The sequence below is a fragment of the Gopherus flavomarginatus genome, chromosome 1 (genome assembly GCF_025201925.1).
Source record: "Gopherus flavomarginatus isolate rGopFla2 chromosome 1, rGopFla2.mat.asm, whole genome shotgun sequence".
Classification (NCBI taxonomy): Eukaryota; Metazoa; Chordata; order Testudines; family Testudinidae; genus Gopherus; species Gopherus flavomarginatus.
This window is the reverse complement of record NC_066617.1, coordinates 370957394-371027814: the sequence shown is the minus strand read 5'-3', so window position 1 is coordinate 371027814 and position 70421 is coordinate 370957394. Positions and strand designations below refer to the sequence as shown.

At 48.1% G+C, this 70421-nt stretch overlaps 4 protein-coding genes, 3 non-coding genes and 1 pseudogene across 8 annotated transcripts in view; 6 read left to right on the top strand and 2 right to left on the bottom strand.

Annotated features, from left to right (window-relative positions):
- LOC127048484 (olfactory receptor 52P1-like) overlaps positions 1 to 858 on the bottom strand; it is a 6535-nt gene extending 5677 nt beyond the window's left edge. The window contains exon 1 of one of the 2 annotated variants that reach the window (XM_050948382.1): positions 762 to 858. The gene's annotated coding sequence lies outside the window, so the exon portion shown is untranslated. The remainder of the gene's footprint in view (positions 1 to 761) is intronic. The other variant, XM_050948391.1, reaches the window with a different exon arrangement.
- A 31510-nt stretch (positions 859 to 32368) lies between these two features.
- RPS11 (ribosomal protein S11) lies at positions 32369 to 37527 on the top strand. The gene is made up of 5 exons (XM_050926114.1): positions 32369 to 32474; positions 33126 to 33257; positions 33848 to 33923; positions 35666 to 35795; positions 37356 to 37527. The coding sequence occupies exons 1-5, from the start codon at positions 32460 to 32462 to the stop codon at positions 37477 to 37479; spliced, it is 477 nt and encodes a 158-aa protein (XP_050782071.1). The 5' UTR covers positions 32369 to 32459; the 3' UTR covers positions 37480 to 37527.
- LOC127043361 (small nucleolar RNA SNORD35) lies at positions 33586 to 33677 on the top strand. The gene has a single exon (XR_007772222.1). It is a non-coding gene; the product is annotated as a small nucleolar RNA SNORD35 (small nucleolar RNA).
- Positions 34346 to 34436, top strand: LOC127043360 (small nucleolar RNA SNORD35). The gene has a single exon (XR_007772221.1). It is a non-coding gene; the product is annotated as a small nucleolar RNA SNORD35 (small nucleolar RNA).
- On the top strand, positions 36300 to 36394 carry LOC127043359 (small nucleolar RNA SNORD35). Its single transcript, XR_007772220.1, has one exon. It is a non-coding gene; the product is annotated as a small nucleolar RNA SNORD35 (small nucleolar RNA).
- Positions 37528 to 38427: 900 nt separating the features above from the next.
- Positions 38428 to 40128, top strand: LOC127035233 (uncharacterized). The gene is made up of 2 exons (XM_050924907.1): positions 38428 to 38818; positions 39508 to 40128. The coding sequence occupies exons 1-2, from the start codon at positions 38638 to 38640 to the stop codon at positions 39933 to 39935; spliced, it is 609 nt and encodes a 202-aa protein (XP_050780864.1). The 5' UTR covers positions 38428 to 38637; the 3' UTR covers positions 39936 to 40128.
- Positions 40129 to 48456: 8328 nt separating this feature from the next.
- LOC127044206 (olfactory receptor 52P1-like) lies at positions 48457 to 49511 on the bottom strand (annotated as a pseudogene).
- Positions 49512 to 65819: 16308 nt separating this feature from the next.
- On the top strand, positions 65820 to 66770 carry LOC127044199 (olfactory receptor 52B2-like). The gene has a single exon (XM_050938782.1). It carries the CDS (start codon positions 65820 to 65822, stop codon positions 66768 to 66770), a length of 951 nt encoding a protein of 316 aa, XP_050794739.1.
- Positions 66771 to 70421: the final 3651 nt, after the last annotated feature.

The following is a 70421-nucleotide window of genomic DNA, read 5'->3' as shown; positions in this document are numbered from 1 at the left end:
ACTGGATCTCTTCCTGAGCCCTTAACACTAACTTTAATGCAGAAACAGGCAACTCACCGAAATCCTGCTCAGCAGAGAGGAAATCTCCTTACGGCGACAGGAAGGCAGAGCCCTGAGAATCAGCGTATGAATCTCACATGTCTGAGTGTCAGCGTGCTGAACAGCAACTTTTATGATTCCCCTGAACAGTCCCTGCAGACTCTCAGGTTGGCCAGGACTTGCATACAATTCCCTCAGCTCCATGAGCAGCGGAAAGAGCAGAAAATAGACCCTGGAGAACTTTAGCTTGAGAGTCTCCCCTGGGAGTGAAGCAATGACTTGCTGATAACAGGAGTTCAGATTGTCAGGACAAACTGAGTCTTCCAAATTGTTCAGCCTGTTGAGAGACGTTTGGCTGTGTGTGTCTGTGTTCTTTCTGCATGCTGCACTGACTCTGGCCAGACAGCCCATACAGCAGACTCTGATTGGACTGCCCAATAAATCCACAGACTCGGTTTTCAGCGAAGGCCCTTGGTCAGGTTTATGGCCGATGAGACAAGGTGCTAATGCCCCAGATCAATGGTTACAGATACACATGTATGCCTGTGACAGTGAAGGGCGAGACTTTCTATTTTTCCCTCGTTCAGACAAAGACATTGCCTCTGAGACAGATCTTTATACACATATACAAATAAGTTATGTATTACTCCTGATGTATCAGGGTGCCACCCTCTGATGTATTGGGGTGACACCCATTGTTATATCTAGGGGCCATCCATTACCTTGTACAGGTTGGTCCATTATGCTGTCATCCTGACCTTATCCTTAAGATGGGTCAGCGTGTTCCTGTTATCTTTGGGGAGTGTGTTTGGTATCAAGGTGTTCTGGGATCACCTTTCTGGAATGTGTTTTCATTAGGGCTCTCAAGCAATTAAAAAAATTAATCATGATTAATCATGTATTAAACAATAGAATACCATTTACTTTAAATATTTTGGATGTTTGAATATATATTTTCAAATACATTAATTTCAATTACAACACAAAATACAAAGTGTACAGTGCTCACTTTATATTAATTTTTTATTACAAATATTTGCACTGTAAAAAATAAAATTAAATGTATTTTTTCAATTCACCTCATACAAGTATTGTAGTACAATCTGTTTATCGTGAAAGTTGAACATGCAAATGTAGAATTATGTAAAAAAAAACTGCATTCAAAAATAAAACAATGTAAAACTTTAGAGCCTACAAGCCCATTTAGTCCTACTTCTTGGTAAGCCAATCACTCAGACATACAAGGTTGGTTACAATTTCAGGAGATAATGCTGCCTGCTTCTTGTTTACAATGTCACCTGAGAGTGAAGACAGGTGTTTGCATGGCACTGTTGTAGTTGGCACTGCAAAGTATTTCCTGCCAGATACAACTTTTAGATAATGTTTTCAGCTCTTAGCTCACAGAGCCGTTCGTATGTCCCTGCATGCTTCAATCACCATTCATTCATTAACCACCATGATTAATTTTTTTTAATTGCGATTAAATTTTTTTTAGTTAATCGCATGAGTTAACTGTGATTAATTGAAAGCCCTAGTTTGCCTACATATTCTTGTGCCTAGCACTACTTAGGAATGTGCGTTTCTGTAATATCAGCCCTGTTCTTGCCAGATTCTGTGAGCCAGGCCTGCGCCTTGCTCACAACTTAACTTTGCTTTAGAGTTGCAAAGTTTTGATTACTTTAGCCCAGGCTTCAGGCCTTACACCAGGCCTCTGCTACAAGAGATTATGTTTCAGGCCCTCTTCCTACTACACAGCCTAGCAATTGGGGATGGCGTTCTTTTCTTTGTGTAATGTACTGCTATCTGCACTATGTGTGGGAAATTATGCCACAAGGGCTGGGACCAAAAGCCATTTTCAATTGATCATAGCAGCATGTCTCTGCACCCCACCCATGTAGTTGTGATATTCAGTCCATTAGCCTCTAAGAAGTCACTGCCACCCTGCGGAGGCCAAATGACATGATCCTGAATTGATACAGGCCAAAGGGCATGGAAAAGGCTTTCTTCTCCCAGGATTCTGGCATCAACAGTATTTGCCAATATCCCTTTGTGAGGTTGAAAGTGGATATATATCTGGCAACTCCAAACTGTTCTAGTTGTTCATCTACTTTCTGCATCACGTAAGCATCAAATTTCAAAACTGTTTTGTTGTCTCAGAAATCAATGCAAAAATGGGCTGTGTTATCCTGCATCAGAACTAGCTCACCGGGACTTCTCCACTCCCTGTATGATTCCTTCATCACTCCCAGGACCAAAATGACCAGGAGTTCATCTCACATGGTATCCCACATTTTATGAGGGATAAGCCACAGAGTTTCCCTGATCTGTTGGTCTGGGGCAATTTCACTATGGTGGTATTTTAGGTAGTTGTGCCCTGCTGGAGTGAGAACACGGTGGTAAAGGAATCAAATAACTCCTGTACCTGGATTGTTTGTTCAGGCTACAGTCCCCCCTGCCTCCCCCCATGGCTGCATCACAGGTGCCTTGGGGCCTAATTTGGGCTCTGGAGTGCATGATTGTGATGGACTGTCACCTCCGAGCTGCAATCTCTGAGCTGTGGGAACTGCTGCACCCGTCTAACCACCAAGCTGGGTTCGACCTTTTTCAAACTGCTTTGCTGGTGATTCAGCCTCTCTGGGCTCTGTTATCACCAATCATGACAGCAGAAGGCATCACATACCCAACTGAGCTACTCGAGAGTTTACCTAACCCACCCAAGTACAAACAGGAAACATCAGCCAATTTCTCAGATCCAATCTCACGGCCCCCAGTGGAATATAAACCAAAATGATACTGTCTTGCACTGCACAGGGATCTGTACAATGTAAGCTAATTAATAGAGTTTGCCCTCCCCTTGATGTGGGAAGATTATGCCACAAGCCTGTGTTAACCAAACTGAGATTTTCCCCAGACACTTCACTCAAAGGATCACTGGTTTAGATAAAGCAAAATACAATTTTAACTACAGAAAGGTGGATTTTAAGTGATAGCAAAAGGATCAAAGCAGGATAGCAAATAAAGAAATCCACAAACAAAGATAGATTGGATATGAATTAGCAATTTCTCACCCTAGCTGGTGATCTAAGGAGTCCACCAGGTTTTCATACACAGGCTAGAAATCCTTTTAGCCTGGGACCAGCACTTCCCCTAGTTCGGTCTTTGTTCCTCGGGTGTTTCCAGGTGTTCTCTTGAGTGGGGAGTGAGGCCACTAGATGCTGTCACACCGCACCTTATATAGCTTTAACATATGGCAGGAATCTTGTGTTCCAAATATACTTCCCCGTCCAGTTTATAGAAAAATACACACACCCAAAATGGAGTTATGTGTCATGTGGTCTGGTCACATGCCCTTGCATGCGCTGCTGAGTCATAGCAGCCATTACCCATAGGCTATCTGGAGCAATCTGAGGAAGGCTCATCAGGTGGGGGATAAGCTTCTCCTAAGGCTATTATTTCCCTTAATGGTCCATTACCTGAATAGGCCCTTCACAACCCACTGTCTAGACTGAAACATTTTGACTAGTGGGTGTCATCCAAGTGTAGCTCCATTTGAAATACAGCTACATAGTCAATATTCATAACTTCACATACAAAAATGATCATATCAAAAAAAAATATATTAGAATTGGAAAAGGTACAGAGAAGGGCAACAAAACTGATTAGGGTCATGGAACAGCTTCCATCTGAGGAGAGATTAAAGAGACAGAGTATTTAACTTGCAAAAGACACAACTGAGATGAGATATGACAGAAGTCTATAAAATCATGACTCTTTCTTGAGTGGTAACAGATCATTTAGACCCCATCATTTTATAAGTATAGTTGAGATTACGTTTTCCAATGTGCATTACTTTGCATTTATCAATATTGAATTTCATCTGCCATTTTGCTGCCCAGTCATCCAGTTTTGAGACATCCTTTTGTAACTCTTTGCAGTCTGCCAGGGTCTTAACTATCTTTAGTAATTTTGTATCATCTGCAAATATCATCTGCTTGTCCTGCCCACCGACATCGACACCGACACACACACACACACACACACACACACACACACTCTGCATTCCTGGACCTTCTCCAGTGAGATTTCCAACAGCGTCTGGTTTCCTCTAAGCCAGAAACATGCTTTTATTTTTACTGCCTTTTGGTGCTTCTTGTCCTCTCCAGACCCAGAGATGCAGGCACATGGAGAGAGCAGACCCCTTTTTCTCCCTGAAAAAAATTATTTATCCTAATTGTTTCGAACCTTTAAGCCTGTGAGTTTGAGATTTGAGCAACTCTCCTGGCAGTTCTTCTTGGATCCAAACGAGCTCAGCCATCCTTAGAGGCCATGGGACAATTCCAGTTGAAGTCAAAGGAGGCTTGTGGCCGGTGGAAATCTGACCATTTAATTAAGTCCTTACATGTGGATTTAGGATGAACTCCTGGCTGTGTTGGGAGTTTTTCCATTGATCTGAATAGGACCAGATGCACCTTTAATATTTAGCTTTCAGCTCCAAGCTGCGAAAATCGCGGCTTCAGGTCATGCTACAGAAAGCGCTATTCTGTTAGGGTGCTCAAAGAGTCTGAAGGAAGACTCCCAGTTTAAGTGGCATACAGAGACTGGGTATGAAAGATGGGGTTTCAAAATACAGGGCCCCTGATTTTTCTCTCAGGAAGGTCAGTGTCAATCTGGAGTGACCCACTGAAGGCAGAATGTGAGAGCAGAATCTGGCCAGTGTGGGGCCCATTCTTCTTCTGAACCCTCTGGTAACACAGATACCCACTGCAGAGGCTTTGGCTGCACTTCTTAAAAGGGCAATGAAGCTGCTGAATTGGAAAACTTTAGCGAATCAGAGGAAAAACCACACAGCCCCCAAAAAGGAAGCTATTGAGACAGATAGAAGGACATAGTATGACACAAGGAACTGATCTTACAAACAAATATTTGTATAAACTACTCCCAATACATTTGTAGTTCCAATTTTACCAGGTAAATCCCTTGGTGTTTCTCATAATACTAAACAGTTCAAGTTTGCCCGCTGCTGAATTCCTGCCCAGATGACTCGACCTTGGAACTTTCCTGAACCCTCAGCACTAACTTTAGTGCAGAAACCAGCAACTCACCACAATCCACTCAGCAGAGAGAGGAAATGTTTCTGCGACAGAAGGCAGATCCCTGAGAATCAGGGTATTAATCTCATATGTCCGACACTTGCTGTGCTGGACAGCGACCTTTATGATTCCCCTGTACAGTCCCTGTGGATGGTCAGGTTGGCCAGGACTCCCAGACAATTCTCTCGTATCTGTGAGCAATGGGACAAGCAGAAAATAGACCCTGAAGAATTGCAGCCTGAGAGCCTCCCCCGGGAGAGAAGAAATGCTTGGCCACGGTTCCCGATTCCTGGCCAACGGGAGCTTCGGAGGAGGTACCCATAGGCAAGGACAGCACGTGGAGCCCTGTGCCCCTGCCCCAAGGGCCGCAGGGATGTGGTGCTGGCTCCCCGGTGTGGCAGAGGGCCCACGGCACCACAGGAGTGGCAATCCCATGGGCCAGATCCAGTCCTGAGGGGCCACATCTGGCCCGCGGGCCATAGTTTGCCCACCCCTATCATAGAATCTGAGCATCTCCTCCTCCTCGCCTCCCGGCATATGGGCCTTGCACTGTCCCCTGAGAATGCAACATGGAATGGAATGGCTCTCGCACTTCATTGTTTCAAAGACAGAGAGCTAGCTCCTCGCATCTGATAGCCTGTCTCTCACCGAGGGCAGTAGAGATTGCACCTGCTTAGTCATAAACCCCTCATAGTGCAATATTGTGCCATAGACAGGAGCAGCTTCCTGAGCCCCCTTCAGTGATCAGCATGTGCCCTGAAGCTCAGGATCTGCTAGAGTCGCTGCACAGGGTATAATTAGGATATGGATGGTGGAGGGAGATGTTCAGAGGCACAGATGTGAGTTAGCTGCCCAGTGGGACTCTGGTGCTTACTGCCCTTGTGCCTTTGACAACCTCCCACTATGGTCTAGAGGGTTATGCTCTGGCCTGGAACTCAAGAGACCTGGTCAATTCTTGACTTGGCCACAGATGTCCTGTGTGACCTTGGACGTGTCCGCTCATAATTTATTCTTTGCCTCATTTTCCCCTCTGTAAAATAGGGGTAGCACTTCCCTTCCTCATGGGGTTTTGAAGATAAAAATCCTTTAACTGTGAGGTTCCTACAAGGGGACCAACAGTGATGAGGGTCATACGAGGACCTAGAGGTACAGCTATGCTTTTTAATCTCATGCAGCATTCCTGCTTATTTCAAGACCCTGCTCCACTAACATCTGGACAGTGCACACCCTACTGCACACAGTGTGTGTTTCTGGATCTACCCCAGTCAATGGAGGAAAAGGGGAGTTCAGTTCTGCACACCTGTACTCCCACTTCTGCTCTGCACAGCTTCTGCTAACCCCTGTACAATCTTGTAGGAACTTTATTTCATTTAAAGCTTTGAGAGTGTCCTGTATCATTTTCATTGGCCTCCTAGCATTTATACTCCCATTTTCAACTGTCCATAAAACATGGCTGTGAAGAGTCACGTTTCATCTATACATACGAGGTGACCTGCCCAGTGAAGTTGCACCTCTGATGAGGGACTTTGATGTTTGGTATCCTGTCTGACCATATGATGTTACAAATGAGAGGCAGGGGATGCATGTGAAACACTCTAGTTGCTTTAAGTGCTGCTACAGAGCGTCCGTGCTTCATAACCATAGAGAAAAGAGCTTACCATGACAGACACTAATCTTGGTGTGAAGTCAAATGCCTCTCATATTCCACAGGCAGTGACAAAACCGACCATAAGCAGAGCTGGCTTTAGAAATGCACTGCATGATTGTATTGTTGATCATGGTATCATTAGTTAAAACGCTGCTAAGATAGCAAGTTTTTTTCTACTGCATCGAGCAGTTTGTTATCAGTTGCAATTTCAGGTGCAGACTACATGTTTCCTGGAGCAGGCTGATAAAGCACTTCAGTTTTCCTGTGGCTGACAGTCCAAACTGCTTTGCCAATCTAGAGAAGCAGTCAGTTAGAAGCTGCATGTCTTCAACGGTACATGCTAGCAGTGCACAGCCATCACTGAAGAGGAACTCAGTAACAATCAAGTCCATCACTTTAGTGTGAGCATGAAAATGGCGGAAGCTGAAAATGCTGTTATCTGTGTGGCACTGCATATAAATACCCTAGTTGCAGTCTCTGAAAGAATCTAGCAGTGTAGCACAAAAAAGAATGGTAAACAGTGCAGATGCAAGCACACCATTGTGCTTAACACCTTTCATGACACAGAAAGGTCTGATGAAGCACTCTCGTCAGCATGTCGTCAGGGAATGAGAGTGCAAGGGTGATGAATTTGTGCAGGTATCTAGCTTCGTGAAAGAACCACCAGAGACTATCACAACTAACAGCATCAAAGGCCTTCATCAGGTTTACAAACATCATCTAGAGGTCACAAGTTTGTTCCCAACACTCTTCCTGTATCTGGCAAACAACAAAAATCATATCCGCTGTTCTGTGTTCCATGCAAAAGCCACTCTGACTCTCTGAAATGATGTTATCGGTGATAGTGGAGAGTCTATTGAGCAAGACACACTTCTTTAAAGTCGCCGTCAAAGTTCTGTTAAATTGCTCTACCAATCCAACAGTTTGGGGGTGGTAGATTGATGTTCTTAATGTCTTTATCCTCAGTAGATCACACAGTTCTTTCATTAGTTGTAAAGTGAAGTTGGGTCCTTGATCAGAAAAGATTCCTCATGGTATTACCATGCCAGAGGAGAATATCTTAAGCTCATTTGTGATGGCAGGTGCACTGATGGAGCACAAGGAGATGGCTTTGAGGTATGCATTGCATAGTCAAGGATAAGGAGAATATGTTGATACTTCATAGAACTTTTCTCTAGGGTCCCCACAAAGTCCATGTCGATCCTTTCAAATGGGTTATCAACATGAGGGAGTGGGATGAGAGGGGCTTTAGGTATTCTTCTACGACTGGCCAGTGTGATAGTAGTGAGAGAGAGCCTGGAGCACTGGGCCTGGTACAAGACTGAGGTCTGAACCAGAAGCTGCGAACCAAACTCAGGTCACGTATTAAAGCAGATGCTCACAAGTTCACTATCTGGTACCTGAACGTGGCAAAGTTATTGTTAGTGTACTAGGCACTAGATATTTATCTAAATATATTACAGCTAATGCAGATACATACCAGTCTAGTACATGATGAGATGGTTTGACATAATAATGAACAGAGATGTTTTGTCCAAGATATCAGGAACAAGAGGAGGTAACAAACAGACGCCATGAAACACAAAAGGTGGCATGGAAGTTGTTTATTCCAGTTGTTTACCTCAGTTTATAAATGTTAGGGTAGCTCACCTTAACCCTTTGTATGGCCTGAGGGACGGCAGAAACTCCTGCTGCTGACTGAACCACTCCTTGCCACTGGGTACTCACATTAATGTACCTGTGACCACACAGCCAGGATGCTAGGATTGTGATTTGAGGGTAATAAACCTGGCCAGGTGTCTTTGTCACTGAACCGTACCTGTTGTCTTTCTTTATGAGTAACATCAATGTCTGCTGAATTAACAGGCTGCCTTGTCTGCTAATACTGATAACACTGGAGCTCCAAGGACAGAGGCACCGAGCAGCCTGAACAGTGTTACCGAGGCAACGACATTCCAACCTTCAGCACTTAACAGCAGCCAGCTGACGCTGTGCAGGAGGCACAACAGTCGCTGACTTGCTCCAGACAGTGGAGTTGTTCACTCCTGGGCTCAAAGCGTGACCACTGCCTCAGTTGCTTGGGCTCCATCACTTCCGCATTCACCACTGTGAGTTGTTCATAGGCATAACTAAGGATAAGATTATGTCATGAAGGTCATGGAATCTGTGACTTTCAGAGACCTCCGTGATATTTTCTAGTTCAGCCCTGGGTGAAGGAACCAGAGCTGTCAGCCAACAGGGACCCCGCAGCTCTCAGCCACTGTGACCAGCAAGGGGACCTGGAGCTCTCAGATGCCGCAGGTGGCAGGAGCCCAGAGCTGTCAGCCACCACGACAACAAGTGCTAGACTCGGATTATAGCCACTGCTAGCAGTGCTCCCTCAGTCTCTGGGCCACCACCTGGGGCCAGGACCCTGGTGGATAATTCTCTTTATGAAAGTAACACCAGTTTCTTTTCATGATATCCAAATAATCAAGGAAGGTGGTCTTGACTCTTTGGTAATCATGGCTGGTGTTAGATTCGCTAGGGCCCAGGATAGAAACAAAGGAGTGGTCCTTCCACCCGGGGTTGAAGCCTGAGCCCTGCCACCCGGGGCTGAAGCCCAAGCCTCTTGATGTTGCCACTCACCCCTCCATCCCCCCCGCCCACAGAACATTCTTCCATGCCCCCTAGGAGGGTGCACCCCAAAGTTTGAAAACCTCTGCTTTAGTGTGATTTATTTCCATGTTTAGAGATCAAATTACTGGAATACTTGCATTACATTTACCTACAGCAACTCAGGAGATATGATGTAACTTATCCTTGTGAGGCCCCTTGTGGTGTGGAGCCCCAGGCCATTGCCCTGCTTGCTACCCCCTAATGCTGTCCCTGGGTGTAATCCTGAGCAGCCATCAGGTTGAGCCCGTGGTTGGTGGCCTGGGCTGGTCTAGTCAGGTGTGTGTTGGGGGCTAAAAAGACATCCCAGTGTTCAGGGGGCCACTACACTGCTATCACCACCTGCTCAAAGCTGGTAAGGAATGCCGCAGGGCGTTCTTAATGAGTTTACCAGGATCAAAGTGGAATTCGAAGTCACAGCTCCCTGGAGACTGGAAAAAGGACAGCATTTGTTGCACCAGGCGTTGCTGCTGATCTGTGTCCTATTTCTGGGCAGGCAGAGGCTCTGCTGGCTGCCTGGCCTCTCTTTGGGAGCTGGGAAGCTCAAGACTCTGTTCTTTCCCAGAGCTGGCCCCATCAGAGTGGAGTTCCCTCTTTTTAACTCAGTGGTTCTCAATCTGTGGCCCATGGGCCACTTGCAGCCCAATCAGCTCACAGCTGCGGCCCATGTGACATCCTCAGGTACTTATAGGTAATATAGATATATTGTGTGGATGTGGCCCACATAACACATATAGAGCTGCATATGTGGACAATAATGGTAAATAAGTTGAGAGCCATTGCTCTTCCTGCAAATTTGGCTTGATTTGTGAGTGCGGAGGTGTAGGGCTGCTCCTACCCAAAGCAGCTAGCTCCTCAATCCCCTCCATGCTGGTGCGGGTGTGATGTTCCCCTCCGATGTTGTCTGGACCATAGATTCATAGACTCTAGGACAGGAAGGGACCTCGAGAGGTCATCGAGTCCAGTCCCCTGCCCTCATGGCAGGACCAAATACTGTCTAGACCATCCCTAATAGACATTTATCTAACCTACTCTTAAATATCTCCAGAGATGGAGATTCCACAACTTCCCTAGGCAATCTATTCCAGTGTTTAACTACCCTGACAGTTAGGAACTTTTTCCTAATGTCCAACCTAAATCTCCCTTGCTGCAGTTTAAGCCCATTGCTTCTTGTTCTATCATTGGAGGCTAAGGTGAACAAGTTTTCTCCCTCCTCCTGATGACACTCTTTTAGATACCTGAAAACTGCTATCATGTCCCCTCTCAGTCTTCTCTTTTCCAAACTAAACAAACCCAATTCCTTCAGCCTTTCTTCATAGGTCATGTTCTCAAGACCTTTAATCATTCTCTTTGCTCTTCTCTGGACCCTCTCCAGTTTCTCCACATTTTTCTTGAAATGCGGTGCCCAGAACTGGACACAATACTCCAGTTGAGGCCTAACCAGCGCAGAGTAAAGTGGAAGAATGACTTCTCGTGTCTTGTTTACAACACACCTGTTAATGCATCCCAGAATCACATTTGCTTTTTTTGCAACAGTATCACACTGTGGACTCATATTAAGTTTGTGGTCCACTATGACCCCTAGATCTCTTTCTGCCATACTCCTTCCTAGACAGTCTCTTCCCATTCTGTATGTGTGAAACTGATTGTTCCTTCCTAAGTGGAGCACTTTGCATTTATCTTTATTGAACTTTATCCTGTTTACCTCAGACCATTTCTCCAATTTGTCCAGATCGTTTTGAATTTTGACCCTGTCCTCCAAAGCAATTGCAATCCCTCCCAGTTTGGTATCGTCCGCAAACTTAATAAGCGTACTTTCTATGCCAACATCTAAATCGTTGATGAAGATATTGAACAGAGCCGGTTCCAAAACAGACCCATGCGGAACCCCACTTGTTATACCTTTCCAGCAGGATTGGGAGCCATTAATAACTACTCTCTGAGTACGGTTATCCAGTCAGTTATGCACCCACCTTATAGTAGCCCCATCTAATTTGTACTTTCCTAGTTTGTCTATAAGAATATCATGCGAGACCGTATCAAATGCCTTACTAAAGTCTAGGTATATCACATCCACCGCTTCTCCCTTATCCACAAGGCTCGTTATCCTATCAAAGAATGCTATCAGATTAGTTTGACACGATTTGTTCTTTACAAATCCATGCTGGCTATTCCCTATCATCTTACCACCTTCCAAGTGTTTGCAGATGATTTCTTTAATTATCTGCTCCATTATCTTCCCTGGCACAGAAGTTAAACTAACTGGTCTGTAGTTTCCTGGGTTATTTTTATTTCCCTTTTTATAGATGGGCACTATATTTGCCCCCTTCCAGTCTTCTGGAATCTCCCCCATCTCCCATGATTTCCCAAAGATAATAGCTAGAGGCTCAGATACCTCCTCTATTAACTCCTTGAGTATTCTAGGATGCATTTCATCAGGCCCTGGTGACTTGCAGGCATCTAACTTTTCTAAGTGATTTTTTACTTGCTCTTTTTTTTATTTTATCTTCTAAACCTACCCTCGTCCCGTAAGCATTCACTATATTAGACATTCCTTCAGACTTCTCAGTGAAGACCGAAACGAAGAAGTCATTAAGCATCTCTGCCATTTCCAAGTCTCCCGTTACTGTTTCCCCCTCCTCACTGAGCAGTGGGCCTACCCTGTCCTTGGTCTTCTTCTTGCTTGTAATGTATTGATAAAAAGTCTTCTTGTTTCCCTTTATTCCCATAGCTAGTTTGAGCTCATTTTGTGCCTTTGCCTTTCTAATCTTGCCTCTGCATTCCTGTGTTATTTGCCTATATTCGTCCTTTGTAATCTGACCTAGTTTCCATTTTTTATATGATGCCTTTTTATTTTGTAGGTCATGCAAGATCTCGTGGTTAAGCCAAGGTGGTCTTTTGCCACGTTTTCTATCTTTCCTAACCATCGGAATAGCTTGCTTTTGGGCCCTTAATAGCGTCCCTTTGAAAAACTGCCAACTCTCCTCAGTTGTTTTTCCCCTCAGTCTTGATTCCCATGGGACCTTACCTATCAGCTCTCTGAGCTTACCAAAATCTGCCTTCCTGAAATCCATTGTCTCTATTTTGCTGTACTCCCTTCTACCCTTCCTTAGAATTGTAAACTCTATTATTTCATGATCACTTTCACCCAAGTTTCCTTCTACTTTCAGATTCTCAACGAGTTCTTCCCTATTTGTTAAAATCAAGTCTAGAACAACTTCCTCCCTAGTAGCTTTTTCAATTTTCTGAAATAAAAAGTTGTCTGCAATGCAGTCCAGGAACTTATTGGATAGTCTGTGCCCCGCGGTGTTATTTTCCCAACATATATCTGGATAGTTGAAGTCCCCCATCACCACCAAATCTTGGGCTTTGGATGATTTTGTTAGTTGTTTGAAAAAAGCCTCATCCACCTCTTCCACCTGATTAGGTGGCCTGTAGTAGACTCCCAGCACGACATCACCTGTGTTTTTTACCCCTTTTAGCCTAACCCAGAGACTCTCAACACTCCCATCTCCTATGTCCATCTCTACCTCAGTCCAAGTGTGTACATTTTTAATATATAAGGCAACACCTCCTCCCTTTTTCCCCTGTCTATCCTTCCTGAGCAAACTATACCCATCCACACCAACATTCCAGTCGTGTGTATTATCCCACCAAGTTTCAGTAATGCCAACAATGTCATAGTTGTATTTATTTATTAGTACTTCCAGTTCTTCCTGCTTATTACCCATACTTCTTGCATTTGTATATAGGCATCTAAGATACTGGTTTGATCTTGCCTCCCAGCTTTTCCCTGACCCTCCTTTCTCTCTGCCATTATAGCCTGTGCTCCCTCCTGTTTCCAACCCATCTCCCAGGTCTTGTTCCCCACTTACCTGTGGGCTTTGCTCACTTGTCCCCGTCGAACCTAGTTTAAAGCCCTCCTTACTAGGTTAGCCAGTCTGTGCGCAAATAAGGCCTTTCCCCTCCTCGAAAGGTGAACGCCATCTGTGCCTAGCAGTCCTTCCTCGAATAGCATCCTGTGGTCGAGGAAGCCAAAGCCCTCCTGGCGACACCATCTTCGCAGCCAGGCATTCACCTCCACGATGCATCTGTCTCTGCCCGGGCCCCTACCTTGGACAGGAAGAATCGAAGAGAATACCACCTGCGCTCCAAACTCCTTAACCCGTACTCCCAGAGCCCTGTAGTCACTCTTCATCTGCTCAGTGTAACACCTCACAGTATCATTTGTGCCCACATGGATGAGTAGCATGGGGTAGTAGTCAGAAGGCCGGACAATCCTCGACAATGCCTCTGTAACATCTCGGATACGGGCCCCTGGCAGACAGCATACCTCCCGGGATGAACGGTCAGGGCGACAGATGGGTGTCTCCATCTCCCTCAGCAGAGAGTCTCCAACCACCCTTACCCTACGTTTCTTATTATCAGTGGTGGCAGCAGACCTCCCAGCCTTAGGGGTACGAGGTTTCGCCTCCTTAACTGTTGGGGGTGATTCCTTCTCTCCTGTATCAAGAAGAGCATAACGGTTATCTATTACCACAGCAGGAGGGTTCGAAGCAGGGGTGGAGCACTGCCCGCTGCCAGAAGTAACCAGCTGGCTGTGTCCACCTTGAGCCATCTCCTCCTCCACTGGTGTGTCAGTAGTCCTGTGATCTGGAACAGCTACCTCAGCTGTCTCCACATGGATACTGTCCAGGAATTGCTCATGGATACGGATGTTCCTCAGCCTAGCCACTTCCTCCTGTAGCTCTCCCACCTGCTGCCTGAGAGATTCCACCAGTAGGCACCTTTCACATTGGATGCCACCCCCAGCCTGGATATCAGTAAGTGGAAATTGCAAATTACAGTCTTTGAAAGCCCACACCAGAATCTGGGTAAAAGCATCCATGCTTTGGTGCTCTGTCTGGCTACAGGCGCAGGTGGAGGAGACAGAAGCAGTGCTGGCACAGGTGTTGCGGGTCCTCCTCACCATTGTAAGCCTCCCTCTGTCAAACTCTCTCAAATTCCAGTCTGCAGCTCCCAGTCCACTCTGCTCTGCTTTAAACAGAAAGGTTTAAGATGGGGCTTGGTTTATAGGTTCAGGGGACCAATGGGTCACGGATGAGACCGACAAGGGACCCCCACTCCCTTCCTACTCCCCTTCCAAACTCTCTTGCGAAACTCCCTGTTAGCAGCTCTTGTTCGCTAAGCTCCCTGGTCACTTGTGCGCAGCTTTATACAGCCCTGGCCTCAGTGAATGCCCCACCCACTGGTTAAGGCTCAGCCAATTACCAGAGGCTTCTAGCTTTCAAACCTTCCTTGGTAGCTCCGCCTCCAACTGCCAGCTACAGCACACGGTCCTTCAAACAAACAAACCAAACAGACTGACAAACACAAGCTCAGCACACAGCAAGTAACCCCCAAACACAAACACACACACACACACACTGCAGACAGTCACTTACCCAACAGATGCTGTATGTGCTCCTCCTTCACCTGGAGAACTCCCTTGCGAAACTCCCTGTTAGCAGCTCCTGTTCGCTAGCCCTCTCCAATCCTTGACTTTGGGAGCCAGCCTTACCCTGCTCTGCTGTGAGACCCCTACTCCTGGGCTGTTCACACACAGCCTCTGGCATGTCAGCTGCTCCCAGCTACTTGCAGGTTAATGACACTAGCCAGTATCTCCGGTCTCAGACACAACTCAAGGAACCTCCATCTTGCAGTGTCCAGTTATGCCCGCTGGACACTGCAAGCTTAAATAAGTTTGTCAGTTTAACAAAGAAATTGATATGTACCAGGCTTGTTCTCCCAAGGGTAGTTGCTGACACTCTTCAAACCAAACACACTGCTTCAGGTAGAATAAACAAACAGATTTATTAACTATGAAGATAGATTTTAAGTGATTATAAGTCAAAGCACAACAAGTCAGATTTGGTGAAATGAAATAAAAGCAAAACACTTTCTAAGCTGATCTTAACACTTTCAATGTCCTTAAAAACGTAGATGCTTCTCACCACCCGCTGGCTGGTTACTTTCAGTCAGGCTCTCCTCATTGATCAGTGTTTCAGTCGCTTGGTGGTGCTGGTGTCTGTAGATGTAGGTGGAAGAGAGAGAGCATGATAAAAAGTCTCTTTCTTTTATCATGACCTTTCTTTCCTCTTGGCTTTGCCCCCACCCCCATTCAGAGTCAGGTGAGCGTTACCTCATTGCAATCTCAAACTGACCAAAGGAAGGGTGGTGACTCCCTCGAGGGTCTAACAGATTCTTTTGTTGCTTTCTAAGCCAGTGTCCACTGTTCCTATGAGGCTGAGCTGAGTTTGTCCCATCCATGCCCTGATGAGATGTGAACTGTGCCTCTGTTCTTGGAGTTTTTGCATGGGTTTGCTTTAAGCCATGAGGAGATATTTTCAGCCCATAACTATATACATGAAATTATAACCTATAACATCATTATAACATTACTGTAAAAATTACTATAACATCACTATAACAACCATTCTCAGTGCATTATGAGCCTTTCGAAGATACCCGACATGACAAACTTTGCATTGGATACACACAATCATTTTATAAAGATGAACATGGGTGTGCAGGGTGTTCCCCCAAGGTACAGAGCATTACACCAGGGTTATATACTCTGACACAGACACACTTTCAAAATCTGTTGCTGGTTTTTCATCCCCAAATCCAGAGCCATTGACTGCACACCTTTTGATGACATCCTGGTCCCTAAAAGGTTTTGACATTCCACTAGTTCAAGGGAGACCTTGCAAGATGCAGCCAGTTTTCTTGCAATTTGTACATTTGCTGCTTTCATCAGTATGTTTCTCTGCTTTTGAAGTTTGCTTTTCCAGTCCTTAGTTACAATGATACATGACTCTCTGGTGTACTACTTGTATTTTGTCTCATGGATCATGTTGTAATGTTCACTGATATTGTACTCCTTCAACAACGCTATCACAGGAACACAAGGCGCTGTGACAGTCCATTACTTTCAATGAACAAGTAATATTTTTTCCATTGAGTTTGAAATGCTCTGTTCTCTGCATCAGCTTTTCTTTTCCTAACTGCAGCCATTGCCATTACATGCACCCTTGCACTTGGATTACTGTTGCATCACATTTTAATGTGTCGGGTTTAAAATCCACAAAGAACACTGCACAATAAACACAATACACAGCTATGCTCAGAGCAGAAACTCAGAAGCACCTACCTGACTCAGGGAGGAGACTCTGGCAGTGGTCTCACAGAGGGCAGTTGCCATGGGGAACTGGGGGTGCAGGGAGCTGAAAATAATTTGGGGGTCAGACTGAACCATCCCTTGGGCCTTTAGCTGGGGCCTGTACCTTGATGGCCAGGAGAGCAAACAGCTTCTCAAACAAATCCTCTGCTGCGCTCTGTCGTCCTTCCCTCAACTTCCAGTCATGTTCCAGGAACCATAGCACCATGCTCTCTTCCAGCTGGGCTATCTCCCTCTCATAAACAGATAAGTAAGAGGTAATAGAACAGAAGCACATCATATCTCTTTTGCCTAGAAAGGGTTAACAAGATCAGTGAGCCTGGCTGTCACCTGACCAGAGGACCAATCAGGGGACAGGATACTTTCAAATCTTGAGGGAGGGAAGTTTTTTTGTGTGCTGTTAGTTTTTGGTTGTTGTTCTCTCTGGGTTTTGAGAGTGATCAGATGTGCAACCAGGTTTCTCTCCAATCTCTCTGATACAGGCTCTTATAAGTTCAGAATAGTAAGTATTAGGTAGATAAGGCGAGCTAGGCTTCTGTTTGTTTTCTTAATTTGCAAATGTGTATTTGGCTGGAGGGAGTTCAAATTTGTATTTTGCTGAAAGGATTTTAATTTGTACTTGTATACTTAGGCTGGGAGGGTATTTCCAGTGTCTATAGCTGAAAGACCCTGTAACATATTCCATCTTAAATTTATAAAGATAAATTTTACTGTTTTTTCTTTCTTTAATTAAAAGCTTTTCTTAAGAACCTGATTGTTTTTTTATTCTGGTGAGACCCCAGAGGACTGGGTCTGGATTCACCAGGGAATTGTTGGGGAGAAAGGAGGGAAGGGGGAGAGAAAGGTTTATTTTCTCTCTGTGTTAGGACCACTTTCTCTCTCAGGGAGAGTCTGGCGGGGGAGAGAGAAGGAGGGGGGAAGGTGCATTTTCCTCTCTGTTTTAAGTTTCAAGGAGTTTGAATCACAGTGATCTTCCAGGGTAACCCAGGAAGGGGAAGTCTGGAAGAGGCAACGGTGAGGGTAAGGGTTTACTTTCCTTGTGTTAAGATCCAGAGGGTCTGGGTCTTGGGGGTCCCCGGGCAAGGTTTTGGGGGGACCAGAGTGTACCAGGCACTGGAATTCCTGGTTGGTGGTAGCGCTACAAGTACTAAGCTGGTAATCGAGCTTAGAGGAATTCATGCTGGTACCCCATCTTTTGGACGCTAAGGTTCAGAGTGGGGAATTATACGATGACACTCCCTCTTATCCTGCAGCTGCCTCTCCTCCCTCTCTCTGGAACCCCAGCTGTTCCTCCGCGTTGGCCACATTCTCCTGTAGCATTTCGTCCCTGATTCTTTTCCTTCTCCCTCACTAGTTGAGTGTCTGCTTCCCCAGGCTCCTGGTTGCTTTTCTCTGCCTAGCTGAGGTATGTTAACTTTTTATGATTTTTTTATGTTACACTCTGATAATTCTTTTTGATACAGTACTAACTGAAACCATTTTGTTTTGTGAATCTACATATTTATATCCCTATATGTATTGATATTAAGAAGTTCTTTGTCCTTCAGCTGAACCTAGTGGATGAAGGGAAAATGAACTCAATAATGGAATGTGTGTGATCTTTTACCTTACTTCTTACCCTTGTTAGTGCTTTTTGTAGAGTTGTTAAGGCTGCTAAACTATTATGACTGCTCAGTGCTGCTTTTCTTAGAACTCTGGTGTTAGCTGCTCAAGCAGAGGATGCAGCTTGCAGATTCAGCAGACCTTGATGTTACGTATAAAGAAAGACCTTCATAGGCAAAGGGACTCGGTCAGGTTTATTGTCAACTGAAGCATGGCATTGGTTCTCTGTCTCAGGGGTACAGATACACCAACACACATGTCCATGACAATGGTACCAGCTCAGTCAGCACACCAGGATCCTTTCCCCTAGGCTGGCACAAAGATACCTATTCAATGACTTCTCCTTTTATACTTTGATACAAACAAGTTCATACTCCAGACACTGTTAGTTACCACCCTGCTAGTTAGAACAACACATCCTCATCCATTATTCTGTCATTCCCACCTTATCTAATGAAGGGTCAGTGTATCCCTGTACCATCTCTTTAGAATGTGTTTACATAGTTACTTGAAAGATCTGTGTGTTCTTGCATTGTCCTCTTGGTCAAGAATGTGCTGATTTGGTTCGCTGTCACCTGGTCTAACTCAAAAGTACCATTTCTAAAGAATATACACCCAATATACACTTGGCTTAGAGGTAACACACCTTTACTTCGCAATTTAAGAAAGATGATATAATAGATTGAGATTAATTAAAAAATCACAACCAATTAAATCAGCAGGAGACACTTCAATACATCAATTAATACATGCGGTGTACAGTAGTAAATGAAACTTCACCAATTTACATCTATACTGTCACAATTACCTCTCCCCTGGGTGTGCAGTCCTGTGAATGTCAGAGTTCTAGACACTTGCTTGAGCGGGCATGGATGAAGATCTTGAAGCCTGGGACAGCATTCTGTCTGTCCATCCAAGGTAACCAAGGACAGAGCAATCCTAACTTGGGATCATTCCAAGCTGCATAGCCCCTCTGAAGGCGGGAGTTGTTATAACCAGAGGTCAGTAACCCTGGATTGTGGTTAGATGATAAGACCACTGCATATCTTCTCAGTCTCAGGCAACCCCTTAACGTCTCTTTGCTATGCCCCTTCCCTTACAAGCACTTCCCCAAACAACAAAGGTGAAGGTTACACACACTGGCTTCACTGCAGGCCCACCTCTGAACTCAGCAATAGTCACTGCCCTGGCTGCAGTGAAGCCCAGCAATCGTCTCCATGGCTCCTTGCTTGGTCAAAGCCCCAGCAGTTCTCTCAGCAGCAGTTTCTGGCTTGGACTTAGCTCCACAAAGCAATCTATGTTCCCCTGACCAAAATCCCAGCTCCCCTCCAAGGTATAGCCCACCACCACACGCTCTCCCTGCAGCCCCTGGAAGTGGAAATCAATCTCTCTCTCTCTCTCTCTCTCTTCCCCAAGGCATCATGGGAGCTGTAGACTCCAAGGCTGGATTGCTGTACTCAGGATCTTCCCAAATGGAACACTCCCAGCTACGTTCAGAGGCCTCTCTAGTAGACAGGGCCACCCAGATGATTCAGGGGGCCTGGGGCAGAGCAATTTTGGGGGAGTGGACATAAAAAAAAGGCACCACCCGCTGCAGCTCTTGTACTCACCAGGCGGCACGCCAAGTCTTCAGCGGTGGGTCCTTCACTCGCTCCGCATCTTCGGCAGCACTGAAGGACCCGCTGCCAAAGTGCCGCCGAAGAGCCGGAGCGCTGCCAGGTAAGTCAAAATTAAAAAGACACCAGGGAAGGGATTCTCGGCCAGGGCTCACAGGGCCCCTGCGGGGCCTGGGGCAAATTATCCCACTTGCCCCCCACCCCGGGTGGCCCTGCTAGTAGAAGGTGCCTACGTAAGCATACCATCCAGACTCAGGAGCCAGTCATGCAGGACTGCAGTATCTGTGCTGGGAGCAGTTCCCAGCATCCAGTAAAATTTAGGGTGACCAGATCACAACACTAAAATATCAGGACACATTGGGAGTGTGATACAGTATAATATGTATAACCCAAATTTAAAAAAATGTAGTAAGAGAACTGTGGCAAAGTACCTGCCTCTCCTCTGCTGGCTCAGTCCTTCTTAGCCTTGGAGACACAGGCTTGGGCAAAGCAAAAGCCCTTCACAGTCGCGCAGGGTCTGGTTGATCCCTTCTCAGTCAGGCCCTTGCTCTGTTTTCCTCTCCTTCTGGGGAGAGTGCAATCCGCCTTGCAAGAAAAGTTTCAGAGTTCAGCTGCCCCTACTCGCTGGCAGCTATTTTACTTCTCTCTTCCCCCCTGCTTCCCTGCCAGGGAGGGTTTAAAAATGTCTCCAGCCATTGGGGCCAGCTGAAACTAATTAGCTCCCTGGTAACCCCTGTTCCAGCTGAACCTTATTCCTCCATGGTTAAGCCTTCTGGGACTAATTACTATCCCTCTCCTGGTAGCTAAGTATCCTGAGTTTGCCACATATCCCCGCCCCCCGCTCAACACTACGGGGTTGGGCTACTTGGGTCGGAAAGCAGTGCACTCTCGACAGGCCATCCGCATTCCCATGTTGGGCTCCCGACCTGTGTCGCACTATGAAGTGAAAGGGTTGAAGCGATAGGAACCATCTCGTTACTCTCGCATTTTTGTCCTTGTTTTGGTGCATCCACTGCAATGGGGCATGGTCAGTGACCAGGGTAAACCTCCGTCCCAGTAGATAGTAGCGGAGGCTTTCTACGGCCCATTTTACTGCCAAGCATTCCTTTTCCACTATGGCGTACTTCCATTCCCTAGGCAGGAGCTTTCTACTGAGGAAGAGGACGGGGTGTTCGTCATCTCAGACCATTTGTGAAAGCACCGCCCCCAGCCCTGCTTCAGAAGCATCTGTTTGTAGGATAAACTCCTTCCTCCAGTCTGGGGCTATCAGTACGGGGTCTGTGCAGAGGGCCGTTTGCAGATCTGCAAAAGCGGCTTCAGCCGCAGCAGACCATTTTACTATGTCTGGGCCCTGAGCCCTGGTCACGTCCATTAATGGGCATGCCCTGGTGGCGAAGTGGGGAATGGAACGTCTATAGTACCCCACGAGTCCCAGGAATGCTCAGACCTGTTTTTCAGTGTGGTCGGGGCCACTTCTGTATGGCGTCTAGCTTGTTGAGTTGGGGCCTCCCCACGCCCCTCCCCACTATATATCCAAGGTATTTGGCCTCAGATAACCCGATCGAATATTTGGAGGGATTTGCAGTCAGTCCAGCCTTTCTCAGGGTATCCAGGACTGCCTCTACCTTTCTTAGGTGCGTCTCCCAGTCGGGGCTATATATGATGACGTCATCAAGATAGGCAGCCGCGTACTCCCTATGGGACCGTAACAGTTTGTCCATCAGCCACTGGAAGGTAGCGGGAGCCCCATGCAACCCAAAGGGAAGAACAGTGTACTGATATAGTCCTTCTGGGGTTGCAAAGGCTGTCTTCTTGTCAGCTTCAGCCAGGGGGATCTGACAATAGCCCTTAGTAAGATCAAGGGTAGGCATGAAACGGGCTTTTCCCAGTCTGTCAATCAGCTCATCTATGCTGGGTAAAGGGTAGGCATCAAATCGGGACACCTCGTTTAGCTTGCGGAAGTCATTGCAGAACCTCATACTGCCGTCTGGCTTAGGCATTAAAACAACGGGACTGAACCATTGACTATGAGACTCTTTAATGACTCCTAAGGCCAGCATCTTCCTGACCTCTTTTGTAATCTCTTCTCTCTTGGCCTCTGGGATCCGGTATGGCTTGACGTGCACCTTCACTCCAGGTTCTGTGAAGATATGATGGTGAACCTCGGTAGTCCTGCCTGGCTTTTCCGAGAACACATCTTGGTTGCGTTTGATCAGGCTGACCACTTCGGATCGTTGTTCCGGGGTCAGCTCCGGGGATATTCCCAGGTTGGGCTGATCGACTTTAGGGGATGGTGCCCCCAGTGCAGCTACCAGAGCTTCTCTATCCTGCCAAGGTTTCAGCAGATTTATATGGTAGATCTGCTCTGGCTTGCGGCAACCTGGCTGCCGGACCTTATAGTCAACTTCTCCTACAGCTTCGATTACCTCATAGGGCACCTGCCATCTGGCCAGGAGCTTGCTCTCCGCCGTGGGTATGAGCACCATCACCCAGTTCCCCACCTGGAACTTCCGGGACCGTGCTTGACGATTGTAGTACGTCCGTTGCATCCCTTGGGCCTTCTCCATGTGTTTGCGCACAAGGGGGGTGACTCGGGCTATTCGGTCTTTCATTTGCAGCACATGTTCCACAATGTTTTTGCCCAGGTTTGGCTGTTCTTCCCAGTCTTCTTTAGCCAGGTCCAGTATGCCCCTGGGATGTCGACCGTATAACAGCTCGAAGGGGGAGAATCCAGTGGAAGCCTGAGGAACCTCCCGTACGGCAAACAGTACATAAGGTAGCAGGGCATCCCAGTCTTTTCCATCACGGCTAATCACCTTCCGTAACAGGCTCTTCAACGTCCTATTAAAACGTTCAACGAGGCCATCGGTCTGGGGATGGTAGACCGACGTTCTGAGGGTCCGTATGTGGAGCATGGTACACAAGTCCGTCATCAGTTTAGAAACAAAGGGGGTCACTTGGTCCGTCAGAATCTCCTTAGGTATCCCTACTCTGGAGAATATCTGGACTAATTCTTTGGCTATGGTCTTGGACATGGAATTCCGTAGGGGGATGGCCTCGGAGTATCGGGTGGCATAATCTAATACTACTAGGATATATTGATGGCCCCAGGCCAACTTCTCCAATGGCCCCGCTGTGTCCATTGCTATTCGCTTGAATGGAACCTCAATAATTGGCAGAGGTACCAGAGGGGCCCTTAAGTATGGTCGGGGCCCATGTATTTGGCACTCCGGACAGGAGGAACAATATCGCCGGACGGCCGCATAAATACCAGGCCAAAAAAACCTCTGTAGAATCCGATCAAGGGTCTTATCCATCCCTAGGTGGGCCCCAAATAGATGACTGTGGGCCAGATCCATTACCGCTTTTTGATGCTTCCGGGGGACCAAGAGTTGTTCGATGACTTGCTCTTGGACACAGACTACTCTATACAGCAGATCTTTTTTAATCATATAATACGGCCCTGGGCCCTTAGTTCTCCCCTCCACCGGACCCCATTTACCTCGACTACTTCCTTAAAAATGTTGTGGTATATGGGATCATTGGCCTGATCCTGACCAAAAGTCCCGCATGCGGTCCCTATTGGCCCTATTTTGGGGGGGTCTACCTCTGTCTCCCCCTCAGGGACAGCGCCTGGGGAACCCAGTCCAACAATTGGGTTGTAGTTGGCCGACCCCGTCCCACTGTCAGCTGAGTCCCCTCTTTCCCCTGCCAGTGTAGGCGTCAAGTACCGGGTCAGGATCCTCGTCCCCCTCCTTTTATCGGCCCTCCGTTCCCTCCGAGTCTTCCTGGACTTCCCCGGTGGGAAGAACACATCCTGGCTAAACTCATGGAAGGAGGGGAAAAGGTCCCCAATCTGGGCCACCCTTTGGGTCCCAGGGTCCTTCTTTCCTTCTCCCTCGTCCCTGGGGAGTAGGCCATCAAACCCCGGGAAGTCTCGTCCGATAAGGACAGGATAAGGGAGTTTTGGAACTACTCCCACTGTGAACTCAGCGGGGTTCCCAAGAACTTCTATGTGTACGGGGACAGTCGGGTAATAGCTGATATCCCCATGTACACAGGATATTCCCGAGCGCTTGGCCTGGGATAGTTGACCCGCCTGACCAGCTTCCCTTAGACCAGTGTGACTGCACTTCCCAAGTCTATTAATGCTGTGGTCTCTATACCATTCAGCTTAACGGGCCTAGTGTACCTATGGGGGACCATCGCAACCCCGACTAGACTTATTAGCTCACATGGTCCCCCTATATCTCCCAGTTCACAATGCATGGGCTCTCCTAGATTAGGGCATTGGGCAGCAATATGCCCTAATTCACCACAGGCATAACAGCGGTACCCCCCTCGGGGCAGCCCCCTATTTTTCGGACTGCTGGGATTTATCCCCTGAGCCTTTCTTCCCCAGTCCTCCAGTCTCTCCGGGACTGCCGGCGGCTCTTCCGCCTCCTGCCTCCCCTCCATTTTCTGGCCTGGAGCTAGGGCAAACCGGGGCCTCGGAGCAGAGGCTGGTCTCCAATACTGGCGCCTTCCTCCCCCGGTGGTCTAAGAAAGTTCTTGGGTTGCTAAGTGCCTCTCCACGAGAGCAACTAGATCGTCATAAGAAGAGGGATCATTTTGGCGGACCCACCCCCGTATGTCCAGCAGCAACCCTCTTATGTACCTGTCCAATACCAGGGTTTCTACTACCTTCTCCGGCCCACGGGCCTCGGGGTGGAGGCACTTCCGCGCAAGGTGTATCAAATCAAATAGCTGGGACCTCGGTGGTTTGTCCTCCCGGTACTTCCACGCGTGGAAGCGCTGGGCCCTTATGGCTGGCGTCACACCTGCCCTCGCCAGGATTTCCGCCTTCAGCCGAGGGTAATCCATAGCTGCTTATGCAGTCATGTCGAAGTAGGCTTTCTGGGCCTCCCCACACAGGAGTGGAGCCAGCAGACCTGCCCACTGGTCTCGGGGCCAGGCCGCCCGCAGTGCCGTCCTCTCGAACGCGAGGAGATACGCCTCTATATCATCATCCGTTGTCATCTTCTGTAAGTAGTTGCTTGCCCATAGCGGCCGGGTCCCCTGGGCCTCCTGCGTCATCGTGGTCAGGGCCTTCAACTGGTTCACTACCTCGGTCAGGGTGGCTCGATCTTGAGCCGCTTGGCTCATCAGCAGCTGGTTAGTCTCCTGTTGTACCCATACGGACTCTCGCTGGGCCGCAACCTGTACTCGGGTAGCCTCTTGTTGAGCCGCGGTGGCCTGCATCAACGCCTTCAGTCCACCCTCCATTTTTCCCCCCAAAAAATTCTCTTTTTTTTTCTTTTTTTTACCTTGCCCTGTGATGGCTTGCCACCGAGCCTCACTCACTAGTACATACCACTCCTGACACCACGTGTGGCAAAGTACCTGCCTCTCCTCTGCTAGCTCAGTCCTTCTTAGCCTTGGAGACACAGGCTTGGGCAAAGCAAAAGCCCTTCACAGTCGCACAGGGTCTGGCTGATCCCTTCTCAGTCAGGCCCTTGTTCTGTTTTCCTCTCCTTCTGGGGAGAGTGCAATCTGCCTTGCAAGAAAAGTTTCAGAGTTCAGCTGCCCCTACTCACTGGCAGCTACTTGACTTCTCTCCTCCTCCCTGCTTCCCTGCCAGGGAGGGTTTAAAAAGGTCTCCAGCCATTGGGGCCAGCTGAAACTAATTAGCTCCCTGGTAACCCCTGTTCCAGCTGAACCTTATTCCTCCATGGTTAAGCCTTGTGGGACTAATTACTCAGTAGCTACTCCTGGTAGCTAAGTGTCCTGAGTTTGCCACAGAACCAAAAAAGAGCCACTGTGACTAAACAACAAAGTAAAAGAAGCAGTGAGACAAAAAGGCATCCTTTAAAAAGTGGAAGTTAAATCCTAATGAGCAAAATAGAAAGAAGCATAAACACTGGCAAATGAAGTGTAAAAATACAATTACAAAGGTCAAAAAAGAATTTGATGAACAGCTACCCAAAGACTCAAAAAGTAATAGCATTTTTTCTTTAAGTACATCAGAAGCAGGAAGCCTGCTAAACAACCAGTGGGGCCACTGGACAATCGAGGTGCTGAAGGAGCACTCAAGGATGATAAGACCATTGCAGAGAAACTAAATGAATTCTTTGTATCGGTCTTCACAGCTGAGGATGTGACGGAGTTTCTCAAACCTGAGCAATTCTTTTTAGGTGACAAATCTGAGGAACTGTTCCAGATTGAGGTAACATTAGAAGAGGTTTTGGGACAAATTGATAAATTAAACAGCAATAAGTCTCCATGATCAGATGGTATTCACCCATGAGTTCTGAAGGACCACAAATGTGAAACTGCAGAACTACTAACTATAGTCTGTAATCTATCATTTAAATCAGCTTCTGTACCAGATGACTGGAGGATAGCTAATGTGACACCAATTTTTAAAAAGGACTCCAGAGTTGATGCCAGCAATTACAGGCCTGTAAGCCTGACTTCAGTATTGGGCTAACTGGCTGAAACTATAATAAAGAACAATATTGTCAGACATACAGATGAACATAATTTGTTTAGGAAGAGTCAATATGGTTTTAGTTAAGGGAAATCATGCCTCACTAATCTACTAGAATTCTTTGAGGAGGTCAACAAGCATGTGGACCAAAGGGATTCAGTACATATAGTGTACTTAGATCTTCAGAAAGCCTTTGACAAGGTCCCTCACCAAAGGCTCTTAGGCAAAGTAAGCTGCTATGGAATAAGAGGGAAGGTGCTGTCATGGACTGGTAACTCGTTAAAAAATAGAAAACAAAGGGTAGGTATAAATGGACAGTTTTCAGAAGGGAGAGGAGTAAATAGTGGTGTCCCCCAGGGGTCTGTTCTGGGACCAGTCCTAGTCAACATATTCATAAATGTTACCAACTCACCTTCATAAAGCAGCAGACCCACACCATCTCTGATCTTTCTTTTTTGACTGACATATTGGTAGAACCCCTTCTTCTTGTCTCTAACATTTCTTACCAGCTGTAACTCAGGCTTTGCCTTGGCCTTCCTGATTTTGTCCCTACATGCTCATGCTATTCCCATATATAATTCCTTGGTGATATGCCCCCTCTTTCATTTCCTGCGTGTATCTCTTTTAGTTTTGAGATAGCTAAAAAGCTCCCTGTGTAGCCACATTGGCCTCCTGGGGCTCTTCTTATCTTTCCTCTGCATTGGAATAGCTTAATGTTGAGTGGCAAATAGCGGGGAGTTCCATCCTTTGCTTTGAGATAGGAGGTCTTGAGATATTTTATCCTCTCTCTGCACTGGACACCGTGCCCAATGGATCCCCCGCTCTACCAGCTGAAGCTCCTGCTAAAGCCGTGGATCTTGTTGTCTTCACACCACATGTAGACCAGAATCCTGGTGTGTTCTTCTGGCCAGCTAGCAGTGTGCTGGGTGGTGAGCATCTTCTCTGCTTTTTCCACATGCCAGGCATAGCTATTTGTAAAATCGTGCCGTATATGGGAAATGAAAGGTTAAATACCAAGGGGCTGTATTTGAACCAAGAAGTTGTTTCCGGTTCATGGAAGGTAGAGGGGCTGGAATGCACAGGCTCAAGGAATTGTGAGACAGCATTGTCAGGCAATCTGAACATGAACCTGACAACAAAAGCTTTAGCTACAGCCTCACTGCAAAGTCACTTGGTCATGAGCTACAGGAGAAAGCAGGCTCATACCCATAACCCTGGGTGAGCCATTAAACCCATATTCTGAAGAGGGGCAGGTGCATGTCAGCAAGCATTGTGTGTGGAAGTCTGGGGAGTTGGGCTTAAACGTATCACAGTCCATATCCACGCTGCAGTGCCGATATACCCTAAATAGTTTGCGCCTTTTCCCCACATAGTCAGCTTGATGCTTACAGGATTCACCATAAACTGCATTTCAGATGTGCTGAGATGACACTTCAAGTCTGTTCTCCCTTATCTTGTGCTCCTTATTGAAAGGAATACAGTACTTCACTTAAATCACAGGTCAGAGTCATCTCCCTATTGGCCCCTCCTTCCTAGGGTGTCCCTTATTCCAAACCCACACTCCCCTCATGTTCCTGCACAGCTCAATTTCTCTCCCCTCATTATTACTGTAATTCGATGGCACCAAAAACTCTTTCTGCACTAACAGAATTCCACCCTGCACTTTCATTCCTTTGGCTTCCTCTCCAAGGCTACCTTTTGGCCTTGGCAGGGCTGAGGGACATGGTCAGATGCTTCCTGGTGACACTGTTATTCACCCTCAAGGCTGGAGATACATCCAGAAGTCACTGCTCCCACAGAGTGAAGCACTGGGTCTCAGGTAATAGTTCCTGAGTCCTTTGGAGGGTGTAGTTAGTCGTTGGCTGTGTGTTATTTTTGTGTGCTGTCCCAGCTCTGCACAGATAGCCATCAAAGCAGACCTCGACCAAACTGCACAATAAGACCACAAGACTTGGTTTCTAGCGAAGGTACCCAGCCAGGTTTGTTGTTGATGAAGCACAATGCTAATGCTCCAGCTCAGTGGTTACAGGTACACTGACACATGAATGCCTGTGACAATGGACCAGCTCAGTGAACAGTGAGACTTTCCGTTCCCCCGCAGGCCAGCCAAAGACATTCCCTCTGAGACCCCTCTTTATACACTGATACAAACAAGTTATGTATTGCCCCTCTGACGTGATGTGTCCTAGCATCATTTTTGGGGAGTGTGTTTGTACCATACTTGTACCATATCAGGGTGTTCTGGTACCACCTCTCTGGAATGTTTTACATGAGTGTCCTGTGCCTAGCACTTCTTAGGAATGTGTGTGTTTTTGCAATACCAGCTCTGTTCTTGCCAGGTTACACAAGCAGAGCCTGACTTTTGCTAACTTTTTGCTTTATATAAGCAAAGTTGACCACTATGTTAGTTCGGGCCTCTTATACCAAGCCTCGTGTCTCAGGCTCTCTCTTTCTACTCCTTGTTCCAAAGTTCAGGGAATTCCACCTCCCAACCCACAATGAGCCTGTATCTAAAATCAGGCTCCATTTCAAACAGGCCCCAGCAGGTTTTCACACCCTACTCCTCTCGTCACTGGACACACTCATCAGCATCTTCCTGAAAATGCCCCACTGGAGCAGTGTCCCCTCCCTCCAGCCATCCCTTCCCCAACTGCAGAAGAAAAAGGGGGGGGGAGGGGAGAGAGGAACTAAGTGTCTTGGGTACCTGAGTGCTCTAGAAAACGTTGCATTGACTCTGCTGTGGTGGAGGGGATCAACATCAGGAGGTTTGGGCTGCAAAGAAGCCATCCCCTCCCCACAAGTTCTGCCCTCTCAGGATTTTGTTTCCAGGCACGACCAGCTCCATAGAGACCAGCGATTGGAGTCCTGAAGGGAACATCTCACAACAGGGCCCTGTGCACAGTTTAGTTAATTTTGAGCATGAAGGGCAACAAGAACTATTGCTGGGGAATGAGGACCGCTGCAGAGAACTTGAATTTACCCATTCCCTTTGTGCCCCAAGCTGCTCACGTTCATCGTGAGGTTGGTGAATGAGCTGGGTATTTTTAAAGCTACTCATCATCTCATGTTTCAGAAAGGTAGCCGTGTTAGTCTGTATCAGCAAAAACTAGGAGTCCTTGTGGCACCTTAGAGATTAACACATTTATTTGGGCATAAGCTTTTGTGGGCTACAACTCACTTCATCATCTCATGATTTTCTGGCAGCAGGAATCTCTCAATTTTCCCTTATTCAAAACGTCTACCATTTCCCATCACTTACAAAGGAACTGAAGTCAGAGACCATCCTCTCTTAAAATGGTTCACAGTTCACAAGCGGCTGCCCCGAATGAAGATGGCTGCTGTCTACCATTATTTCCAATGGCATTGAAGCCCTCAGGGAAAAACAGCCACTCTCTGGGCCATGCGTGGCCAACCTGTGGTTACAGAGCCACATGCAGCTCTTCAGGAGTTAATATGCAGCTTCTTGTATAGGCCCCGACTCCGGGGCTGGAGCTACAGATGCCAACTTTTCAATGTGCTGGGGGGCAGGGTGCTCACCACCGAACCCCTGGCTCTGCCACAGGCCACTACTCCACCCCTTCCTGCCCTCCCTCCCCTGAGCCTGCCGTGTCCTCGCTCCTCCCCCTCAGAGCCACCTGCCCACCATGAAACAGCTGATCTGGAGGTGTGGGGAGGTGCTGATCGGCAGGGCTGCCAGTGGCGCTGGGTGCGGGGAGGGAGCCGATGGGGGGCTGGTGACGTATTACTGTGGCTCTTTGGCAATGTACGTTGGTAAATTCTTACTCCTTCTCAGGCTCAGGTTGGCCATCCCTGCTCTGGGTGCTCTGGTTTAGAATCTGGACAGGGAAATGTAGGGGGCAGAAGGGGGAAGCCAAAGACAGTCTGAAGGGAAATGGAGTGAAAAAGTGGAGGCAGGTGTGACAGACTTGGGGACCACAGGGGGAGGGGCGTGAACGGTGTGGCAGGCAGGAGAGTGGGTGGGAGGATGAATAGGGATAATATGGCTGTTCCCCAACCCCTGAGGTTAGGAGAGGGTAAGGCAGCCCCCCACTGAGCAGCCAGCCGGCAGACCCCCATTTTTGTATACGATTGAATCTTAAACCTGAAATAATCACGGGCGCTGGGGTGAGGGCAATGTTTTCCCTGGAGTGAACCTAATTTAATGCTAACGGGGGCCCCCTCCCCTCATCTCCGCAGCCCAACCAGAGCCACCAACACTGTTTCTGTCTCGCTGGTGCTGGGGAGGAGGCTGCTGGGGCCCAGGCAGGTCTGTTCCAGGGGAGCTGCTGCGATCTCCCCTCTCCTGACGTTCCCGCCTCAGGAATTGTCTCTTTTAAAATAATAAACTCAGAAGCTGCCCAGCTCCCTCCGCTCTCCTCAGCTAGGCCTGGAAATGCCGAACCCCTGCACCCCGCAGGCTCACTGCAGTCTCTGTCTATTGCCTGTGGCGAGGCTGGTTTTGAAGCTAAAGCCCTTCATGAAACCCGGGCCCTTCGCAGGGCTGGCAGCAAACCCCACCATCTCGCCAATGCACTGCTCCTCTTTCTCTTGCACCAGCAGCGGCCTCAGGGCAAGAAACTACTGGCAGCCTGCGACACCTGAGAAACCGCTCATCCCTTTGCAGAGCAGTGTATCCGCACAATGGCTGCCGGGCGGGCAGGGGGGTGCGAGCCCCACAGAGCAATGGCTGCCGGGCGGGGAGGGGGGTGCGAGCCCCACAGAGCAATGGCTGCAGGGCGGGCAGGGGTGTGCGAGCCCCACAGAGCAATGGCTGCAGGGCGGGCAGGGGTGCTAGCCCCACAGAGCAATGGCTGCCGGGCAGGGAGCGGGGTGCTAGCCCCACAGAAAAATGGCTGCCAGTCAGGGAGGGGGGTGCTAGCCCCACAGAGCAATGGCTGCCAGGCAGGGAGGGGGAGCTGTCCCCGCAGAGCAATGGCTGCCGGGCGGGGAGGGGGGTGCTAGCCCCACAGAAAAATGGCTGCCGGGCTGCAGGGTGCTATCCCCACAGAGCAATGGCTGCCGGGCGGGGAAGGGGGTGCTAGCCCCCCAGAGCAATGGCTGCCGGGCGGGGAAGGGGGTTCTAGCCCCACAGAAAAATGGCTGCCGGGCGGGAGGGGGGGTGCTAGCCCCACAGAGCAATGGCTGCCGGGCGGGGAGGGGGTGCTATCCCCGCAGAGCAATGGCTGCCGGGCGGGGAGGGGGGTGCTAGCCCCACAGAGCAATGGCTGCAGGGCGGGCAGGGGTGCTAGCCCCACAGAGCAATGGCTGCCGGGCAGGGAGCGGGGTGCTAGCCCCACAGAAAAATGGCTGCTAGTCAGGGAGTGGGGTGCTAGCCCCACAGAGCAATGGCTGCCGGGCAGGGAGGGGGAGCTGTCCCCGCAGAGCAATGGCTGCCGGGCGGTGCTATCCCCACAGAGCAATGGCTGCCGGACTGCAGGGTGCTAGCCCCACAGAGCAATGGCTGCCGGGCGGGGCGCGGGGGGTGCTACCCCACAGAGCAATGGCTGCCGGGCGGGGGTGGGGGGGTGCTAGCCCCACAGAGCAATGGCTGCCAGGGGCGGGTGCTAGCCCCACAAAGCAATGGCTGCCGGGCAGGGAAGGGGGTGCTATCCCCACAGAGCAATGGCTGCCGGGCAGAGAGTGTGCTATCCCCCCAGACCAATGGCTGCCGGGCGGGGGTGGAGGGGTGCTATCCCCCCAGACCAATGGCCGCCGGGGGCGGGTGCTAGTTCCACAAAGCAATGGCTGCCGGGCAGGGAAGAGGGTGCTATCCCCACAGAGCAATGGCTGCCGGGCAGAGGGTGTGCTATCCCCCCAGACCAATGGCTGCCGGGCGGGGGTGGAGGGGTGCTATCCCCCCAGACCAATGGCCGCCGGGGGCGGGTGCTAGCTCCACAAAGCAATGGCTACTAAGGGGTGGCTCGCGCACATTCCCGGGGCAGATGAGAACTCAACGCCGCTGTCTGAGTCAGCCCCGCCCCTCCGCCTAGGCCCCGCCCGCTGCTGGGACGGAGCGGACGCCTCCCGCGCTCCCTGTGCGTAGTGAGGTCACTTCCGGCGCGGCGGCGGATAAGCGGACCCGTGCGGCTGCTGCGGTCTCTTTTTCCTCGCGCCGTGCAAGATGGCGGACGTGCAGGTCGGGGCTCCGCGCCGCGGGAGGGCGGGAAGCGGCTCACTCGGCTCCTGCGGGGGGGATGGGGCGAGTGGGACAGCCCCGGGTGACCCCCCCCCACACACACACACGCCGGGGCCTGGCGGGCGAGCGGGGCCTAGGGGCAGCCCGGGGGGGGGACACGTAGCTGGCGCCGGGCCGAGCCCCCCGGCCGCGTGCGGGGCAGAGAACTGCGCACGCGCCTGGCGGCTCGGCCCGTGTCCCCGCGCGCGGCGTGCGGGAGCCCGGGGCCCCTCCCGAGCGGCTCGTGGGCCTGGCGCTGGCCCCGCAGGGACTTGGGCTGGTTTCACTGCCCGGCCCCAGGGAGTTAACCCAGCCTGGCCCTGCGGCGTAGGCCAGGCCCCAGGTACAGTGTCACGGTGTCTCGGAGCTGGTGCGCCCTGGCAAGGGGCACTGGCATTGCCCTAACTCCAGGGCCTCCCCTGGGGAGGTGCTCTATCCACACCTCCCGCTACAGGGGTGGCAGTGTAGCCTTTTCAGCGTGGCCATAAGCGTAGCCAGGCACTCTCACCCCCTGGTGCCAAGGCAGGCTGGCTCCAGCTGGCGGCATTGGGTGCATTATTTAGGTGACTTTTCTTCATTTTATCTTTGCTTTTTTGGGTCTTTCCCAAACAGACTGAGAGATCTTATCAGAAACAGCCTACCATCTTCCAGAACAAGAAGCGGGTGCTTCTGGGAGAGGGAGTCAAGGAGAAACTCCCCCGTTACTACAAGAATGTTGGCCTGGGCTTCAAGACCCCCAAAGAGGTATAATTTTGTGTGTGAACAAAAGTGAATCAAGCTACAGCTGGTCCTAGCTCTGGCTTGCTAGTCTTTTGGGGTGACTCATGAATTTGCCCTTCATATGGGGGAGAGGGCGGAGGAAGAGGTTGATATCTTCATGAAAAGATTAGTATAGAAATGGTATTAAATTTGGACTAGAAGAATAAAATCCAATAGGATAGAGATAAGTTCAGCCCCAGACTGTCAATGGTCAGAATATTTCTGTCAAAATAGCAGGTTAATAGCCAGTGGATCACCCAGGAAGTTATGAAAAGCAATTTCTGCAAACTTCAGGGTGGTTCCTTTCCTTACTGACGTGATGTTTTTTCTCACGATGGTCTTCCAAGTCCCACAGGTGAAGGGGCTTTGACAACAGTTGCCAAGTGGCCTTGCTGATGTCAGTTCATACAGACAGGAATAAATGCGGTCATGTGCCTCACGCTTACAGTACCAGTCCTGTTGTAGCACCCAAATTGACCTTCTGGGGTGCTAAAGTTTTCATTGATGGTAGATTGCTGCAGCACTCACTAAGTTTTTAGCTCCAAAGTGCTGATGTCAACTTTCTCTGTTTTCAGGCCATTGAGGGCACTTACATTGACAAGAAATGCCCATTCACTGGTAATGTCTCTATTCGTGGTCGTATCCTGTCAGGTAAGAACTAAGAGACACTTCTGTGAGTATAATTATTTTGGATAAATTTCAAAACCTTTTGGTTATGTGAACATCCTGCAGGGAATGGCATTTGGAGGCCTGTTTGAGTAGAGCTGTTTAGGAGCTGGATCTATCAGTTAAACAAAATGTAGGCATATGAGCTTATTAATGGAAAACAGGGTTGTTTGGAACTTGAATAGATTAGAACAGGCTGCAGATATCCTAGAGTCTGAGCCTCTGGAACTAGAGATCCCAGCATATGAGGTTATTGCTAAAAGCGGTAGCCATTTCTTGCCTTTAATGTGCAGCCCACTGTTTAGGCTCTCAGATCCCAAAACACTAAATGCCCCCTTCAGGTTTGTACGCTTCCTGCCAGAAATTAATTGCTGTCTCCCCTTTTCACTGCTGCTATGGTCCTGAGCTGCAAATGATGCTATTCTCACGATGGTCTTCCAAGTCTCATGGTGAAGGGACTCTGACGACACTGCCAAATGGCTTTGCTGATGCCTGACAGAAGGACCCAGGAGACAGTGGCAGTACTCTTCTAGAGAGAGTGGCTACATCTTATCTTAAGCGAAGCTCTTTACACTGAAATAGAACTGTTTTGGTTGACCTAGATAGTGAGGAGAACATCAACTTCAGGGGCCATGCTGCTGTTGAAAAATGCATGCAGATGCTGCAGCACGGGTCCCCAACGTGGTGCTCGCGGGCACCGACACCTAAATGCGCCCATGTCCTGGCCGGTGGTCGAGCATCGGCTGAAATGCTGCTGAATTTCAGCAGCTACTAACAAGTGGTGTCATCGAGAGGCATCGCCACCGAAATGCTGCTGTAATTTGGCGCCATTTCGACAGATGCTCATCCATTGCCACAGTCCTTTGTCTGGCACCTGCCAGACAAAGGTTGGGGACCACTGGGCTACAGACTCGATAATGTTGTCCAAAATTATCTGATGCCATCCTTTGATGCTTAAATACTAAGTATTCCATTTCTAATATACAGTGGATTACGGAGCTAACCAATCCTTAATGAGTATTAGGAATAACTAATTAGCTACCATCTTTCGAATGTAATACAGGATAGGATAGAGGGAAATGTAGTGCCTATGTTAATGCGTTAAGGAGGATGGGTAAAACAGAGGGGCATGTAATCAATAGCTCCAAGTATAGCGTCCTATTGAAAATTTCAGGAAAAGGTCGGGGACAAGTCTCCGGTTGTACAATCAGGGTTAATGGTTTAGGCATGTAAGTGCACTGTACTGTATTGGATTTATTTTTATTTTACTATAAACCATTGGTAAGAATTATACGATAGCATGATAGGAAAACTTACCATATAACCCTGAAGGTCCCAGCCTCAGTCTGTTGCCTGAGTCTTACTCTCCAGACTGGAGCTGCTTTTGGGAAGTCTCTGATCTTATCTATACTAGGAGGTTTTAGTACACCAGTACAAGTACAGTGGCAAAACTTGCAAAGCTCTTCTAGCGTGGATGCAATTATACCAGTGCTCTGAACCAGCAAAAGCATACTGGCATAAGCACAGTTTGACTGGTATGTGTCTGCACTAGGGCTGATACCAGCAAAGCTGTGCTGATTTTAAATTTAAAAAGAAATACCTTGTCCAGCATAACTATACTGGAATAACTTTGTAGACCAGGCATCAGTAAAATATGAACTTCTGCTTAAACACTACAAGTAAGTGCTTGGTGTCCTTTCCCCCTCTACGCCCCCGTATTCCCGCAGGTGTGGTTACCAAGATGAAGATGCAGCGTACCATCGTCATCCGCAGGGATTACTTACACTATATCCGCAAGTACAACCGTTTTGAGAAACGCCACAAGAATATGTCCGTGCATCTCTCCCCCTGCTTCAGGTGAGCACAGGAGTAGTACTGGGGGTACACTGTGGATCAATGATTAGTGGTGCTGTGCTCTTCCCTTCAAATCTGAGCACTGATGACCCTCTACATAGGTCATTACATAGTCTCTCTGTACTGTTCACTAACCTGCCCTGGAGACTTCAGGCCCCAGAATGCAATGATGGGCACAAGACAAGGAGTCAGGGTATTTGTATTAATCCATTCTGATAGAGACTGACCATGGGCAAGCTGTTTATCTTCTACCTCTGGTTTCCTATGTGCAAAATGGGAATCACTTACCTGTTTTGCTAGTGTGGTGGTAAGGTTAAAGCATGCACGTGCTCTGAAGTTGAGATGTGCTGCTCAGTCTCAACCCAAACAGAAAGCTGTTCAGATCAAAGGGAAGCAGGAGATACCCAGAATTGTAGTTGATGACAACACTTCAATCTAGAAAGGTAAATGAAGTGAGTCAACACTGTACAACTATATGGGCTGTGCTCTGACCTGGAGCCTGTTTGGTGGTGGTGATGTCTAAACTCACGATGGTCTGCAGAGCCCCCTGTGGTGAAGGGGGATTGCTGAAAATGCCAGTCTGGCAATGCTGAACCATAAAACATGTTCTGGTCTGGCAGCCCTCAGTCTCGAATGCTTCTCTGTGCAGGAACTTTCTGGAAAACTGTCAAACATGTATGCGTAGGGATGTTTATAAAGTGAGCTGTCTGCATGTGGTATGGTCACATCGGTAAATATAAATTTTCTGGGGGGAAGCCTTCTTGGAGTACTTAGGACAGGGGACTTGGTGTAAAGACTGAGTCCCCATTCTTAGTGCTGTCTGACTTTTATTCTGTGATCTTGAGTAAGTCACTTCATCTCTGTTCCTTATTTATCCCTCGGTAACCAGGGATTACTTGCCTACCTCCCTGGAGGTTGTAAAGCTTTGTAAGTATTTATAAAGCTCTGAGATCCTTGGAAGAATGGTATTTGATCAGAATATAGGGAACCTTTCAAATGACATGTGAAGATAAGTGTACTGAGAGAAGGGAGTGAGGGTCCTGTAGCTTGAACAACACTCTGATCCTCTTGTCTCTGGGAGGTCCTGGATTAGCATTTCAGTCCAAATTCAGGTGACCTGAGAACTAAGCAAGAAGCTTTTTCCAAGTACTTAGGTAAGGATTGCAAGGAAAACACCTGGTCTTTGCCTGGGCTATGATTCCTCAAGCACTTGGTTTTAATCCTGATTAATATTCTCCTGTGGGAACTGTGTACTCTCTATCTTACATATTGACACTTGCTTCACGCATGCCAAAACCAAAGGCTAGAAAGACCTGGTTTGGTGGTGGATGGTGGACCTCTCACTTACTGAAAGCAAATGCTACCTGTCTGGCACTTAAATTAACAGCAGAAGGGGCCTTTAATACTTCAGGTTCATGAGACCCGTTTCTCAGTGTTGTCTTGTTCAGTTGTGTTTAGTCTCTCCAGTGCTGTGCTTGCGCACATCTGTACTGCAGGAACAAATTTCTGGTGGCAAAGAATCTGCTGTTTAGCTATCTAAAAGCAGCTGTGCTTTTTTTCCAGGGATGTCCAGATTGGGGATATTGTGACTGTGGGGGAATGCCGTCCCCTCAGCAAGACAGTCCGATTCAACGTCCTCAAGGTCACAAAGGCTGCTGGCACCAAGAAGCAGTTCCAGAAGTTTTAAAGGCAACAAATGGATGATCAGGATGAATAAAACCTTTGTAAAAACGTGTTCAGTTTGTGATCTGAAATGAGCAGGGATGGCATGCCAAGGGGCATGAAACTGCAGGACTCTAACAAAGGATAGTGGCCTTGCTCCAGGTCCTGGAGTATCTGCAGGAGTGCTGCATGGTCACATGTCAGTTCTAAGTGTGCAGAATGGTGGGGAGGAGGGCTTTGTACAAAGAAAGTATGAATGATTTTGGCTTCCCTGTAGGACTCTTATTTCCACATGGAAATCTTTGCTTGCTCCATGGTACCAGCCAGCTGAACAATGCAGTGAGGTTTCAGTGAGGGCTGGGGTGTTCCATTTTTAGTGAATCCCTTCTCCCAAGTGGTTTTGTTTGAATTAGATAAGTATCAACAGGCTTTGAAAAAGGATGTGAATACACTTTTAATCAGGCTTCGCTTCTCCCTGTCCTAGGGCTTGGCTACACAGGAGAGTTGCAGCGCTGGTGGTGAGTTTACAGTGCTGCAACTTACTGTGTCCACACTTGCAAGGCACAGTCAGTGCTGTAACTCCCTGGCTGCAGCGCTGGCTGTACACCTGGTCTGCTTGGGGTGTAACAATTCCAGCGCTGGTGATGCAGTGCTGCTCGGCAAGTGTGGCCAGCAGAAGCGCTGTTATTGGCCTCCAGGGTATTAGGAGGTATCCCACTTTTCAGCCACTCTTCTCATCGTTTGGCACTCCACTGCCCTGGGCTCAGGTGACCTGCCCTTTAAATGCCCTGGGAATTTTAAAAATCCCCTTCCTGTTTGCTCAGCCAGGTGTGGAGTGTAATCAATCAGTGACCATACCTCCATGTGCCAAACAAGTCCCAGCATGGAGCATTGGCGAGCTGCTGGACCTCGTCAATGATTTTTGGGGAGGAAGCTGTGCAGTCACAGCTGTGCTCCAGCTGTAGGAATTATACCTATCGCCAGATATCAAAGTCCATGCTGGAAAGGGGCCATGAATGGGATGTGGTGCAGTGCAGAGTTAAAGTAAAGGAGCTGCGGAGTGCCTATTGCAAAGCCTGCAAGGGAAACCACCGCTCAGGTGCTGCCCCCCACGACCTGCTGTTTTTACAAGGAGCTGGATGCGATACTTGGGGGTGACCCCACTGCCAATCCAAGGACCAGGATGGACAGTTCAGAGGAGGGGGAGGGGGTAGAGGAAACTGAGAGTGAGGGTACTGGGGTGGAGGGAGACACCCCGGAGTCCCAGGAGGCATGCAACCAGGAGCTCTTCTCAAGCCAGCAGAAAGCTAGCCAGTCACAGCAGCTGGAACTTGGTGAAGGACAAGCAGAGGAGCGGGTTCCGGGTAAGCAGCTTTTATTTTCAGGATGGAATTTTTTTTTTTGGGGGGGGGTGGGTTATGGCTGCATGCATGCATGCCTAGATGTCGACTAGCCCATTGATGTGGTCTATCACGTCACTGTAATCGGCTTCTGTAATCTCTTCAAAAGTTTCAGCCAGAGCGTGGGCCATGCGCTTGCACGAGTTCATAGGGAGAGGCACTGTGGTCCTTGTCCCAGTCAGGCTAACGTGTCTGCGCCACTGTGCCGCGAGGGGTGGGGGGACCATTGCTGCACACAGGCAAGCTGCATAGGGGCCAGGGCACAATCCGCATTGCTGGAGAAGACCCTCCCTCTTCCCAGGTGACCCGCAGCAGCGAGATATCTGGCAGGATAAAATCCTGTGGAAAAGGTAGGGATAGTGTTCAGTGCAGGTCCACCCCCACCCCCCAGCTCTCTGATTTCCCCAATGCACAGAAACCCCAGTGCAGCCCTGACCCAAGCAGTTGCCCTTCCCAGGTGAGCTGCGGCAGCGAGATGGCTTCATTAATCACTCATTCCCCATTACTCACCATGTCTTCCCTGCTGTGGCCTCTCTGTGCTATGTTTGCTATGTGTAAAGGATGCTACAAATGAGACTAAAAACTCCTTAACTGTGATTATAAACAATGCAGCCTCTGTAATAAATGTTTCTCTTTCTGTTTTTTTTTCTAAGTGTCCTTGAATAGTACCAGTAATCCCCCATCCCTATCACAGACTGCTGAAAAGCTACAGAACCTGAGGAGGAAACCAAGAAAAAGTAAAGAAGATTTGGTGAAAGCAGTTATGAATCAGTCTGCCAGAGAGAGTAAGAGGCTGCAGGACTGGAGAGAAAAAATTCAGCAGTGGAGGGAAACAGAAAGCAGGAGAAAGGAACTGGCTAAGAAGAAAAGCACAAAGCAGCTGATAAGCCTCCTTGCACACCAAACAGAGTGTATGCAGTCACTCATAGGCATGCAGGCAGAGCACTGCCGTGCTGCCACCCCCATCCCAATGCTCTCTCCCTTGTGCCCCAATGTCAGCTCAAAACCCCCTTCTCCAGCATCTAGGTTCTTACCACCACCAGCTGCTCCCAACACTTGTACATTCACCTACCAGCCCTGAGAACTACAACCCTTAACCTCTGCACTCAACCCCCATCACCATGCAGCATTTTCATCCTGAAGTGCAGCAGTCATTGCACAGCACTCCAGGCAGGACATATTCAAACCTCTGACTGTACAGTTCACCACCCTACCCCCCCCCACCCGTCCTTTTACTTACTGTCTTTTCAATAAATGATTTCTTGGCTTTTAAAGCAGTTTTTATTATTGCAGAAAGTGAAAGATACTGTACCCCCAAGGAAAAAACAGGCACTGCAAATCATTGTAACCACTGCACTTCACTCCCATGCAAGGCACCAAATGTTACTGTTGCCTTTTGGCCTCAAATTGCTCCCTTAAGGCATCCCTAATCCTTGTAGCCATGTGCTGGGCCTCTCTAGTAGCTCTGCTCTGGCTATGCAAATTCAGCATCCAGGCGTTGAACCTCGGAGGTCCATTCCTCACTGAATGTTTCACCTTTCCCTTCACAAACATGGAGGGTACAGCATGCGGATATAGCCGCAGGGATGCTGCTTTCCCCCAAGTCTAGCTTCCCATAAAGACATCTCCAGCGTCCCTTTAAATGGCCGAAAGCACACTCCACAGTCATTCTGCACCAGCTCAGCCTGTAGTTGAACCGGTCCTTGCTCCTGTCAAGCTTCCCTGTATACGGTTTCATGAGCCAAGGTATTAACGGGTAAGCGGGGTCTCCAAGTATCACAATGGGCATTTCGACATCCCCTACTGTGATCTTGCGGTCTGGGAAAAAAGTCCCGGCCTGCAGCTTCCTGAACAGGCCACTGTTCCGAAAGATGCGTGCATCATGCACCTTTCTGGGCCAGCCTGTGTAAATGTCAATGAAACGCCCCCGGTGATCCACAAGCGCCTGGAGAACCATAGAGAAATACCCCTTCCGATTAATGTACTGAGATGCCAGGTGGGGTGGTGCCAGAATAGGAATATGCGTCCCATCTATCACCCCTCCACAGTTAGGGAAACCCATTTGTGCAAAGCCATCCAGAATGTCCTGCACGTTCCCCAGAGTCATGATTCTTCTTAGCAGGATGCGGTTAATGGCCCTGCAAACTTGCATCAACAGTATTCCAATGGTCGACTTTCCCACTCCAAACTGGTTCGCGACCAATCGGTAGCTGTCTGGAGTTGCCAGCTTCCAGATTGCAATAGCCACCCGCTTCTCCACTGACAGGGCAGCTCTCAATCTCATGTCCTTGTGCCGCAAAGTGGGGGCGAGCTCAGCACACAGTCCGATGAAAGTGGCTTTTCTCATCCTAAAGTTCTGCAGCCACTGATTGTCATCCCAGACTTGCAGGATGATGTGATCCCACCACTCAGTGCTTGTTTCCCAAGCCCAAAGGCGGCATTCCATGGTGCTGAGCATGTCCACTACTGCCACAAGCAATTTAGTGTCACACGTGTCAGGCGAATCGATATAATCGTCGGACTCCTCACTGTCACTTTGGAGCTGAAGGAATAGCTCAACTGCCAAACGTGATGTGCTGGCGACATTCATCAGCAAAGTCCTCAGCAGCTCGGGCTCCATTTCCCACAGAAATCGTGCTGCAGACTCACAATGGCGCCAAACTGCTGGGATGTGAAGGATGTGAAGCGATGCACCATGGGGCGTTGAGACAGGAAGCGGAATGACCTGCACCCTTCCGTCCCCTTCCCACAACCCACGGAGCCAAAATGGGACAAGGTGCTCTGTAGGATAGCTGTCCACAATGCACCACTCCCAACAGCCCTGCAAATGCTGCAAATGTGGCCACATTGCAGCGCTGGTATCTGTCAGTGTGGCCACAGTGCAGCACTGTCCCTACACAGTTGTACGAAGACAGCTGTAACTCCCAGCGCTGCACATCTCCAAGTGTAGCCATACCCCTAGCCCTGCTACTTTAAGACTTACATAGTCTTCTGTGAGAGTCTGAACAAGACTAACATTTCTTATATCAAAAATGGGTTTTCTTTTTCAAAAAGGATGGGTGTGCTTTAGGTACAGTAAAACCTGAGTTAAACACCTTGGGAATGGTGGTAGTGGTTTGTCACTGAAATGTTTGTAACTCTGAATATAAATTTTATGGTTCTTTCAAAAGTTTACAATGGAACATTGATTTAATACAGCTCTGAAACTTTACTGTGCAGAAGAAAAATTCTTGTAACCATCTTAATTTAAATGAAAAGAGCACAAACAGTTCCTCGCTGTGTCAAATTTTAAACTTGATTTTTTTGGAAGTAGTTTACATCTAACACTGTACTGTATTTGTCTTTGCTGGAGTTTGACTGCTTTCTTCTGGTTCTAAATGAGGTGGTGTTTAACTAAGGTTCTACTGTACATTGATGCTGAAAGATCACTTCTCCGGTTCCTACATATCCCTGCCAAAAATTGGAATGCTTCTAGCCCATGGTTGTAGATGAAAATTTCATCTTTCAGTGAAAGGCAAGAGTGGACTCATGTTGCTTGCACTGGGGTTAGTCATTGCTTCTCTTTTGTTCTCTAGCGCATGGGTGGGCAGACTTTTGGCCTGAGGGCTACAGTGAGGTTCTGAAACTGTATGGTGGGCTGGGTAGGGAAGGCTGTGCCTCCCCAAGCAGCCTGGCTCCCTCCCACTTGGTGCCCCCCTCAGAACCTCTGACACATCTAACAGCCCCTGCCCGTAACTGCCTCTATCCAACCCTCTGGCTTCCTGCCCCTTGCCAGTTCCCTCCCACAACTATCCAACTGCTCCCTGTACTCTCACTGCCCCCTGGGATGCCCTGCCCCTTATCCATCCCTCCTCCTGCACCATGCTGCTGAGAGCACCAGGACTGGCAGCTGTGTTATCCTCAGAGTGTGCCACACAGTCTAGAGCACCAGAGCGGATGGATGGCTTGCAGTTGTGTTACCCCACAGGAGCTCACAGCCCCCTGCCCAGAGCACTGGTGATAGGGTGGGCTGCGGCTGTGGGGGAGGGAGGTTAGCTTCCAGGGCCAGGAGCTCAAGGGCTGGGCAGGATGGTGGGTTAGGGAGTGAGAGAAGGAATGCCTATGGTTTAGGGGTTGGGACACCTTACCTCCAGTACCCCTGCTCCAATTGTTATCTGTCCATAGTGGAGCAGCTTCAGCAAAAGATGAGTGAGCCCCACATCAAATGGCCTATGGCTCAGTGGGCCAGGAGCCCTTTCCATCAAGCTAAGGGAGGCAGTTAAACCTAGTTCTCCCACATCCCAGCTAAATGCTCTGACTGGGCTGAAAGTTGCAAGTTGGGCACCATGCTCACTTCCCCCTCACTATGTCCCATGGAGGGACGCAGGTATAAAACTCATTTCCTTAAAAGGTGGCTTAGGTGTCAGCCACCAGGTTCTCATTGGTGGCTTGCAAAACAAGAGCATCCCTGGTCTGAATAAGGAGCCCAACTTGGTTTTGGGGCTCTGGCGTTCCTGTGGTTTTTCTAGGTTGTGTGATGCTCAGTGTGGCAGCATCTGTGAGGCTCCCACACCAAAAGCAGGTCTACACTACAGCCAGGATCTGGCTCTCAGATCAAGCCTCTGATGATCAATTTAACAGGTCTAGTAAAGCCCCACCAAATTGACTGTAGCTCGCTCTCCAGTCAACCTCTGTACTCTACCCCGCAGGAGAAGAGTAAGGTAGTAAGGTAAGCCGACATGAGATTTTCTCCCGTTGACTCAAATGTGATGTGCTGGCGACATTCATCAGCAAAGTCCTCAGCAGCTTAGGCTCCATTTCCCACAGAAATCGTGCTGCAGACTCACAATGGCGCCAAACTGCTGGGATGTGAAGGATGTGAAGCGATGCACCATGTAAGTCTTAAAGTAGCAGGCCTAGGGGTATGGCTACACTTGGAGATGTGCAGCGCTGGGAGTTACAGCTGTCTTCGTACAACTGTGTAGGGACAGTGCTGCACTGTGGCCACACTAACAGCTACCAGCGCTGCAATGTGGCCACATTTGCAGCATTTGCAGGGCTGTTGGGAGTGGTGCATTGTGGACAGCTAGGTCACAGTAATGTGACCTAAGGTACATCAGCTCCAGCTACATTATTAATATTTCCAGGTATTTTCTTCTTTACCTGAGTATATATTATAAAAACAGTGATCTTGGAAATATAAAATTTGTTTTTGTGATATGCTTATTACACACTATTCATTATTTATCATTAATAGAATTTTATTACATTATGAAAATGGCAACACTCTTCCAAGATCTCACTTTCGTAGCTTGTATCACTTTGAGTTAGTCTGTTATAAGACAAGGCTCCTGTGTTTCATCAAGGAGTATCAGATGTGAAACAGCATGAAGATATTTAAGAAGCCAACTCAAAAAGCTCCTCCTACACAAACATTCAGGTCTTGAGCAGTCCAGGCAAACAGAACACATTACAACAAAGATTAAACTTGTTCAGCATAATTGTAAAAATACTAGCTGCCAATTTAATTTTAAAAACAGCAAAAAAAATCCACTTCCCTTTCCATTTCTTATGAGTCTTGAAGTTTAAATCTCCTCATTGTGATAGGCATGCTTGCTTTGATCTGCTTAGCTTTGAAAGTCCAGTGGTTCTGGGCTGCTATCCTATGCTGCCTGTGGTCCCTAGGGACAGCTCTGTCTGCCACTAGGGATTTTTGATCATGGGTGGAGTAGCCCATCCACTCATCATTTTGTTCACTAATTTGGTCTAATTTCTGATAAACCAAGTTTGCTATATTGATTTCTAGTATCCCACTTTTGTTTAAAAAGCACAATCTTAATACAAGCCTTGAGTTATAGCAGGAAGCCTTTTTGTTTAAATTAAGTCCCTTTTGCGCCTTTTTGCATGACAGTTTGTTGTTAAAGGTTATTGTGGCATATTAAGAACACTTAGTTTTCACAGCTGAGCTCATAACTAGGATAAATCTGTAGGCCCGATGCCTGATTCATTGTTGAGGGCCCCAAGGCTGGCTCAGGTGAAAGAGGGAGTGCCCAGCAGTACTAGCTTTCTCAGTGTTTTCACAGTGAGGGGATTGTGGCTGGCCCACTCCAGGCTGCATCCAGTCCTAGCTGCTGCAGCCAAAGCTCTCTCCCATCAGCAGTCAAAGCCCAGCAGCTCAGCATGGCTTCTGTTCTGTAAACAGGAAGAACTGGTGTGACCAAAAGCCACACCTGGATAATTAGAGGTCTCTCAGCCTCACACTGACCCTGGGCAAAACAATGGGATAGCTAATATGGGACTCAGATAACAAAGATATAAAGGATGGTAATGTAGCTAATGCCTGTCAATGTGGGTTTATGAAAATGAATCTTAGAATCATAGTATCAGAGGGTAGCCGTGTTAGTCTGGATCTGTAAAAGCAGCAAAGAATCCTGTGGCACCTTATAGACTAACAGATGTTTTGGAGCATGAGCTTTCGTGGGTGAATACCCACTTCCTCAGATGCATGTAATGGAAATATCCAGGGGCAGGTATATATATGTGTGCTAGCAAGCAAGCTAGAGATAACGAGGTCAGTTCAATCAGGGAGGATGAGGCCCTGTTCTAGCAGTTGAGGTGTGAAAACCAGAGAGGAGAAACTGGTTCTGTAATTGGCAAGCCATTCACAGTCTTTGTTCAAACCTGAGCTGATGGTGTCAAATTTGCAGATGAACTGAAGCTCAGCAGTCTCTTTGAAGTCTGGTCCTGAAGTTTTTTGCTGCAGGATGGCCACCTTAAGGTCTGCTATAGTGTGGCCAGGGAGGTTGAAGTGTAGGAGAGCACCATCAGCTCAGGATTGAACAAAGACTGTGAATGGCTTGCCAATTACAGAACCAGTTTCTCCTCTCTTGGTTTTCACACCTCAACTGCTAGAACAGGGCCTCATCCTCCCTGATTGAACTGACCTCGTTATCTCTAGCTTGCTTGCTAGCACACATATATATACCTGCCCTTGGATATTTCCATTACATGCATCTGAGGAAGTGGGTATTCACCCACGAAAGCTCATGCTCCAAAACGTCTGTTAGTCTATAAGGTGCCACAGGATTCTTTGCTGCTTAGAATCATAGAATATCAGGGCTGGAAGGGACCTCAGAAGGTCATCTACTCCAACCCCCTGCTCAAAGCAGGACCAATTCACAACTAAATCATCCCAGCCAGGGCTTTGTCAAGATGGGCATTAAAAACCTCTAAGGATGAAGATTCCACCACCTCCCCAGGTAACGCATCCCAGTGCTTCACCACCCTCCTAGTGAAAAAGTTTTTCTTAATATCCAACCTAGACCTCCCCCAGTGTAACTTGAGACCATTACTCTTGTCAAACTAGATTTTTTTTTAAACAAGATTAACTGTTTGGTTGATAAAGGTCAATAGTGTTGATGTAATATACTTAGACCTCTGCAAGGCAGTTGACTTGGTGCTGCATGACATTTTGATAAAAAAAATTGAAACAATACAAAATCAACATGGCATACATTCAATTAATTCAAAACTGGCTAATGCATAGGTTTCAAAATCTAATGGGAAATCATGTAGGTATTTTTTCTAGTGGGGTCCAGCAAGGATCAGTTCTTAATCCTTTGCTATTTAACACTTTTATCAATGAGCTGGAAAGCAAACATAAAATCATCCCTGATAAAGTTTGCAGAAAATGCAAAAAATGGGGAAGAGGTAAATGAAGAGGCCAATGAAACAGCTCTGCAAGCCTGAGTTGGCTGACACTGTCCAGCTGCATGTGCCTGGTTGCTGGGTAGACATATCCAAAAGCTCCATTGATATGGGACCCAAGTCCCAGACAACTAGGCACCATTCACACCTGTGTCTCAGCCTGCCCTGAAGACAAACAATCCTATTCCATCCCCTAGGTAACCATGTAGCACATAGGGGAAATTGAGGCATGTATAGGATTCATAAAAAATATTACAGAAAATTCCCACTTTGTCACAAACACGAGTGAATTCAGAGTGATGAAAGTGAGGAAAGGATATCAGAGCAGGAGCAGTTAAGCTTGGGGCAGGCAGGCATGTGAGTGGGGCATCAGGCTGTCTCCCTTTGAATGCAGAACCAGGTGCCTCCTGCCGTGATGTGTTTTGCCCTTGGAGCAGGTGGGGTGGATTCATGCTGGGCCACTGCTTCATAGATTCATAGAGTTTAAGGCCAGAAGTGACCATTTCTCCGCTAGATTACAGAGCCCTTTGTTAGAGAGCTTTTTCCTTCACTCTCACTCTTCCCTGGTCCTTCTAGCACGAACAGAGAGCAACAATACCCGAAGACCAAAGGTGCAGAGAATTCGATGTTTATTGGGGTGAACTTCCAGCAAGCTTAAATTCAAGTTCCTTTTCCTTATTTTCGAATCCCAACTTACTTCCTGTTTGCTCCTAATTTAAATAGTAATATTTTCAGCTATACCTTAACCAATCATTCTACTAAAATTTACCTAACCAATCCTAACGTACTGTAACATGATTAGCTAACCAGTTATATCCCACCACCTTAATTAGTTTACACCTAGCAAAATTAATTATACGGCAGACAGAAACAATCACAGAACCAGACAGAGACCATGCAAATAAACATACAAAACAATATAGAAGTGAGGATTTTACAACTACATCTATACAGACATAAGGGTTCTCCAGCTGTGTCTATTGATAAGTGAGTTCTTGCCAGACAGGATGCTATCAAACTAAGTTTCCTTTTACATCTTCTAGGCTCTTTCCTTTCTCTGGAGGTGATAGATCGAATCACCTTCCTAACAGTCCCAGATTGCCTTGTTTTAATATGACTACTTTGGAATGTGAGGACATGACCATACATTTCCCAGTTTATGGCTGCTAAAGAACTAGGCCTCAGACTGTCACAGTAAGAGAAGGCCACTACACAGACAGTGATTTTTGATTCTTTCTTTTATACCTCTATAACTAGCTAAGTGATAAGAATACACCTACATCTTAAAGTATAGGCCTTTGCAGATAGGCCTGAATATTGATATCCTAACACCCTTTAGTACTTGGGATTTTTTCCCCAGGAAGGTCTTCACACACTGTAATCAAGCCACCTCTCAGTCTCCTGTTTGATTAGCTAAACAGACAGAGCTCTTTCAGTCTCTCACTGTATAGGCATGTCTCCAGCCCTCAAATAATTGTTGTGGCTCTTTTCTTCCCCTCTCCAATTCATCACCCTCTCTGTAAAATACAGACACCAGAACTGGATGCAGTATCCATTAGCAAAGACCCCTACAGATGTAAAAATCACATCCCTGCTCCTACTCACTTCTGCGATTTATACATCTAAAGGCCACATTAGCCCTTTGTTCCACAGCATCGCACTGGGAGCTCATGTCGAGTTGCTTGGCCACGCTGTCGTAAGTCCTTTTCAGTCACTGCTTTCCAGGATACTATCTCCCATGCTGTATCTATGGCCCTGAGGCTCTTTCTGGGTCACGGTGGGAATCAGAGGCAATGGCTTCTCTCCTGGAGTCCCAGACAGGTTCACTCTCTGCAGCACTGGGAGAACTCAGGGCTGCCCTGCCTTCCAGCCGGAATCTGGGCCCCTCCTGGCTGGTGCAAAGTATCGGGGAGCCATCAGAGGTTATTGTTTACAAATGCTGAGACAAAGCCCCCGGGAGGGGACACCATGTGCACAGGAATCTCTGCTTGGGGGAACTGGCTGGATGGCCTTCGGAGGACGGAGCCCCAGTCCGGCCTACGTTTGGAAGTACCTGTGTCCTGCAGGATCACCCTGAGCACCCACTCCCGGATCTCCCTGGTCCTCACCCCATACACAATGGGGTTCAAAATGGGTGGGAACAGGAGGTTGACGTTGGCCAGGATGATGTGGATAGGGGGAGCCACGTGGTGGCCAAAGCGATGAGTGAGGAAGGAAAAGAGGCCCAGGGTGTAGGAGATCAGGATGACACAGATGTGGGAGATGCAGGTACCAAAGGCCTTGAGCCAGGCCTCCCGGGACGAGAGGCCCAGAACGGCCCGGACAATCAGGGAATAGGAAAGACCGATAAACAGCAGGTCCCCACCTATCACTAGCAACGCCGTGCTGAGGTCGTAGGCATGATTAATGTTGGTGTCTCCACAGGCCAGCTTCACCACAGCCATTTGCTCGCAGGATGACATTGGTCCAGCAGAAGGACAGCCTTTTAATCAGAAAGGGGCAGGGGCTCATGAGCAGCGCCCTCCTGGCTACGGCCGCCATGCCCAGCTTGGCAACGAGGCGGCCGGTGAAGATGGAGCTGTAGTGCAAGGGAGCGCAGATGGCCACATAGCGATCGAGGGCCATGGCCAGCAGCACAGCCGACCCCATCATGGAGAGGGAATGAATGAAGAACATCTGGGCCAGGCAGACCCTGGCATTGATCTCCCTGGCCTGAAACCAGAAGATGCAGAGCAATTTCGGCAGAGTGCAGGTGGATGCTCCCAGGTCGATGGCTGCCAGCATGCAGAGGAAATAGCACATGGGTCGGTGCAGGGCTGGCTCTGTGGCAACGATGAGGAGAATAGCGCAGTTCCCGAACGTACATCGTGCACACGGGCGCCGAGATCCAGACGTGAGCTTCTTCCAGCCCAGGGATACCCAGCAGCAGGATTGTGGCCGGGTTCGAAGGCGTCAGGTTGGCAGCAGCCATGGTCGGCCCCTGGTTCTCCAGCTGTGTTCACTGAAGCTCATGCTGCCTGTGAATAAAGACGCAATAAAATCAAGGAGGGAAGACCGAGCCAAGGGAGAAGCCGGTTCTGTATGGACACTGCCAGGTGCTGCTCTTGGCCCCCAGTGCACTTGGCATTGCTGTCCCTGGAGGAAGCAAGAATAAAGGCAGAGGAGTCTGAGCCCAGCAGCACCAGGTCTCCTAGGTTCTATGGTCTCAGTGATGTTCATCATAGCAGGGTGATGCTGGAGGAATCCAGCAGCTAGACCTGCTCTTAGCCTCATTCCCGTGCAGGGCCCCATCCCCTGTGTCGCTCTGCATTGCTTGTGAACCGCTTTGCATGAATATCCATAACATAAACCTGTCCCTCCCCGGGCAGGGGTGCCTGGGCTGGTGCTGTCTTCGCTGGCATCAGGCTTCCTAGCTGAGACCTGCTGGGTTCAGTGCTCAGGCATGCGTGCAGTCAGGCTTACACATACCTCACCTGACCTGCCTGGGTTCTGCCCCTTGTCAGCTTCCTCTTCCCCTTCCTGGTCTGAAGCCTTTCCCCCAGCTCGTCACTAGGTGTCGAGGAGAGCTCATTCAGACCCTGTCTTTCAGAAAGACATCAAATCTTGCTTTAAATTCTCCAAGTGCGGGTGGGTCCACCACCTCCCCAGGAAGCTGCTCTAATGTCTCTGTTACCCACTAAATTGCATCTTATTTCAAGGCTGAATTTCTCTAGCTTCAATTTCCAGCCATTGGATCAGTTAAAGAGCCTCTTGAGGGGCCACGGGGGTAGGCGGCAGGGCTTTGGGATACATCTGCACCAACGAAGCAGCTCATTAGCAGCCCTCTGTGACTCAGCCATAAGAACATAAAAATGGCCCTACTGGGTCAGACCAAAGGTCCACCTATCCCGGTATCCTGTCTTCTGACAGTGGCCAATGCCAGGTGCCCCTGAGGGAGTGAACAGAACAGAGAATCATCAAGTGATCCATCCCCTGTCATTCATTCCCGGCTTCTGGCAAACAGAGGCTAGGGACACCATCCCTGACCATCCTGCTAATAGCCATTGATGGATCTATCCTCCATAAATTTATCCAGTGCTTTTTTGAACCCAGTTATGGTCTTGGCCATCACGATATCCTCTGGCAAGGAGTTCCACAGGTTGACTATGTGTTGTGGGAAGAAATACTTCCTTTCATTTGTTTTAAACCTCCTGCCTATTAATTTCATTTGGTGACGCCTAGTTTTTGTGTTATGAGAAGTAGTAAGCAACACTTCCTTATCTACTTTCTGTACACCAGTCATGATTTTATAGACCTCAATCATATCTCTCCTTAGCCGTCTCTTTTCCAAGCTGAAAAGTCTCAGTCTTATTAATCTCGCCTCATGCGCCATGGCCGCTTTCATGACAGTGCGGCCAAAGCCGGTTGCTAAGATAGAGGCTGATCCAGGAGAGCACATGTATGGCCCCATTGCTGTCGTATCTGAGCTCTGCAACATACTTATCCTCCAAACCCCTGTGAGGCAGGGCAGGGCTATTATCCCAGATGGGGAATTGAGGCACACAGAGGCTAAGGGACTGGCCCAAGATCCCACAAGAAGCCTGTGGTAGAGCAGAGAACAAGGGCCTAGGCAAGTGCCCTAACCGCTGGCACTTTCCCTCCATGAGTGCATTCTGCAGCCTCTCTCTAAGCAGGACAGGATTTAAGCATATAATTAAGCCCCCACTGACTTCAGTGCAATTCGGGTATGTGTATCAAGTTAAACATACTTAAGTGTTCTCCCAAATAGGGACGCTTTCCTGGACAGGGCTTTGGACTGAGCAGACAGGACCATTACTCTCTCCTCCTTCAAACCACTCCTCAAGCAACCATGATGACTGCGAGCAACTCACCAACTAGGTAAGGCTAAATATGGAGCACCTGAGGATACCTGATGTACATTTAGAGTTTAGTTCCATCCGTATGGAATCCCTTTGAGAGTAGCCAAGGGAGTCCTAGCTCCTTTGAAGTCAGGAGTCCTGTCATTGACTCACTGACTTCAAAGGGGTTGGGACTCCAACTTATACACACGGGAGGACCTGTTTGCAGGATGGGCCCCTAATTTTGCCTTGGGATGGGTTCTTCGCAGTGCCATGCTGCTCAGGCTTCGTGTTTGGAAAAGCTAGTCCCCCACACCGTGAAAAGACAGATTCAGAGCCTCTGTGACCATAGCCATTTCATGCCTCACACTGAACTTCTTGGAGCACTTGCAGGAGAAGCATGTATTAATGTATTGTTAAAGGGAGTGCTTCTCCCAAAGGGCACAGAGCATCATCTCAAACTGGACATCGCTGGACCAGGAAAAGGAAGCGTAAAGCAAATAAAAGAGCAGAGGAGAAGGTGTTGTGGGGTTGTTTTTTCTTCTTAGAAATTGTGCATAATAAATGTTTTCAGGAAACCTGCAAGACAAAGAAACTGCTTGGAGTTTCTTTTGCCTGTGTATAATATGTAGATCCCATCAGCTAGTTCTTTCAGCCGACAAACCTCAGGTTGTACTGTGTGTAAATGGAAGGTTCAAGGGATTAGTCAAGCCAAATAAGTATCATTTGGAATATAGGCACTCACTTTTTGGTTCCCAGTGTGTGGTCGAGCCCTGCACCACCCCTTCCCCCAAGCCTCTGCCTTGCCTCTTTCCCATTCCTCCCCCTCTCCCACCTCTTCCTACCCCTGCTCCTCCCCACACCTCCTGCATGCCGCGGAACAGCTGATTGTGGTGGGTGGGAAGTGTTGGGAGGGAGGGGGAGGTGCTGATCAGGGTGGCTGCCGATGGGTGCTTAGCACTCACCATTTTTTTCCTGTGGGTGCTCCAGCCCCAGAGCACCCACAGAATCAGTGCATGTGATTTGGAAATGGAAATCCAGCCTAAGTGAATCCAAAAGAAAGGGGAAAAAGTTAAAACAGGCCAGCATCTGTGCATTGCTTCCTCTTCAAAGGCTATGAACAGGGGCAAATGCCAGCAGTTACAAGTTACCAAATGGCCCTTTGTGAGCAAGCACATTTATTTTTAAGATGAAAGTGTCACAGAGAAAACACTAAAAACCCAGGCATGATAATAAAGGAAGGGCAGTTCAGTGGTTTGAGCATTGGCCTGTTAAAGCAGGGTTGTGAGCTCAATCCTTGAGGGGGCCACTTAGTGTTTTGTGGCAAAAATCAGTAATTGGTCTTGCTAGTGAAGGCAGGGGGCTGGATTCAATGACCTTTCAAGGTCCCTTCCAGTTCTATGAGACAGGTCTATATACATACCCCGTGCCTTCGATCACACTTCAAAGCCCACAAAGGGGTTAACAGTCTTCCCTCAGAACTCACACCCCATGAATAGCTCAGGGTATGGCTACACTTACATTTGTGCTGCACTAGGAGTTACAGCTGTGTTGGTACAGCTGTATAGGGCCAGCGCTGCAGTGTGGCCACATCTGCAGCATTTGCAGTGCTGTTGGGAGTGATGCATTGTGGGCAGCTATCCCACAGAGCACCTCGTCGCATTTTGGCACTGTGGCTTGTGGGAACGGGACGGAAGTGTGTGGGTCTTTCCGCGTCCTGTTCCAACACCCCATGGTGCTTTGCTACATATTCCAAGCAGTTTGGCGCCATTGTGAGTCTGCAGCGCGATTTCTGTTACAAATGGAGCCCGAGCTGTTGAGGACCTTGCTGATGAATGTTGCCAGCACATCACGCATGGCAGTGGAGCTATTCCTTCAGCTCCAAAGTGACAGTGAGGAGTCAGATGATGATATTGATTTGCCTGACGTGCAAGACACTAAATTGCTTGTGGCAGTAACAGACGTGCTCAGCACCGTGGAATGCCGCTTTTGGGCTCGGGAAACGAGCACTGAGTGGTGGGATCACATCATCCTGCAAGCCTGGGATGACGAGCAGTGGCTGCAGAACTTTAGGATGAGAAAAGGCACTTTCATGGGACTGTGTGCTAAGCTCGCCCCCGCCCTGTGGCGCAAGGACACGAGATTGAGAGCTGCCCTGCCAGTGGAGAAGCGGGTGGCTATTGCAGTCTGGAAGCTGGCAACTCCAGACAGCTACCGATCGGTCGAGAACCAGTTTGGAGTGGGAAAGTCGACCGTTGGAATAGTGTTGATGCAAGTTTGCACGGCCATTAATCGCACCCTGCTAAGAAGAACCGTGACTCTGGGGAACGTGCAGGACATTCTGGATGATTTCGCACAAATGGGTTTCCCTAACTGTGGAGGGGCGATTGATGGGATGCATATTCCTATTCTGGCACCACCCCACCTGGCATCCAAGTACATTAATCACAAGGGGTATTTCTCTGTGGTTCTCCAAGCGCTTGTGGATCACCGTGGGCGCTTCACTGACATTTACTCAGGATGGCCTGGAAAGGTGCATGATGCACGCATCTTTCGGAACAGTGCCCTGTTCAGGAAGCTGAGGGCCGGGACTTTTTTCCCAGACCGCAAGATCACAGTAGAGGATGTCGAAATGCCCATTGTGATCCTTGGAGACCCCGCTTACCCCTTAATGCCTTGGCTCATGAAACCGTATACAGGGAAGCTTGACAGGAGCAAGGACCGGTTCAACTACAGGCTGAGACGGTGCCGAATGACTGTGGAGTGTGCTTTCGGCCTTTTAAAGGCGCGCTGGAGGTGTCTCTATGGGAAGCTAGATTTGGGGGAAAGCAGCATCTCCGCTGTTATATCCGCGTGCTGTACCCTCCATAATATTTGTGAAGGGAAGGGTGAAAGATTCAGTGAGGAATGGACCTCCGAGGTTCAACACCTAGAGGCTGAATTTGCACATAAGCAAAGGGCTTCAAGGATTAGGGATGCCTTAAGGGAGAAATTTGAGGCTGAAAGCCAACAGTAATGTTTGGTGCCTTTGCTGTGCCCGTTTTTCCCTTGGGGTACAGTATTTCTCCATTTCTGCAATAATAAAAAATGTTTTCTAAGCCAAGAAATCATTTATTCAAAATACAGTACATAAAAGGGCAGGGGGGTAGGGTGGTGGACTGTACATTCAGAGGTATGAATATGTCCTGCTTGGATTTCTGTTCAATGCCTGCTGCACTTCAGGATTAATATGCTGCATCGTGATGGGGGTTGAGTGCATAGGGTAAGGGTTGTAGTTATCAGGGCTGGTAGGTGAACGTACAGGTGTTGGGGGCAGCTGGTGGTGGTAAGAACCAGGCTGCTGGAGAAAGGTGTTTTGTGCAAACACTGGGGAACAAGGGAGAGAGCTTTGGGAGGCGTGGGGGTTACCACGGTACTGATCTGCTTGCATGGCTACAAGAGACTGAATACAGTCGGTTTGGCGAGCCAGGAGGCTTATCAGCTGCTTTGTGCTTTTCTTGGTAGCCAATTCCTTTCTCCTGCTCTGTGTTTGTCTCCACTCATGCATTTTCTCTCTCCAGTCCTGCAGTCTCTTACTGTCTCTGGCGTACTGATTCATAACTGCTTTGATCAAATCTTCTTTTGATTTTCTAGGATTTTTCCTCAAGTTCTGTAACCTTCGCGCAGGCGGTAATAGGGCTGAATTATTCAAGGACACTTAAAAAAACATAAATAGAAACATTTAATACAGAGGCTACATTGTTTATTATCACAGTGAAGGAGTTTGTAGACTTTTTGCAGCATCATTCCCACATACCTAACATAGCACAGAGAGGCCACGGCAGCGAAGGCATAGGCATGGCGAGCAATGAGCAATGAGTGTTTCTGCCGCGAATTCACCTGGGAAGGGGAACTGCCTGAGGGCTGGGGTTTCTGTGCATTGGGGAAAGCAGAGGGCAGACAGTTGGGGACCTGCAGTGGGAAAAGCAGAGGGCAGACAGTTGGGGACCAGCAGTGGGGAAAGCAGAGGGCAGACAGTTGGGGACCTGCAGTGGGGAAAGCAGAGGGCAGACAGTTGGGGACCTGCAGTGGGAAAAGCAGAGGGCAGACAGTTGGGGACCAGCAGTGGGGAAAGCAGAGGGCGGACAGTTGGGGACCTGCAGTGGGGAAAGCAGAGGGCAGATAGCTGGGGACCTGCACTGAACAATCATCACTACATTTTCAACAGGATTTTCTACTGCCAGATATATCACTGCTCTGTGTTACCTGGGAAGAGCGGGAGGGTCTTCTACAGCAATGTGGATTCCGCCCTGGCCCCTATGCAGCTTGCCTGTGTGCAGCAATGGTCCCTCCACCCCTTGCAGCACAGTGGGGTGGACGAGTTAGCCTGACCGGGACAAGGACCACGGTGGCTCTCCCTATAAACTTGCTCAAGCACATTGCCCATGCTCTGGCTGCAACTTTTGAAGAGATTACCGAGGCCGATTACAGAGACGTGATAGACCAAATCAATGGGCTATTCCACATTTAGGCATGCATGCAGGCAGCCATAACCCCCACCCTCCTCTCACAAAACATTTCCATCTTAAAAATAAAATCTGCTTACCGGTAACACGCTCCTCTGCTTCCTTTTCACCAATAAGTTCCAGCTGCTGCCACTGGCTAGCCTCCTCCTGGCTTGAGAAGAGCTCCTGGCGGCATGCCTCCTGGGACTCCGGGGTGTCTCCCCCCACCCCAGTAGCCTCACTCTCGGCTTCCTCTACACCCTCCCCCACTTCTCCCTGCTCTGAACTCTCCAACATGCTCCTCAGATTGGCAATGGGGTCACACTCAAGTATGGCATCCAGCTCCTTGTAAAAACGGCAGGTCATGGGGGCAGCTCCTGAGCTGCGGTTTCCCTCACAGGCTTTGCAATAGGCACTGCGCAGCTCCTTTACTTTTACCCTGCACTGCAACGCGTCCCGTTCATGGCCCCTTAGCAGCAAGGACTTTGATATCTGCCCATAGGTATCATAATTTCTACGGCTGGAGCGCAGCTGTGACTGCACAGCTTCCTCACCCCAAACACTGATGAGGTCCTGCAGCTTGGAAGTGTTCCATGCTGGGGCTCGTTTGGCGCGTGGAGGCATGGTCACTGATTGATTGATAGATTGATTGCACTCCACACCTGGCTGAGCAAACAGGAAGGGGATTTTTAAAATTCCTGGGGCATTTAAAGGGCAGGTCACCTGAGCCCAGGGCAGTGGAGTGCCAAACGATGAGCAGAGTGGCTGAAAAGGTATGCTGAGATACCTCCTAATACCCTGGAGGCCAATAAAAGCGCTTTTGCTGACCACACTTGATGACCAGCGCTGCATCACCAGTGCTGGAATTGCTACACCCCAGGCAGACCAGGTGTACAGCCAGCGCTGCAGCCAGGGAGTTGCAGCGCTGGCCGTGCTTTGCAAGTGTGGACACAGAGTGAGCTGCAGCGCTGTAACCCCATCACCAGTGTAGTATACAGCTTGAGCCTCAGGGATCAGGCAATGAGCACACAATGGAGCCCTCCTCAGGGCACAGCTTCAAAACGCTGGGTTTTCGCATAACTGGGAAAGGGAAATTTGCATTCACCTCCTGGTAGAAATCCCCAGAAAACCACTCAGCCTTGTTTGCCCCCCAAAACCCATTCTTATCTGGGCCATTGTTTAATTCACTCCTTTGAAGTCATTGCGCTTTCCAGGGCCCACATACCATCTCCTCCCTAGAGATGTTACATGCAATCGCACTCCACAGTCACACAGAAACTTTGCCTCCAATATGAAGGACTCCAAAGCTACCTAAATGGTTTATTCCAAGAATATTGCAGGAAATTGCCATCTCTGTCACTGGGGCGGGGGGCTAGCCAGTGAAGGGCCGAGGAAGTGGAAAAAATCAAATGCACAACTCCACAATGGAGAATAACTGGCTAGGCCGTCGTACTGCAGAAAAGGGCCAGGAGGCTATAATGGATCACAAATTAAATATGGGTTAATAATGTGGTGCAGTTGCAAAAAAGGCTAGTATCACTCTGCGGGGTATTAACAGGAGTGTCGTACGGAAGCCACAAGAGGTTATTGTTCCACCCTATTCAGCACTGATGAGTCCTCAGCCAGATTATTGAATCCATTTTTGGGAGCCACACTTTAAGAAAGATTTGGACAAATTGGACAGATTTCAGAGGAGAGGAACAAAAAATGATAAAAGTTTTTAAAAACCTGACCTGTGAAGACAGATAAAAAAAGCTGAGCATATATAGTCTTGAGAAAAGAAATCTGAGCTAGGACCAGGTTATGGCATTCAAGTATGTGAAGGGCTGTTATAAAGAGGACTTTGATCAATTGTCCTCCATGTCCACGGAAGGTGGGACAAATAGTAATGGGCTTAATCTGCAGCAAGGGAGATTTAGCTTTGATATTAGAAAAACCTGGAAACTCTAAGGGCAGTTAAGGTCAGCAATAGGCTTCAAAGGGAGGTTGTAGAATCCCCGTCACTGGAGGTTTTTAAGAGCAGGTTGGACAAACACCTGTCAAGGATGATCTAGGTTTTCTTGGACTCAGCGCAGGGGGCTGAACTAGAAGACCTCTTGAGGTCCTTTCCATCCCTTTGTTTCTATGATTCTGTGATTCTATGTGGACACCTAGAATCCTGTTCAGCTAAACATTTACATAGCTGGTAGAGGCGTTTTACTGCTGATCTGAGCTAGGAATAAACGAACTTCAAGGGATTCAAGGCTCTGTGAACAGCTTGATTATTTGGGCAAATCTAATTTTGCAATTTTGTTTCCAGAAAATTTAAACTCACCATTTTCTGATTCAATTTGAGAAAGTAAGAAGTAAGTAATTCGAGCTTACGGCAACCAGGCCTCTTTTACCGGATTTTAGATGCCTAACGTTAGGAATCCAGATTTGGGATTCTTTCCTTTTTCATCAGAATTGCTCTCTGCTCCTTTCGCACAACCTCTCCATATTTGTTTCTCCACGACCCAGCCCTCGGTGCTCCATTGCCCACACTCGGTCTCTGTTGAATTGTTTCTCATCTCTGCACTCACAACAGCGTCTCCTATGCAGAAAGAGTCCTAACGACATTCTCTTTCAAGTTTAACCTGCAGACCAACAAGCCCATGGTAACAAAATCACATGCGGCAGATAACAGACACAATTGCATGTACACACTTGGGGACCTGAGACTAGAAGAGGGCACCCTTTGGCTCCAAATCACAGGCCTCTAGTACATGAGGTGAAGAAATAACAGCATCCCCTGCAAGCCATGAAAACATTAGGTCCAGTAGCCTCTCTGTGGGCCCAGCTGGAGGAAGGCAATGTCACCTGCTCGCTTTAAGCTTGTACAGTGCATCATGCCTGATGTGAAGCACAGCATGATGTAATGCTTTGGGGTGACTCTGGGGCCTGCTTCTCATGTTCCGTGTTATAATCCAAAGTGATATCTTGCAGCCAGGCAGGTTGTGAAAAGGGAATTCAGGCTCAAACAGTTAATTTGCTGCTACACTTCACCACCTGAGTCAGGGTTAAAGTCATATTGACCCTGGGGCTCCCTACTGGCTTTGAGCCACCTCCCGGGAATCCCAGGGCAGGATATAAATATCCCTGTGTCTCAGCCCTGGTCAGTACAGATTCCTCACCACCTGCTGCTCCCCGCACAGATCACAGGCAGAGATTCCTCATCCCCGGCTGGGGCAGGAGCCTGGTGAGTCAACTGCATGAAACGCTTGGGTTCAGGGCAGCTCTCCGGCATTCAGCAGCTTTTGGTGGGATGGGGATAGTGATTAGAGAGGCAGGGATCTGCAAGTGGGAGGGAAAAGCCTTCGGGAGATGCAACTTCTAGGCGCAAAGCTGGGGGCATGTCACTTGCCCACCCAGAATACATAATGTAGTGTTAGTGCCTGGCACACATAGCTACTTTCTGACCTGCTCGTTATCGTTTAACATTTATATTACCAAAGATACCAGCTGGGCTTAGTGTCCGTTGTGCCAAGTGCTGCGCAAACACATGCGAGAGAGAAAGCAGTCCCTGCTCGGAGGAGCTTCCAGGCTGATTAATAATGTTTCTGCTTTTTGACCCAAATGGCCAGTCAAATTTTGAAACCATTGGAAATCCCAGTTCAAAGTAGAAGCTAAATCAGTGGTTCTCAAACTCGTATGGTCAGGCTCCCCTTCTTTGTGTCTGCAGTCATCCACGCCCGTCCCCCAAGTTCATATTCTGCCCCCCAGCTCTGAAGGCAGAGTGGAGAGCAGCAGCCGCTGGCTGGGCACCCAGCTGTGAAGGTGGAACCCACACACCTCCTGGGGTTGTGTCCCATCTAGTGGCACTGAGGACACTTGGAGAGTAGGAGCCAGATTAACCACTTTGCTCTACCGTCTTAGCTCTAACTTAGCCTCTAACTTTTAGCTCATGCACTATGCTCCAGAGGGCCCTGGTTCAATCCCGCCCGCTGACGACCGGAGCCCATCGGCATTACAAAGCTGCGCTGCACCACTTAGTAAGGATGGCAATGTGATTTTTGTCACAGCAGACTTAGACTCCATTGCCATCCTTACTTCTGCAATCCTGCTGCCCCCACCCCCTGGGGCTGAAAACTGGAGCTCCACCACCTGAGGGGTGAGTGATTTGGGCGGGAGAAGACCCAGAGCCTGGGTAGCGGGGCTCTGTTTGTCCCCTTCATCCCCACCTCCTGGTTGTGCATGGCCCTTCTGCATGAGCCCCAGCCACCCAGGGCTGACAGCCAGAACTCTATTAAAAAACCCCACAGAGCTTGTGCCTCCCTTGACACATTCCCGCACCCTGCTCCAGAGTTTGAGAACCACTCAGCTAAATAGATTAAGCTCCATAAGTCTATCACTATAAGGCAAGTTTTCTAATCCTTTAATCATTCATGTGGCTTTGCTCTGAACCCTTTCCAATTTATTGATGTCCTGCTTATACTGTTGTACCGGAACTGGACACAGGATTCCAGCAGTTGTTGCACCAGTGCCAAATATAGAGGTAAAATAACCTCTCTGCTCCTAATCTAGATTCCCATTTATGCAGCCGAGAATTGCACTTGTCCTTTTGGTCACAGCGTTGCAGTGAGAGCTCATGTTCAGCTGATTATCCACCGCGACCTCCAAATCTTTTTCAGAGTCACTGCCTCCCAGCAAAGAGTCCCACATCCTGTAAGTATGGCCTGCATGCTATGTTACTAGATCTATACATTTACATCCAGTGTTTGCTTGCGCTCAGCTCACCAAGCCATATCATTGACCTGACCTCTTCCTTGTTTACCACTCTCCCAATCTTTGTATCATCTGCCAACTTTATCAGTGATGTTTTTACATTTTCTTTCAGGCCATTGATAAAAATGTGAAATAGCGTAGGGCCAAAAATGGATCCCTGTGGGATCCAATAGAAACATACCCATTTGATGATGATTCCCTGTTTACATTATATTTGGAGACGTATTTGTTCACCAGGTTTTTAGTCATTTGATGTGTATTATGTTAATTTTATATCTTTCTAGTTTTTTTATCAAAATGTTATGAAGTATCAAGCCAAATGACTTACAGACTTCTAAGTCTATTGTGTTAACGCTATTACTTTTATCAACCAAACTCAAAAAAAGATATCAAGTTAGTTGGGCAGGATCTGTTTTCTGTACACCCATGTTGATTGACATTAATTATATTAACCTCCTTTATTAATTAAATCCCATATCAGCTGCTCCATTATCTCACCCGGGATCTATGCCAGACCTACAAGCCCTATAAATAGCAAGTCATCTCATTTAGCCTTTTTAAATATTGTCACAAGATTCGCTTTCTTCCAGTCTTCTGGAAATTCCCTGGTGTTCCAAGACATCTTGAAAAGCAGTATTAATAGTCCGGTGAACTCCTCAGCCAGCTTTTTAACACTCTTGATGGCAAGTTATGTTGACCTGTTGATTTAAACTTTTCTGTGGTTAGTGTCTGCTGTTTAATGTCCTCCTGAGATTCTAGTGGAATGGAAAGAGTGTTACCATATAATATGACCACATCATCTGTTTGTTTGTTTTTTGTCCTCAAAGCAAAGTTAGGATAGGAATAGGATATTTCTTTCAATGCAACATAAATAACAGCAGAGTCTCTTGCTTTGATGCATAGACAAGGGACTTGGAAACTGGACTTCCTGAGCTCCAGTCAGGACTCTGCCACTGACATCCTGCGTGGCCTTGGGTGAGTCCCTAAATCTCGCTATACCCCAGTTTTTAACCACTAGAACTTTCTTAGTTAATTTAAATATTGTCCACATTAGCAGTTTGCTATTTTTAGAGAAGCACATGCAACCATGGGGAATGGTGCAAACAACCGGCAAAGCAGGTGGAAGGTGGTCTAAGGATTCCACTCCCTTCTGGCAAACTGCTGCTATGAATCCCACAATGTGCAAAGAGAAAAGTCCTAGAATACATAGAGCCCAGCCATGAAGCGAAGCACCATGGGATACTCACCCAGAATGCTGAGCATTTACGCTGCCCAGCCATCTAGGTGCACCGACACATACTGAATAAGAAAACAGTTGACAATGCTCACACAGTCAGTGTGCACTATCTAATATGCACCACTTAGTGTGAACAAACTCAGTGCAAATTAACTCCCCTATGTAGACAAGAAGGAAAAAAACTAGAGTGTGGATTAAAGGGAAGTAGGTGTAACAACTTCTTTCCTGGCTCATCAGAATGGTTACCATCTGAACTGAAGAGTGGGGAGCAATAGTAGGATTTTATTCTACAGTGGGCAAGTCACTAGAAGGGAATGTGACAGACACTTAGCCGTTTTCCTATACTGGCTTGGTCGGCTGAGCACATTCAGAGGCCAGGTAGGAAGTTGTTATGAAATGCAAGGGGCAGATTAAAATAAAGGTAGAACTGTCTGTGTAATGCAGACAGACAGACCCAGGATTGAACCAGGGAGCTCTGGAGCTCATATGTCTACCAACAGTGACCAATGCCAGGTGCCCCAGGGGGAGAGAACCTAACACGCAATGATCAAGTGATCTCTCTCCTGCCATCCATCTCTATCCTCTGAAGAACAGAAGTTAGGGACACCATTTTTTACCCATCCTGGCTAATAGCTATTTATGGACTTAACCTCCATGCATTTATCCAGGTCTCTTTTAAACGCTGTTATAGTCCCAGCCTTTAGAACTTCCTCGGGTAAGGAGTTCCACAAGTTGACTGTGTGCTGCGTGAAGAAGAACTTCCTTTTATTTGTTTTAAACCTGCTGCCTATTAATTTCATTTGGTGACCCCTAGTTCTTGTATTATGGGAATAAATAACTAACGTTTCCTTATCTACTTTCTGCACATCACTCATGATTTTATATACCTCTATCATATCCCCCCTTAGTCTCCTCTTTTCCAAGCTGGAGAGTCCTAACCTCTTTAATTTCTCCTCATATGGGACCCGTTCCAAACCCCTAATTATTTCAGTTGCCCTTTTCTGAACGTTTTTTAGTGCCAGTATACCTTTTTTGAGGTGAGGAGACCACATCTGGACACAGTATTCGAGATGTGGGCGTACCATAGATTTTTACAAGGGCAATAAGATATTCTCAGTCTTATTCTCTATCCCCTTTTTAATGATTCCTATCATCCTGTTTGCTTTTTTTCACTGCCTCTGCACATTGCTTGGACATCTTCAGAGAACTATCCATGATCACTCCAAGATCTTTTTCCTGACTTGTTGTTGCTAAATTAGCCCCCATCATATTGTATGTATAGTTGGGATTATTTTTTCCAATGTGCATTATTTTACATTTATCCACATTACATTTCATTTGCCATTTTGTTGCCCAATCAGTTTTGTAAGATCTTTTTGAAGTTCATCACAATCTGCTTTGGTCTTAACTATCTTGAGCAGTTTAGTATCATCTGCAAACTTTGCCACCTCACTGTTTACCCCTTTTCTCCAGATCATTTATGAATAAGTTGAATAGGATTGGTCCTAGGACTGACCCTTGGGGAACACCACTAGTTACCCCTCTCCATTCTGAAAATTTACCATTAATTCCTACCCTTTGTTCCTTGTCTTTTAACCAGTTCTCAATCCATGAAAGGACCTTCCCTTTTATCCCATGACAGCTTAATTTATGTAAGAGCCTTTGGTGCGGGACCTTGTCAAAGGCTTTCTGGAAATCTAAGTACACTACGTCCATTGGATTCCCCTTGTCCACATGTTTGTTGATCCCTTCAAAGAACTCTAATAGATTAGTAAGACACAATTTCCCTTTACAGAAACCGTATTGACTATTGCTGGACAGTTTATATTTTTCTATGTGTCTGACAATTTTATTCTTAGCTATTGTTTCCACTAATTTGCCTGGTACTGACGTTATACTTACTGATCTGTATTTGCCCGGATCACCTCTAGAGCCCTTTTTAAATATTGGCGTTACATTAGCTAACTTCCAGTCATTGGATACTGACGCCGATTTAAAGGACATGTTACAAACTTTTAATAGTTCTGCAACTTCACATTTGAGTTCTTTCAGAACTCTTGGGCAAACGCCATCTGGTCCCGGTGACTTGTTAATGAGCTAAAAGCCAGCTGCCTGTTAGCTAAGGCTGGAGAGCAGACTCATTTAACTCTCTTTAAGTGGTCTTGGTGCCAGTAGATGGGACAGAACACCACACCCAGAAGGTGTGTGTGTTACATCTGCACCAATGGCATGCAAAGAGCTGCAGCGGCAGTAATGCAAACCACCAGGCAGCCCTTTAGACAGCAGGCAGCTGTTCAAACCTCCACTGCCCAAACTGCGGGTGGGAAAATGTTAAGCCCCTGAATTACTTTTCCTGAGCGGTGTAACTTGCACATCTCATCAGACTTATACTGCCTTACACCTCAGCTTCTGAATTTACCCCTCAAAGTTCAGCTCTTTTTCCCTCTAGTTGTGGTCTTTACAGTTTTGGTGTCTGAGACTGCAAGCTCAGTATGGTAGGGTCCTTGGCTGCTATCTGTGCTGTAAAAAGCCTTGCGTTATTGTCATTATTTGCATTACAGCAGTACTGAGGGGTGCCAATCAATGATCAGGCCTCCTCCGAGCTGAGCTCCGCACAACCACAGTCCCTGCCTCAAAGGACTCACCCTCTGGGATAACAATAAGGCACGAGAGACAGAAGAAACAGACAAAAAATGACTCAAAAGGGGGTGGGTGGATGACTAGGTAACAGTAGAATTAACATGTAAATAGCAATCAGTCCCAATGCCCCACTATTATGTAATCATCTTCTGCCACCTGCCAGGCAGACTTTTGGGTACTAGAAAACAAATTCATAATAATAATAGCAGCTCTGGTTAGAGCATGGAACTGTCAGGACTCCTGGGTTCTATTCTGCACTCTAGTACTGATTTGCTCAGTGCGCTTGGCAAATCGGTTATTTTTTCTGTACTTCAATTTCCCGATCTGTGAAATGCACTTGTTTGCATTGCCTTAATTACTTTATATAGTGAAAATGCGTATATCCAACTCTAATAGATTAGTAAGACACGATGTGGGTTATGAGTCCTAATTCAATGATGTTTGTAAATCACTTTGGGATCCTGTCACGGAGTGACAGGCTGGGTGCTCTGGCACAACTCTGAATGAAGTCAAACAGGACTGTGGTGTAGCGTCTCCCCTCAGGACACCTGTCACCAGGGCAGGAAGCCTGCCCCATTTCGGCACCTCCTGGGTCTGATCTTGTAGCGTTCAGGCTCCTGCAGCGAGTCCACCTGAATAGGACACCTGGGGAAGCCTCACACGCCCTCAGAAGGGCCCTGTACACCGAATCTATGGTCAGGGGTGATTCAGACAGCACTGTAAAACAGAAGGGGTAATTAGTCTTTGGGAACACAGCATAGAACAGATCTTGTTAGCACAAAAAGCAGGAAGTTACAGCAAAGTCCATCTGAGGGGATCTGGGAACCCAAGCCCTGGATTCTGCCACTGAGTCCCAAATCAGGAGACTGGCTCACTTCCCGCAGCCCAGCCTCCATCATGCTCAGCTGCCCCGCTTCCATACTTTGTATCTTTCCTTGGCAAAGAGGTCACCTGGCCTGCACCTCTCCCTTTGTTCTCCAACACCTTCACCTGGCTCCCTGCAGAAGATGGACTGCGGCTATCACTTGTCACGATACAGAGTGTCAGCCATTGCGAGTGCTAATGCAACCAGTTGGCATTCATACCAGCCCTCTAGGGGGTCTCTGCAATGATCACACACCCTTATCCCACCATCTAGATACTTGAGTAACACATAGGGGAAACTGAGGCACACAGTATTCAGAGAAAACATTAAGAAAATCCCACTTTGCACAGATCCCCAGAGGAAAGGTGCTATAGAAATCCAAAGTACTTCTCATTATTGATGGCATATGATATTTTCTTTGTCTACAGGGAAGGGACCCTGGGTGAATTCAGACAGGAAGCCTCATCACATCATGTCAGCTCTCAATCAAACCAGCTTTCATCCTGCCTCCTTCTTCCTGATTGGCATCCCAGGCATGGAGGAGCTGCACATCTGGATCTCCATCCCATTCAGCCTGATGTACATCGTCACACTTTTCGGAAATGTTACCTTATTATTTGTCATCGTAAAGGAGCGAAGCCTCCACGAGCCCATGTACCTTTTGCTGGCCATGCTGGCCATCTCTGATCTAATATTGTCTTCCTCTACAGTGCCCAAAACTCTGAGCATATTCTGGGCACATTCTAAGGAAATCTCTTTCAATGCCTGCCTGACCCAGATGCTTTTTGCACATATTAGTTTTATTGCTGAGTCAACAATCCTGTTAGCCATGGCATATGATCGGTATATTGCCATATGTGATCCCTTGAGATACACGACTGTGCTAACACATTCAGTGATAGCCAAAATAGGGCTGGCAGCTCTAGCTAGAAGCTTTTGTGTAATGTTCCCAACACTTTTTCTCCTTTGGAGGCTACCGTACTGTGGACACAACATTATGCCTCACACGTACTGTGAGCACATGGGCATAGCCCGGCTGGCCTGTGCCGACATAGCTGTCAACATCTGGTATGGTTTTACTACAACTCTTTTATCACCAGGACTGGATGTTGTGCTCATTTTTGTGTCTTATGTTCTCATCCTCAGGGCTGTCTTTAGGCTCCCATCCAAGGACGCCCGTCTCAAAGCTATTGGGACGTGCAGTTCCCACATCTGTGTCATATTCGTGTTTTATGTGCCAGCATTCTTCACCTTTTTCACACATCGGTTTGGCCACAACATCCCCCACAACGTTCACATCCTACTGGCCAATCTCTACGTACTCCTTCCTCCCATGTTAAACCCCATTGTCTATGCAGTGAAAACTAAGCTAATTTGGGAAAAGATGGTCCGCATGTTCTTCAAGGCAGGGCAGTGGTGCTGAATGCTGTTACTGGGATGCTATCCCCTTAGAAATAAACCAGATGGAATTTGTGGGCTTCAGTGAGGCCCTTCAGAAAATGGGAACTTTATTTATATGGTCTCTTCCTCATCTCTGGCTCCATGGTGTAGCCTGGAGGATCAGAGGAATTGTGAGACTCTCCTAAGACTAAAGCATGGCAATTAGAAAACAAAGAGAAACAAGGGATCACAAATGTGAAGCTGGTAGGACCTAAGGACCAGAACTTCAGCGTGTGTAAACTGGCATTGCTCCATTAAAGTAAGAGACACTATGGTGATAGGCACCAGCTGAAGACGTGGCCCTTACTGTATTTCTGAGATGTACATTTTTACCCAGGCTCTGCCCTGCTGAACTCTGTGTTGGGACATGTCTGTTTTTCAAAGCTGCTGTGATGCACAGCACGCATTGCTGTGCTCTTCTAATCGCAAACAGGCTAGTGAGCAAACAGCACCAACGCGCTTTTAAACGTCCAAAGGCACATTCTACCACCATTCTGCACTTGTTCAGCCTATTGTTGAACTGCTCCTCACTACTGTCCAGGCTTCATGAGCCATGAGAGCAAGGGGTAGGCTGGGGTAGGAGCGACCACGTGGTGCTGCCGGCTGGGACAGCAGCCTGAGGCAGAAGCCTCCAGCTCACATGATATTTCAGGCAGGTCTGAATCTCCATGAGATGAAACTTATAGAAGACAGTGACCTGGAGTCATTCTCATTTATGTCCAGGCGCCCCTGACCGACCTCACTGAGGTCTCACCCAGGAGACGACGGCTAGCAGTCATATTGCACCGTCTGCTGCTGCAAAGGCAAAGAGCTGCTGCTGTGTGACAATGCAGTAATGCCTCTGCCCAGGGCTTAATCTGTAATGAAAGGCCTGGCACAAATTAAGCACTGCCCAAGGTGCCTGCAGTAGAAAGTCCAGTGAGGAGGTTTGTGTCAGTCCGGGATCCACAGCTAGCCAGTATGTCTCTGGGATATCAGGACTCCTGTGGAGCCTCTGGCAAAAAAAAAAAGCTGCTGCCCTAAATAGAATCCTTGAGAAAGGGCGGCAGTGAATGCCCTCTGGGGTGCTGCAGCTGAGGTGTGATTTCACCTCCCTGTACAAGCAGGAGGGGAACTGGGCACGTGGTCTGATGAAGATGAAAGAGATGACATCACCTATGTGAACTATCTACCTGACAAATAGCCAGGATTTTCCATCAAGAGGCCTTTCAGCTGTCACTGCACCCCTATTAAATCAGTTAATGGTGGTTTTGAGGGTGCAAGGAATGCAGAATTGGACCCCATATATGGATTCCCAAAATGGTCCCTTTTGACAATCCATTTACCACAATGCAGAAGCCAGAAGAGCGTCTGTAAATCCTTATTTGGTGCTTTGAAGCACCTACCAGATAAACATTCCCATTGTACAGCCCCTTTTGTGTTCAGCTCTTAGCTGAGTTCCACCGTAAGAATCTGATGGGAGGTGTTAGCTCTTCCTATCCAAAATATTTTCCATTCTTTTCATTTTTAATTCAATGTTTATTGAAGACTTTGACAGGCTGTTATCTAAGATAACTTAGGCATCTGAAAACTCTAGGTTTTTTGCAGATAATAGCTTAGAAATTAGATGTTGATTTTACTGTACACAAACAAACCCACAAAAAATATTTCCATCAATCATAATCAAAATTTACAGAGAGAGAAAGCAAGAAAAAAGCTCTTGAGAACTTGTTAGGCCATGTCTACACTTGTGAGCTTACGGAGGCACAGTTGTATGGATGCAGCTGCGCCACTGTATGGTCGCTTATGTAGCCACTCAATGTCGATGAGAGAGGTTTCCTGTCAACATAATTAAACCACCTCCAATGAATGAGGGTAGCTACATTGCTGGGAGAACATAAGTTATACCGACAAAGTATAGATATAGTCTTAGTGTCAAAATCCATTGATTTAGACTCTGAATTAGGCTTCTTACAAATGGTCTAGTGAATAAATAGTTAACTCAACAAATCATTTCAGGTTTTAGGATATTTATTTTGTATATCTTGACATAAGATATTGACACCTTGTGATTTTTGCAGTGTTGTTGTAGTCCTGTTGGTCCCAGGTTATGAGACCCACAAGCAGGGGGAGGTGATATCTTTTATTGGAAGAACTTCTGCTGGTGAAAGAGACAAGCATTCGAGCTCCACAGAGCTCTTCTCCAGGTCTGAGGGCCTATGAGCTCTGTGGAGCTCAAACGCTTGTCTCTTTCACGCCCCAACCAACGTTGACCCAAACAAAGATTTTACCTCACCCACCTTGTCTCTCTGTGTATAAAAGCTTGAATTCTTTGAATCTCAACTTCTATTGTCATTAAAAAATTATCTGACATCCCCACCATAATTTCCCTTAACTGGTGAAAAATAAAATTTATAAAAAACCAAAAGAGCTTAAAAACAAACAGTCGCTATTACCCATCAAAGTTATAAGAAAGTAAAAACTGTATTCTACCAAGCCTATTTATAAGCCACTAGAGCAGCAGGGTGGAAGTATGTGTGTGTGTGGGGGGGGGAGTCTATCCCTATTAGAGAGATCTCTCAGGTTAAGGGCCTGAAACTTGATTTCACACTCAAACATTGAAGTCAGAGAACGTCAGAGAAAGGAGTTTCCTTATTCTTTATGTGCAGTGCTTTGACCCACAGCTCAGCTAAGGCCTTGGCCCAGGAATTTTAGTGTTTTGTGAAGTAGAATTGGTGGAAACAGAAGCAGTTACAAACAGAAATCCTGAGGGTGGGGATAGGCGATCAGGGATTGAAAGAAAGGGAGATGGGTTTCAAGGTGGTCACAGCAGGCTGCTTTTGGTTAATCTGCCATTAAAACTCCAGAGCCTCTGTGCTGGGAACCAGGGCTGGCACCAGGCCACAGTGCGCCAGGCATGTGCTTGGGGCGGCATGCCGCGGGGAGCGCTCTGCCGGTTGCTGGGAGGGCGGCAGGTGGCTCCAGTGGACCTCCCTTAGGCGTGCCTGTGGAGGGTCCGCCAGGCCCGCAGCTCCGGTGGACCTCCCACAGGTGTCCCTGCGGAGGATCCTCTGGTCCGGCCGCTCCAGTGAAGCATCTGCAGGCATGCCTGCGGGAGGTCCGCCGGAGCTGCGGGACCAGCGGACCCTCAGCAGGGACGTCTGCGGGAGGTCCACCGGAGCTGCGGACTGGCGAGCAGCAGAGCGCCCCCCCAGTGCCACCGTGCATGGGGTAGCGGAATGTCTAGAGCCAGCCCTGTTGGAAACACTCCTGGGACAAGGTACAGCATGCTACTCCCCTACCCACTGTGACCCCCATTCCTGCCCCTGTTGATAAGCAATAGGCCCAAAACATGACCAAGATGAATGACATCATCAGAAAGAAAGGGGTAGTTTGTGTTAAGTTTGTAGCATCGGCGCCATAATGCGGGCTGGGGGCGGGGGAGTCATGGTGTGTTGGTCCATCCACTATTCACCATGGGCCTCTGGCCCATCCTCTTCCCCCTAAGGCCCCACCGACAGCTGGAGCCTGGCCGGGAAGCCTGGGCAGCAAGTGGTGCTGCTTCATGGACCCTCCACCTGCCCAGGGTGGCGGGGAGGCAGAGAGCAGCCCTGGCCTGTGTCCCTACCCTGGGCCCCCTGCCCAGGGCAGGTGG

What these genes read in the sequence shown, in the direction of transcription:
- LOC127035233 (XM_050924907.1), top strand. Translation starts at nt 38,638, where the DNA reads ATGGACAGTTCAGAGGAGGGGGAGGGGGTAGAGGAAACTGAGAGTGAG. An exon ending in AGCAGAGGAGCGGGTTCCGG is followed by an intron (nt 38,819 to 39,507) that starts GTAAGCAGCTTT and finishes TTTTTTTCTAAG; the next exon opens with TGTCCTTGAATAGTACCAGT.
- LOC127044199 (XM_050938782.1), top strand. Translation starts at nt 65,820, where the DNA reads ATGTCAGCTCTCAATCAAACCAGCTTTCATCCTGCCTCCTTCTTCCTG.
- RPS11 (XM_050926114.1), top strand. An exon ending in GCTTCAAGACCCCCAAAGAG is followed by an intron (nt 33,258 to 33,847) that starts GTATAATTTTGT and finishes CTCTGTTTTCAG; the next exon opens with GCCATTGAGGGCACTTACAT. An exon ending in TCGTGGTCGTATCCTGTCAG is followed by an intron (nt 33,924 to 35,665) that starts GTAAGAACTAAG and finishes GTATTCCCGCAG; the next exon opens with GTGTGGTTACCAAGATGAAG.